Here is a 72089-nt window from a genome sequence, read left to right as displayed (position 1 = left end):
TGAAAAACTAATTATGTGCCAGACATCAGGTTGTAATCTCTAGGAGATCAGGGACTTCATCTGTTTTGTCTAACCATAGTATTTCCATCACTGTGAGCAGAAAATAGCACAGAGAAGACCCTCAATACATAATTGTTGTTGTGGAATAGGTAATTGAATAAGTAATAGCTAACTGGAAGGCATAAATAAACATAGTAACCTGTAACAGAAATCAGATAGAGGTATATCTAGTGCATTAGCTTATTATTACTACTATAACAAATTACCAAAAATTTAGTGGCTTAAAACAACACAAATGTATTCTCTTACAGATGTAGAATTCAGAAGTTCTAAAATCAAGGTGTTGGCAGAAATTCCTTCTGGAGGCTCTAGAAGAGAATGTTTCCTTGCTTTTTTCAGCATCTAGAAGCCATCTAAACTTTTTGGTTGGGATTCCTTCCTCCATCCCCAAAGCCAGCAGTGTAGCATATACAAATCTACTCTCTCTCCTCCTCCCCTCAACTCTCTCCTCTGATTTGTTATCACATCTCCTCTCATTGACACTCCTGCTTCCCTCTTATAATGACCTCCTGTGTTTACATTGATCATACCAGATAACTTAAGATAATCTTTATATCTCAAAATTTTAACTTTCTCACATCTTCAAAGTCCCTTTCACTATGTGAAGTAACATATTTAAAGGTCCCAGAACTAGAATGTGGGCCTTTGGGGAGCCATTGATTCTGTCTACCACACCTAGACTAAAATGGACCACAGAAGAAGGGAGCTTCGTGTCAATCTGAGGAGACAGGAAAAGGTTGATAGAGAATGTTATTGTTGACTCAAGTCTAGGAACATGATGAGATAAGAAAGAAAGACTTTTCTGGCACAGGAAGGAGCATAAGCAAGAAGACAGGAAACAGCAGGTATTGCCTGATGACCTCAAGAGGTTTGGTAGGATTTGTGAATAAAACAAGATGGATATTTGGGAAGCAAATGTTGGACCAAAAAAAAAAAAAAAAAAAAAGCTGAAAAATCTGTGGTGACAATTTCGTGTAGAGTCTTGCAAGACTTGCTAAGGAATTTGTACCCTATCCTATAGGCAAGTTTAACCAAGAAGGATTTTAAGCAGCTTAAAATATTTCAATGGTTTCTTGTTTATACTTGGGGTAAAGTTTAATATCTTTTATATTATGCCATGTGGGTCCCCTTGGGGAGTCTGTTAAAGCCTATGAACACTTTCTCAGAAAATATATATTTAAGTAGATAAAATAAAGCACATAGGATTACAAAGAAAACCAATTTTGTTGAAATAAAAAGTTCCATCCATCAGCCCATTGGGAATATATAGGTCCCAAGTTATGATCCACTCAAAGATCTGTTCTTTCTCTCTCTTTCTCTCCACTGCCCGCCCCCCCCATGTTTCCTATCTCATCTTGAGCTCAAAATTCTAAAAACAATGGCTTTTCTCTGCTCCATTAAAATGTGAATTTCCTCCTGCCTCCTGGGTCTTTGCCACATACTATTCCTTTTGTTTTTAGTTTTTTGCTTCTCCCTAGCTCTTTCCCCACCCAGATCTGGACAACTCTTACTTGGTTTGAATGTCACTTTATTGGTAAAATTCACATGACCCTCAGACTAGAGTCAATCTTCTATTATATTCATATCCCTCCTTAGCTTTCTTTCACAAAATTAATAATACTTATATAGTTATTCATATGATTATTTACTAATGTCTGCTGCACTGACTCGACAATACTTTCATGCTGAGGCTGTCTTCTTCCCAGTGTATAGCTCAATGCCTGGCAGATAGTAGACACTGCATTTTTTAAAATAAATGTTTATTTTAAAAGTTTTAGGTATATAGAAGAATTACAAAGGTAGAGTAGAGAGTTATCATGCACCCAACAGCCAGTTTCTCCTATTTTTAATATCTTACATTAGTATGGTTTATTTATCATGATAAATGAATAATTATTGATACATTATTATTAACTAAAGCCCACACTTTATTCAGATTTTTCATTTGTATTTAATGCTATTTTTCTATTCCAGGATCCTCACTGGCTATCGCATTACACTTAGTCACCATGTCTCCAGCAGCTTCTATTGGCTCTGACTATTTCTCAGACTTTCCTTGTATTTGATGACCTTGAGGGTTTTGAGGAGCACTGGTCAGGTATTTTGTAGAATGTTTCTAACTGGGATTTATCTGATGATTTTCTTATGATTACATTGAGGTTATAGGCTTGGGGGAGGAACACCAAAAAAGTAGTGTCATTTTATTGCATCATATCAAGAATGCATATTATCAACCTGACTTACCACTGTAGATGTTAAGCTTGATCACCTGGTTAAGAGAGCCTTTGTCAGGTTTCTCCACTGTAAAGCTATCTTTTTCTTTGCCCTTTGCATAGCATATTTTTGGAAGGAAGTAACTATACAGCCCACACGTAAGGAGTAGGGATTTATGCTTTACCTTCCTGAGGCTGGAGTATCTGCATAAGTTATATAGATTATTTTTGCATGGGACATTTGTCTATTCTCACCTACTTACTTATTTATTTATTCAATAATTTACTTATATCAATATTAACTCATGGTTATTCATTTTATACTTTGTGGAATAATCCAATACTATTTTATTTATCTTTTTGCTCAAAGTGTTCCTCCTGGGTCCCTTTGACATAAATCCCATTATTGTGTGTGGTGTATGTGTGTGTGTTGGGAAGGGGGGGGAATTCTCCTCACTTCCTTACTTTCTGGCATGAGAAGATGCTCAAAGCTCATCATGTATATTTCCTTCCTACAACTGGCTATTTTCAAGGGGCTCAGGTTCCTTTTAATGAAGAATCAGATTAGAAACCAAGATCTGGGTACTAGATTGCTCATCGCTACCTGGGGGTCATTGTATATGCACATTTCCATAAATATTTCTATATGTGGCCATCTGTATCTATATCAAGCTAAACATGAGTTTTTACCCAACTCTAATCTATTACCACAAAATTATTCCAACCTCCTCCCCTTAATCTGTAACTTCCCACTGCCACAGTAAGAAACCCATCTCCCACCATCTGTCATCCATTTACTTAGTTGTTCAATTCCATTATGCATGTGCAGTGGTTTCAGAATTGTTCACCCATACACCCATGGGAAACGACGTTATTGCTAGATTACAGTGCTTACGCACAGCTCCTTTTGCCTTAAATCTTACAGATTCCAATCATTTCCAAAACTACTTAAGTCAGCACCTTTTTCCTTCACCCTCTTCAGCAAGGTTGTTTTAGATATTTATAATAGAGTTAGATTCTTTTGCTACAGTCTGCATTTCATTCTGGGAACTCCCTGACCTCCTAAATGATTTTTAAAATTTGCATACATTAATATTCAGTAACTGTAAAGTTCTATGGGTTCTGACAAATGCACAGTGTCATGTGTCCACCATTATATTATCATACACAATGGTTTCACCATCCTAAAATGTCTCTTGTGCTTTTCCTATTTAACTCTTTTTTCTTTCCAAACCCTGAAACCCTGACAAACACTATTTGTTTACCGTCTCCATAGTTTTGCCTTTTCCAGAAGGTCATATAAATGAAATCATAGAATATGTAACCTTTTCAGACTAGCTTTTTTCACTTAGCAAAATACATTTCAGATTCATGCATCTCTTTGCAATGTCTGAAAGCTCACTCTTTTTTTTTTTTTTTTAATCTCTGAATAGTATTCCATTGTAATGGATGTACCACAGTTTGTCCTTCCACCTGTTGAGGGACATCTTTGTTGCTTCCAGGTTTTGGTAATTGTGTGAATAAAGCTTCCATAAACATTCTTGTGCAGGTTTTTATGTTGATGTAAGTTTTCAAATGATCTGAGTAAATACCAAAGAGCATAATTTCTAGACTGTATGGTAAGACTATATTTAGGTTTGTTAGAAACTGTTAAACTGTCTTTTAAAGTGTTCGTACTTCGGTATATTCTTTAATGAATTATAAAGAGTTCATTCTGACAGCAGTGTGCAAATATCAGTAGGATTAAAAGCTGGAGATTTAATTTAGTTAAGAGACTGGTGCAATGGTTCTGGCCAGAGATAATGATTATCTGGGGGAAAGAAAGAGCAGCTGGGAAGATAGAGGGCAGTTCCATGGCCTTGAAGAGTTAAGTAGAGACCATAGGACCTGGCCACTAACTAGATGTGGGATTATGATGACATATTGGTGGCTCCCAGGTGTCCAGTTCAGGTAAAATGGGAATAGAGAAGAAGAGCACTTTGAAAGGACTGGTGGGGTTGGGAACATTTTGATCACACGGGTCTGAAATGCCTATGGGACTTGCCAGGGGACATGTCTAGGAGGCAGTTGTACATGTGAGTCCTGAGCTCAGAAATAAAACCTGTTTATCAGGATGGAAAAAGAGAAATTTACTCAAGGTTGCAAAGAGAGGTATGTTGTAAATTCTAACTTAGTAAACTGTCAATTTTAGTTTAAGAATCACCATTTCCTTTAAATGTAAATCTTTGCCATGTAATATATTTGTCTGTTAAGTGACAGCAGCTTCTAAATGAAGATGGATATCTGCATCTCCATCTTTATGTGCCTGGTTGTTAAACTATTTTACCTACCAGCCTGTGTAATTCAACTTCCATTTACCAACTCTATTCTGAATATTCCCTTAGATTAACAATACTTTATATTTTAAAACCAAGAAAGAGCTTGGAGACCATCTAGTTCAACCACTTATTCTTGGATATGAACTTAATTGTCTATGTAGTTGAACCTAATTAATTTAATTACTATTTTACTATGCTTCCTTGTTTCTTATTAAATCAAGAATCTGTGTTCTCTTAAAGAAAAAGCAACGTTTATATTGTGATTCACAGGAGTAAGTTGTTCCAAACCTTGGGAGAAAGATAATTTTGCCTTTTAAAATTTTTCTAAATCTAATCAGATCTAACTTAAATTCTCTGCCCACCAAAATTGGCAGGAAGTTCAGTTACAGTGTCATTGTTTTGGGGGGACTCCCAGGCTCTCCTAGGCATACACAGGGCTGCATCTGAGGCTTTGGAGGTTGCTGCTTCCATTTTGCTTTGCAGAGGTCACTGAGAGCTGAAAAAGGTGACAGCTTTGTAATGGCTCTAGTCGTTTGTGGCAAGCTCAGTTACTGGAGAACCTTAGCAAGGCAGCGCAGTTAGTTCACAGGGCTCACAGGATCCTGCACCTTCTACAGCTGGGCATCTCAGGCCACCACCTTCTCCCAAGCTCTTTACCTCCTCCCCATTGTTCCTATTCCATTCCCAGGAGAAATAAACTCCATGGAGTTTAAACTGTGCCCTTCTTTACCCTCAGAGCACAAACCTCTTTTGCCCTTTTAGACAATCCACCTTAATTATCTGGATTATAGGTGTAGACCATAAAAAGCAAATGAGTAGAGATGGCCAAGTATAAGACTGACAAGTTAAGAACTATGTATGCTGTCTGTGAGGTACAACACCACCCAACAATATTAAGTCTCTTGGCTCAACAACAGAAGCCAAGAGTATACTATTTTAGGGGAATTCTTCCAAATTTCAAATTTTGGTGATTACTTGAAAAAAATTTTTTAATGCCCTTCAAACCAAACCAAATATGCCTGTATTCCACTGACCACCATTTTTAAGCAGTTTACCTAGATGCACATGTATATTGAGAAAAACAAATATTTTCTGGAAAATTTGACTTTCCAATCTTAGACACTTTTTTTAAAAGGTAATTAACTTCTAACTGGAATTAAGGAAAATTCACCATACCTTAGGAACAAAAGCTGAGTGGTGGGTGAAGGGACGCAGAAACTAAGCTTTATTGTTTTTTAATGAGCCTTCAGCAGGAGAAATCTTCTGAAAGTTAAATCTTCAAACTTGTTACACATACCTTACAATGTTATACATATCTTACAATGGTTCACATACATGACCTGATTTGGACATGTGTTTGACAAGTACCTGTGTTAGAACATAAAGCATTTGGATTAGGGTTGAACGCCTTGTTTCTCTTCCTTTGACTTTTCCCAATGTGTTGCCCAGTGAGTTCAATAACTATCTCAATCATTGACAGATTAGTAGAGAGGAGGAAGTGGATGACCTAGTTACTGTTTCATGGTAATATAACAAGATGATTTAATAATGCATTTCTATTTGAGACTATATAACCTTTGATAGTGGTGTGTATGGGGGGGCGGTGCATGTATATGAAAAAACTTGGTCATGACTATTTGTCTTAACTCATTAGAGCTGTTATAACAAATTACCATAAACTGGATTGCTTACAAACAACATAAATATATTTCTCACAGTTCTGGAGGCCGAGAAGTCAAGGTTCTGACAGATTTGCTGTCTGGTGAGAACCTATTTCCTGGTTCACAGCCAGCTGTCTACTCTTTATGTTCCCACATGGTGGAAGGGAGTGAGGGAGCTCTCTAGAGCCTCTTTTATAAGGGCACTAATAACATTCATGAGGGCTCCGGTTTTATGATCGAATCACCTCCCAAAGACCTCCCATCTCCTAATATTATCACATTGTGGGTTAGGATTTCAACCTACAAATTGGCCCAAGGTGGGGGAGAGGCAACAGGGGAGGCACAAGCCTTCACTCTATAGCACTATTGAAGCCTTTTGTAAAAATCATTTGGCAGCACAGGCATATATCCAACCACAGGACTCATAGAGTAGGGAGGTCCCTACAAAAATGAAGGTGCCTTTCTCTTAGTAGTAAGAAGCAATAATGGGGCCCTTCTTTCCAGTTTTGGTCTGGGAAGGCCTGGCTTTCATTTGTTGAAATAAATTAATATCTCTGTGTCTTGAACTTTTAGAAAGTAAAAACTCATTCAAGTTTACTCATTCACATGATTATAAAAAGACTCATAGCAAATCACTGTGCACCTTTGTCTCCATGAAATACAGGGCTCCATGCTTAGTATTCAATGCGCTGTGATTCTGAATGACAGCCAACCCTAGGAGGACCACCGTATTCCACACTGCAAGGCCTCCTTAACTCAGTGGTATGCACAGCATATTCATTTCCTCATCATCTAATCAACTCTGCTAGCATTTTACCTACTTCACCTCTGTGGTGTTCTTCCCCCAAACCCATCATCTCATTCTAATCATGCAAAAAATATCAGACAAACTCAAATTGAAGGACATTCTGCAAAATAAAACACCAGTAGTTTTCATAATTGTCAAGGTCATGAAAAACAATGGAAAATGAAGAAACTGCCACAGACCAAAGGGTATTAAGATATGACAACTAAATGCAATGTGTTATTTTAGATAGAATCCTGGGACAGAGAAATGACATTAGTGGGGGAAAATAGAAAATCCAAATAAAATCTATAGTTTAGGTAACAGCAATCTACCACTGTTTCGACAAATGTGCCATGGTTATGTGAAATGTTAGCAGTAAAGAAAACCAAGCAAAAGGTTTATGGGAACTCTCTGTAATGTCTTTGTAATTTTTGCAAATATATAACTAGTCCAAAATTAAAAGTTTATTTAAAGCAAAAAAAATTAGTTGTCCTAAAGTTGGCATCCTCAGTACCCTAACCAGAGGGTCAAGCAACTTAGTAACAGGTTTGGGGCATCAACACAAAGTTCCAGGTGAACACACTGGTTTTCCATTACCTTTGGCCCTTAGAGGGTTTGTCTGAGTCAGTATATCAGTCAGGAAGGAATCTTTTGGTTGCAAGTGACAGAAATTTCAACTTAAAACAACAAGCAAAAGTAATAGGAATTTCTTGGTCCACAAGAAAGTCCTGGGTTGTACTGGTTCCAGGAAAAAAGGGAATGATGTCACCAGTTTTTAATCTCTTGGCCCTCCTTTCTGTTCTGTGGCTTCATCCTGAAGCTTTTTATCATGACCCTCTGTAACTCCAGGCTCACATCCTCTGGGTCAAATTCACCAGAAAGGAGGGTATGCCCTTCTTTCTGATAATCACAGCAAAATTTAATTCCTCCTCATTTATTCTGATTGCATTATGTGTTCAACTACAAACAAATCACTGTGACTAAAGAATGCAATGCTTTGTCAGGCTTGAGGCATATGTCCACCCTTGAGTTGACAGTAGAGTCAACTCTACCGGAGGCTCATGAGCTGACAGTTCTTTCTCAAAGAGAAAGGTAAGTATTGTTAGAAGGAGCAGGATGAATGGATGTAAGATGGGGGGGAAAAACCAAATTATCTACTCTCCCCACAGTATACTCCCCCTAGGCTAGTCCACTCTTCCAGGCTTCCATACCTAGCTCAAACCAGTGCTTTTGTATATAAAGAAATTTCAGCCCTGCTTCGTCTAGGCCTGCCACATGCCCACCTGTAACTCACTCACCACAGTATCAGGATATGCCATGGGTTTCCCTCTTCTAAGAGAGTCAGTGCTGGTGTAGTATAGTTAAACCTACCTTGACTCCAGCCACATATTCCCTTTCCTTTGTCTGCTCTTTAATTTATTTATAGTATTTGAAACTAGTTTTATAAACAGTTATAGCCATTCCTATGTAATGTGATTTCATAGCCCCACTACAAACCTGGGCATGAAAACTGCTATTTTTCCATTGGTGGCTCTAGACCTTCTCTAGAAAAATTTGAACTATTTCATCTCATTATCTGTCTGAAACTAGATCAAAGAAAAAAAAGTCATAGGTTTTCATTGTTATATGTCAGAAAGCCTTTGGTGTTTGATGGTTTTTCAGCCTAAAATGTTACTTCTGCCCAGAATTTTTGACTTTGGCTCACTTCAGCTCACTTGGATCACAGCAAAGCCTGATCATGCATGATTCACAGACGCCAAGACCAACAGTAAGGGTTTGGGAGAGGCACACAGAATGGGTATTTCTGTCACCTGGTAGGGCATGTGTAGTAGTCAATGTCTGTGCTTTGACCACATCCTTTCAGCACTCACTGTTCCTTACAATCTGATGACTCCTACTGAAAACACCTGAAACTCTCTTCCTGAAGGCTCCCTTCAATTGCAAGAAGATGCATGACTCACATGTTGGCTAGGCCAAAGGTGCCAGAGAGTCAATGCTCTCTGGAATAGGCCTCAACAAATCACAGGAGTTGGATAAATATCCATACCCTTTGCTCCTTAGGACCCTTCTCTTCTATGAAGCCTCTGAAGAAGGACAACAAACTGTCTCATCCCAAAAACCCAAGTAAAATACCACTGCTTTGGGGGAATAAGTAGAAATAAAACCTGTATCCCTCTGGGGTAAAACTCAGGCATGGATCCATTGCTGTTAGGGGAGGTAAACCTTCTGCTCCTGAGGATTCTGCACCAAGCAGCAGAAGTTTGTTCATAGTAGGGTTCAGCAAAAATCTCTGTCTCGCCCAAGACCAACCACAGATAGAAGGCAGAGTTTGTATAAACAATAGGGAAAGGGGCAGGAATACTGAAAAGGCACCATTCCCAAAGACAAAATATAAAAGGTCTACTTAAGAATCAGGCCAAGAAAAGAAAACATCCTCTGTCTTCACTTTGATACTAGCAGTGAGCAACAAGCAACAGCAGTTAGTCAGCCACATGGAGAGGGGCAAGAGAATGGAGAGAGACCCCATCTTTGGCACAGACAAGAAGAACTGAGAAATAAATCAGTGAACTGAAAACAGATCAATAGAAATCATTCAAAATAAAACACTAAGAGAAAAATATATATATTCTTTTTTTAAAAAAGAACAGAGTATCCAAAGGCTGAGCACAATATTTAAGTTCTGACAACCTAAAAATAGAGTTCCAAAAAGGGGAAAGAAAATGGAGCAGGCCCTGTCCAGGTAGCTCAGCTGGTTAGAGCATCATCCTGATATGCCAAGGCTGTGGGTTCGGTACTCCAGTCAGGGCACAGACATGAAGCAGCCAATGAATGCACATGGAACATTCACCAAGAGAGACCATAATCTGGCTGTAAAACAAATCTTAAAAAAAAATAAAAGAGTTAAAATCATACCAAGTATGTTCTCTAACCATAGATTTAAGTAGAAATCAATAAAAGAAAGCTATCTGGAAGTCCCTAAATATTTAGATATTAAACTACAAACTTCTGCATACCTTATGGGTCAAGGAAGGAGGCAGTGCTTTACTCATTTTATTAACTCAAAAAATATTTGCTATATCAGCCTTCCACAAATGTTGATGTGTTTTGGTTTCATTTTCATTCACTTCAAATTATTTTTCAATTTGCTTTGTGTCTTCTTTGAAAAAATCTCTACCCTTAAGGAATTTATATTCTTGTGTGTGTGGCAGGTGGTTTTGACATGGCAAACAATGAACGTATTAAATAAATAATAAATAATGTAGAGGATCAATGCACTATGCATGCTTTGTACAAGGAAGAAAAAATGGAGCAGAATATTGAGAGAGCTGACAGGAAGAGAAGTTGCAGTTTAAATTGAATGATAAGCGTCAGCTTCATTTTGAAGGGGACTTTTGAGCAAAGACTTGGAGCTGAAGGAATTAGACAAATAGTTATAAGAGGAAAGAGCAGTCTAAGAGTGAGAACAGCTAGATCTCAGTCCCTAAAGTGAAAGCATGCCTGGCATGCTCTAGAAAGAACAAATAAGTCTGTGTGGCTGGAGCAGAGTGAGAGAGGGGAATAGGAGGGAAGGTCAGGAGGAAATCAAGCAGGTGCCTCATGTACAGCTTTGCAGGCGATTGGAAGAACTTTTACTCTGAGAGACGCAGGATCCTTCGCAGGGTTTTGGTCAGAGGAGTGGCGTACTCTGTTCTAGGGTAAAGTACAGGTGTTCAGGGTAAAGCAGGAGAGACCAACAAGAAAGCTTGTTGCAATAAATGCGGGGAAGAAATGCTGGTGGCTTAGGATGGGGCGATAGGAGCAGAGATGGTGAGAATTAGTAGGAACACAGGGTGGGGCCAAAGTAGGTTTACAGTTGTGAGTACATGAAACACAGAATTTACTTTTGTATTATTAGTCATTATTATATTATTTTCCTTATGAATAACTGTAAACTACTTTGGTCCCACCCTGTATATTTAGAAGAAAGAGCCTACAAAATGTTCTAATGTATTCGATGAGCTGTTGTAGGAAAATAAAGAAGTCAGGGATAACTCAGGGTGTTTAGTCTGAGCAACTGGAAGGCTGGAGTTATCATTAATTAGATGGTGAAGGCTGCAGGTAGAATAGACTTGAAAGTAAAATACAGAGTTTCGTTTTGAATATAGTAAAGATGGATATAGGAGTCTGGTGTTCCAGAAAGAGAGATCTGAACTAGACCATATATCAGTCAAGGTCCAGGTAGGAAATAGAAGGCATATGCAAACTGAGTAATTGAGAAGAGGAATGTTTACAAGGGCGTGGGCAAGATTCAGGGAACACAACAAGGACTAGTAAAATACTCCAAAGGTGTTAACATCCCTGGTGTGAAAGGCAAGTGGAGTGAACACTCATCAGTTCTGAAGAGGGTGGCTATGCAGACAGGATGCCCTAACAGATACGGCCTTCAACAGAGCAATGCAGCCAATCTGTGGCCACCTGGCAGGGAATAAATATTCCAGCCTGGCTTTCCTTCTACCGTCTTATCTCCTGCCAGCACCTCCCATGAGTCAAACCCTAATGAAAATTAAATGAAAATTAAAGGTCAAGGGAGCACGCTGCTGTGCCTCCAGGAGAGCAAGGTGGAGAGTGACTCTAGAAAGGCCAACAGAAAACATGAAGTCTACTTATTTATTTATTTATTTATTTATTTATTTACTTACTTACTTACTTACTTTTATTTTTATTTTTTAATGCTTAGCAGAGGATATTTTTCCATTACTTTTCAGAGATAATGGAAGGGAGAGAGAGAAACATCCATGTGAGAGAGACACAACGATTGACTGCCTCCCACACACACCCTGATGGGGCCAGGGATCAGCCTGCAACCAAGGTACATGTCCTTGGTCGGAATCAAACCCGGGACCCTTCAGTCCGCAGGCTGATGCTCTAACCACTGAGCAGAGCTGGCCAGGGCAAGTCTAAATATTATTTAAAGCTGTGAGTCTGAATGAGATCTGCAAAGATGTGCATGTGGATAAAAAAACAAGAGGTGTAGAGACTGAGGCAGGGGCACTCTAATGTGAACAGGAGACTGGTGGGCAGGGAAATAGGACAATCAAGCGTCCTGCGGGGGGAAACAGTGCTTCAGGCAGGGGGAAATAGTTCTGTCGAAGGCTGCTGGTAGCGTCAGATAAGATGAGGACTGGAAATTGGCCAGTGGATTTAGCAGCATGAAGGTTATTGGCGACTTGCACAGAAGCAGCTTGACAGAGCAGTGGGGGCAAACGCCGGTTTACGAAGAAGCGGGAAGAGAGGAATTGGCTGAGCTATTTCATGGCATTTTGCTGCAAAAAGGAGTAAGAAATAGGATGGTAGCTAGTAAAGGTAGGAGAGTCAGGAGAAGGCTTTGCTATTGTTTTGTTTTGTTGTTTTCTCTTTTAAAAGGGAAGAACTAACACCACGTTTGCATTCTGATGGACATGATCAAAGAGATAGCGAGTAATTGGTGATACAGGAAAAAGAGGGGAGAAATGCTGGACAAATATGCTCCCACAGGAGAGAGGGGAAAAGGTATGGTACAAAAGTACACACATTTTAAGGAAAATATTAGTACAGAATTCACAGGCCTGCTGTGAGGAATGAAAGAAGTAATGCATGAAAAGCAGTTGTTTCCAGCATGTAGAGTACTCAACAAATGCTGGCCATTCCTAATTATTATTATTTTTTCTCGACCTCATTTTTCTCACCTATAAAAAGACGCTGGTATGTATTTCTAGAGGGCCATCCAGCTCTAACAAGCTGTGAGATGAGATTACTCAAGAAACTGCTCACCATGTCTAAAAGGGGCCTATTCTCCAAGCCAGAATCACATGAGGTCACCTGGTAATATTTAAAATGAAACCTATACACAGCATAAATGTATACAAACACAGATGAAAACTTAATGGTGTGCACCAGGAGGAATTATAATGCCACTGGGCCTGTTGCTACAGTAGGAAAACAGTTAAGAAAAAAATTCCCCTAACACCTGAGTCTCTAAGACTCTCCAAAAGCAATTGAGTCATGCAACTCCAATTGTGGACTGGGTTGCTATGTAAACTGTGCTCCATAAGGCATTTAAAGACTTAGCACAAGTGGCTGAGGTTTAATCCTTTAATTCTATTGCTCCATAAGTTCCTTGTAGGTTCAGTGAACAAGGAATTTAGACATAATATTAGAAACCCATTTTCAGGAAAGGGCTTAGGCATGGACAAAATATGCGGCATTTTGTGCACAAAAGAGACTCCAGCCTAATCTCTGGATTTACTCAATCTAAGGGTAATTCTCATGCAGGGATACTGCTGAAAAGACTCATGCTTACACAGTAAATTGTCTAAGGTGCCCTCCTCCAACATCAACCCTCCTCCCCAGCACCTCCAAAGGCCTCTTTTATTAAAGGGCTTGTGTAGATGGAATATGTTCACAAATACATCAATTTGGGTCATTTGCTCCCTGATAAAAGCCTCAATTCACTGTAAAACATTATGTGCCACTTATGGAGTTGGGGACATTCACTTTAGAACAGTAGAAAGAGTCACATGACCACATTATCAAACACAGTGTGGATGCTCAAACCACTTGTGACCTAGTCAAGCAGAGTGAAGGCCGCCACCTCACTCAAGGTGCCCCTACTACCCTGCCCGGGACACGCACGCGGTGCTCTGGCTGCGGTGCTGCTTCATGCCTGGCTAAAGCCTCGCACGCAGAGTATGAGCAAGTCTTTAATGATCTCAGAGATTGATGATATGAAGACTAATTAAAGTCATATAACCCACGAAGGCAAATAGGCGTGTTTGAATGACATTTAGGAACCACCTCACATATTGAATATGTGTACGTTAGCAGCACTGTAATAGATGGAGAAACACAGTGTCAGGAAAAACAAGTCACGATTTATCCAGCCTGAACAACGAGAGCTCGTTTACATATATCAGATTTAATTTTATTTTTCACGAGTCACTTGAGGGCAAGGCACATTTTATATCTGAGCCTTGAGGAAGTGCTGAATTTGCTCTTCTCACTTTCTCCCTCCTCCCCCTGGGAACTTGATGAGTTACTAAATAGTTGTGATATTCCTTGACACTTTTCTAAAATAACTTGCCAGAATTTTCTTCAGCTTTTATTTTTCAGTTCCTTTAACTGTTTACTAACTCCAGGCAAATGGGCCAAGATTTATGAAGCTGAGGGGCCATGAGTGAAGCCGTGGGACGGGGGAGGTTGTAGTGAGGCGAACACATGGTAGCCCAAATCTCTTGTTTTGACAAAGAAGGTAATTATCTACCCTTGCATTTTTTTTAATCTGGAAAATCCACAGTGTAATAATTTTTTCAAAGGAGTGTTGCAAGAAGTAGTAAAATTTTGTTCTAAAATCTCTTGGCATTTCTGGACAACAAATTTCACTACTATTATTTTACATTATCATAAATATTATGTTTTATTTTGATAATGGGACATTTCTTCTTTACCCTCTAGTTCTAGGTATCCTAGGTTTTTAAAAAAGTAAAAGAAAGAAAGACTCATCTGAGGTTGCAGTTAAAGAGGAAAGCACAAGAAAAGCATTTTTGATATAGTAAAGCAATTGTTTTATGAGTGTCATCAAGGTACAAAGCAGAGAGGTAAATCATGGCATGTTTTTATCACCTCAAGATAATTAAGCCAATTTTCACTGATGCTTATAAAAGTTTGACACTGAAACAAGAAAACTCTTTTAAAGTTTTCTATTAGAGCCTTCATTGTATGTATTCTGCTATGATAAGGGTTTGGATAGTTCATCTCTTTTTCCCCACATTGATTTCTGATCTGCCTAATCTTGGTGACTAAGCATGCTAGGATTGCCAGATAAGTAAATGAAAATAAAGAATATCCAGTTAAAACGAGAGTTTCAGGTAAATAACAATTAATTTTTAGTCTAAGTATGTCCCATGCAATATTTGGGACACATTTAAGCTAAAACATCACTCCAGTTTATGTGAAATTCAAATTTAACTGGGCACTTGTATTTTATCTGCCAACCCTAAGCCTGCTGGGATTTTCTAATAGACCTGTGGGAGAGAAGGTTAGCTGGGTTTGTCAGAGTTAAGAGGACTAAGGCTAGATGCCCCCTGAGAAACATGAATCACAGTGCCTACAGGCTACAGTTACCCTTGGTGAGGCCTGACTTGATACCAATATACAAGATACTAGGGCTGGTGAGGGTGGGGCAGCAGGGCAGGAAGAGCAGGAAGAGGGAGTTTCTGCCTGTCACTGTGCTCAGGCTCCCGTAGGTGACCTCACCCAACATTCCCGGGACCTGTGTGGGGCTGACGCTGGGGTCCAGGAAGCAGTGGCCCAGGGACTCACCTGGGAATTTTGGCCTTGGACAGCAGAGCGATTCCCTACCTTACTTCTAGGCTGATTCCCTTAGAGGTGGAAGGCTTAGCTCTTGGAGCTAGACGGAGTTAGGGCAGGCTGGTGGAATGGATACCAGGCAAATGTTCTCACATTTTAGACTTCAGCGAGGGATTATTATTTTTCTCATATCATGTTTGATATTTCACCAGTATAAAATTAAGATTAAAAACACTGGCTTTCAAGACAAAGTGACCTGGGTTTGAATCCTGGCACACAACTTTGAGGGACTTGCGTTAACTCCCTCAACTAAAGGTCCTCATCTGTAAAATAAAAGTAATAATGCTATTTCACAGGGATGTTGGGGGGACTAAATAAGTAATTTCTAAAATTCTTAATACAGTCTGCTGTTGACTAGGGTCTCAGTAAATAGTGCCTACATGTTATTATATACTTTGGTAAGGGTCAAATTCTTATCTGAACTCAGAATTTCACAAGAAGCTCTGTTCTAGTCATGAGCTTAATGGTATTCATTGACAATCTCTGATGAAAAATCCATAACAGGTATTAGATTGGCTTTTAATCATTATCATCCTAATAGGGCAAAGAAGCTATTAGAGTCCAATGATTAAATTTTCTGTTACTTAAGCTATAGCCCCATAATTACTGACACATGCACACAAAAATAAAAGCTTCTCTGATTAACTGAATGCATGAGCTCCAAATGAAGAAAATTCTTCAACTCAATATAGGTATTTGTATTGATCAAAATGAGTTATTTTATTGATTCTTCCATAACATATGTCCAAATGTGAATACTGCCCACCCATGCTATTACTGTCACTTTGTTTATACTTCTTGGGTTCTGAGAGTCAGCCCATTTGGAGCAGTGCTCCTCACCCTGGCTGTACAGGAGCAACATCTGAAGGACTTTAAAAAAACAAAAACAAAATCAAGAAAGGGCTCCTCTCCCAGACCAATTTAATTAGAAATTTGACGTAAGGCATGAACATTAGCATGTTTTAGAAGCTTTCTAACTGATTGTATCAAGAAGCCAGTTTGAAAATACTGGGTAGAGAAAAGAAAACAAGCTTTTGAGTCACATTAAGTTGGGTTCAAACCCAGGTCTCTTTATGTATTAGCTGTGATGTCTTGTACAAGTTACTAATTTCTCACAGCATCACTTCCTTTTATTAGAAAAAATAGAAATACTTAATTCCCTAAGGATCCATTGAGTTACTATAAAAATGGAAATTCTCTTTCTAGGGTTTGTATAAAGAAGATGGTCTTATTTAAACATCTCCAGCACTTCTTTCTTTCCATTCAAAAAGACTGGCAAGTCACAGCATAATAGTTATACATTTTTAAAATATTTTTCTTGACTTTCATTGTTCTATTGCATGCTTGGAATCTGGTTCTGGCTGTAAAAAAATTTCTTAATTGTATTATATTAAATATTTTTCTTTGCTTTGTTATCTTGGCATTTTCCAGAACCATTTCTGAAGCCTGGACCTGAAGACCTGAAATGTTTGGTAACAAAATTTTATTCAAAGAAATTTAAATTGGTTCCACCACAATATCATTATTACTTCCTCATGCATCCTGCCCTTGGTTTTGTAGAAGAATTTCTCCTGCTTTGCCGTGCTTACTGAAGAGCTTCCTTCCACTTTCTTCTCCTAATCCCAAATTCTAAGATTTGGAGGTAGATTCTCATACTTAACTATTTTATTTCATGGTAATCTTCTTTGCTAAAATTGTTGCCTAATAAAGATTTATAGTTAAATTTTTTATCAATTTTGTTATCAAAATATTTTTGTAATTCTCATCAGAGCTCTTGAGGTTCTGATAACAAACAAAAGTGTCACATAATTAGGGTTAGAAATCCTATTTCTTACTGTCTTAGAAATAAATGGACGTAATGGTTGTAAACAGAATTAATATTCAAAATACTTAGAAACCAGTACTATCAAATAAGTTAGAAATAATACAATTTAAAATGTAATCCCTCTTTTTTCTAATGTAACCATATTTACAATAAAACTATTATTAATCAAGTAACATGAAATATAGCACAAATTGCTTACCAAGTCATTCTGATAATTTCCACATCATTTATTGGTTTTCAAAAATTAGTGTTATGTTTTTTCTAAATTGTTTTTTGTGTTTTTCTTGTTTGTTTAACATGACTGTCACTGGCTAAATAACCTCATCTGAGCCATGATATGACATTTAAAAACTTTATCAAACTCCTCCACTGGCTTTACATTAAGTAGATTGCCAATAAGTCTCAGAAAGCAGAGAATTTTTCTTAATATTAAGGATATTGTTCATGGGACTCAGTCTGACAGCTTCAGTTTTTCACATTTTAATTATGTTTTTATTCTTTTAAGAGAAACAGTTGATGTTTCACTGACACTATTGTAATTTTAATTCTTTGACTTATAAGCTTTCCAAAAAGTTGTTTTGTCATTTTGGTAGATAAAGGTTTTGCAATAACTAGAAACATAATTCCATGTTGTAATAGTCCTCTTGTATCAAGCTCACTTTTTAAAAATCCCATTTAAAAAATTCCATTAAATATCTCATGACTGTATGTGCTCAGACTTTTTTAAATAAAGTTTTTAGTTTGGAATAATTTTTTATTTGTAAGCTAGTTGCAAAGATAGTACAGAAAGTTCTCATATACCCTTTACCTAGATTCCCTAATGTTAACACCTTACATAACCATGGTTCATTTGTCAAAAATAAAAAACATTGGTAACAAATATTTACTAAGCCTATAGGCTTTATTTGAATTTCATCTGAAAAACTTAAGTTTCCCTTTACTACCAATTTCACATCCCTTCATAAAGGAAACTATTCTTACCCAATCATTGTGTAAATATAAATAGACCAAAAAATTATAGAATATATTTTTTGTGGTTGTGTTGCTTTTTCCCCTCCACAGAAATATCATCATATTGTTCAAGTTTTCTTTACTTAAAGACATGCTGCAATCTTCCTCAGTAATATATTTTGCTTTGATGTCTATACTCTCTGATATTAATATAGGCACTGTAACTCTTTTGATTAGAGTTGGAATGATATAACTTGCTTCATCATTTTACTTTTAACTTATCTATGACTATATATAAAGTGGTTTTCTTGTAGACAGTATATAGTTGGATCTTACTTTAATATCCAATCTGACAATCTCCATCTTTAATTGGGTTATTCAAACAATTTATATCTGATGTAATTATTGATACAGTTGAATTTAAATCTATAAACTTGCCAGTTGTCTCATCTGCTCTTTTCCCTTTTTCCTTCTTTTTCTGCCTTCTATTGGATTCTTCAAGTATTTCTCCTTATTCTATTTCATTTATATTATTGGCTTATCAGCTATAATTTTAAAAAGTTTTGGTGGGTGCTCTAGGGATTACAGTATAGTCTTCTAACTCATCACAGTTTATCTACAAATAATAACAAGCTATTTCTAGTATAGTACAAGAAACTTACAACAGTGGACACCCTTTTCTTCCTTTTTATTGTTCATACTAAAATCCTTCATGTGTTTTACTTCTATGTAAGTTATAATGCTGTGACATATTGTTACTAATTTTGCTTTAGACTAAGTGTTAACAAACTATGGCCTGTGAGCCAGTCACCTGTTTTTGTAAATACACTTTTATCAGCTAACGGCCCACTCATTCATGTACGTATTATCTATGCCTGCTTTCATGCCACCGCAGCAGAGTTGAGTAGTTACAATAGAGACTTTATGCCCCTCAAGTCAAAATATTTACTCTGTGGTCCTTTAAGAAAAAGTTTGTTTACTCCTGTTTGAATCAATTATCTCTGAAGTTGATTAAAATTAAAAAGAAATGTCTTTTATACTTGTCCTTATTTTACCTTTTATTTTTTTAATAATTCACTTTTTTAACCCTTTACTTCTTCCTATAGAGCTACAAATTGTTTTACCTTTTGCTTTTTTATGTATATCCAACCTTCCATCTGGTGTTATTTTTATTCTACCTGAAAAACTCCCTATAACATTTCTTGTATTGCAGGACTGTTGGCAGTGAATTTTCTTAGTTTTTATTTATCTGGAAAAAATCTATACCTCATTTTTACTTTTTTAAATTTTTATTTACTGATGTTAGTGAAACAGAGGGAGAAAGAAAGAGAGGAGGAGGAGAGAGAGAGAGAAATATCAATTTGTTGTTCCATTATTTACGCACTTATTGGTTGATTCTTATGTGTGCCTTAACTGGGGATCCAACCCACATCTTTAGCATACCACAACGACGCTCTAACCAACTGAGTTATCTGGCCAGGACCTACCTTGCTTTTATTTTTGAAAGATATTGCTGGGTATAAAATTTGGATTGGGAATTTTTGAATTTTTTAATTTTTTTCATATGTTTTTATTGATTTCAGAGAGAGGAAGGGAGAGGGAGAGAGAGAAACATCAATGATGAGAGAGAGTCATTGATTGGCTGCCTCCTGCATGCCCCTAATGGGGACTGAGCCTGCAACCAGGGCATGTGCCCTGACCGGGAATCGAACCATGACCTCCTGTTCCATAGGCTGATGCTCAACCACTGAGCCATGCAGGCCCGGCAGCAATTTTTTCTTCAGCACTTGAAAATGTTTCTCCATTCTTTTCTGAAGTGCCAATCTTTGACAAGAAGTCTGATACAATTCTTTGTTCCTTCATATGCAGTTTTTTCTATTTTTCTGATTTAAAGATTTTTTTCTTTATTTTTGGTTTTCAGTCATTCGACTATGATGTGTCTAGGTGTGTGTGTATGTGTTTAATTTATTCTGCTTTGGGTTCTTAAAATCTGTGATTTGTTGTCTTCTTGTTACTTTTGGAAAACTCTTGATTATTATCTCTTCAAATGTTTCTTTTGCCCAGTTCTCTTTTTCTTCTTCTGAAATCAATGTACATGTATGTTAGACTCTTTGGTATTGTACTTGAACACTTGGATGATCTCATCTCTTTTTTTTCACTCTTTTATCTCTTTATATTTCATTTTGGATAATTTCCATCAGTTTATCTTCAAGTTCAATGATACCTTCCACAGCTGTGTCCAATCTGTTTTTAAGCTCATTAAAGGAATTTTTCATCTCCAATATCATGGGGTTTTTTTATTTCTAGCAATTACGTTTAACAATTTTTATAGCTTCATTTCTCTGCTGAAATTCCCCATCTGTGTATGTATATTGTCCTCCTTTTCCACCAGGTCCTTTAATTTTAATTCTCGGTATTTTAAAGTTCCAGTTTAATAAATAGTCGCAACATTTGGGCTATCTTTGTGTTTGGTTACTTCATCTCTTGACAACGGGTCTTAGTTTTTGTTGCTTTTTTATAGGTCTTGTAATGTTGATTAAATGCTGGCTATTGTATGTAAAAGGACAGTAGAGACCAAAGTAAATGTATTTATGTCTGAAAAAGTCTACATGTCATATTCCATCAAACTTTTAATTTGAGAGGTGAGTTATTCGAGCAAATAATTGAGCTTGTTTGGGTTTCATGGTGACCATTGCTGCTCTCAATTCACCACAAGCTTCAAATTCTTCCCACAGTGAGCTGCTGATACTTTGGATTTAATGTGAGGCCTTGGGTGCTAGAGGGTTTTTCTCAACAATCTGGCTCTACTCTTAGCTTTTGGCAGTATTTATAAGCTTGTACCACAGAAGAGGGTCTCTCTCTACATTCTTCCCTCTCCTGGTGGACTGCTGGTGCTTGTTATTCAATGCTAAGCTCATAGTGGGTTTAGTGGGGAATTTTATGGGCTGCTTGCCAGGCCTCTGTATTAAGGCAAGTCAGCCTGGGCTTTGGGGTGGAAGAGTCTTCTCAGTGTTCCTGCTACTCCCCCACCCCACCCCACCCCCATGGCAGTAAAACTCTGCCTTGTATATGTGGTATGTTTGGGAAACAGAGTGTCTCCTGCCTTTTTCCCTGCAGTAGAAGACCTACTTTGTATTGGTTTTGAATCTTAGGTGCAAGAGGTTGTTGTTGCTGTTTTCTTCACTACCGCAGAGGCAAGACACTTTTTACCTTTCCCTCAGAAGACATGGATCTCTGCTTGGTTACCCAGGTTTTTAAAAAAAGAGTATCCTTCCCTGACCCTAGAAGTATGTGGGTTTTATTTCTATCTTTCCCCCAGAGGCCTAAGAAGTAGGAGTTTTTGCTGCCTAAACCCAGTGACTTAAATCTTTTGCTTCACACAAAAGAAGGGTTCAGAGGAATGGGCATTGTTTCAGGGCTTTCTTCCCAGTGGCTGCCAATTATAGCCTACAGATGGATGCCGCTGGGGAGGGCTTTCTCCAGCCTTCCTTTCTACCCCCAGTTTTTCTCATGAGCTCATAGAGGAGGCCTGTGGAAAAGAGCTTGAAACTGAATTTAAACTTTCTTGTGTCTGGGGCTTCCAGATCTTTGAAACTGATATGTTAGCCCTTACTTGCCATTAGGAATTTATAAATATTTTAGCCAATTTTTTCTTATTCACCTCTATGGTGGCTCCCTCTCCCTCCTATGCTCTGCCAAAGGTGCAATATTTCATGTTTATTCATGTGTGCTGCTTCTGAGACAGCTCTCTGTTAGCTTCAAGAAAAGTTATGATCTTGTAGAATACTTGTCGTTTTTAGGCTTTTATTCATTATTAGGATGGAAGTAAATTTTCTTGTGACTTTACATTCTAAATTAAAACAATAGTCTCGTCTTTGTGGGTTTCGGTAGAACACAGATATATATAAAATTTCTTTTTAATTATGGTTTTAAGTTCTAGAGTAGAGAAATTCTGAAAGCATTTATTCAAATGGTGGTTCAAATAAATTATAATAAAGGACTATTCACAGAGGTATGGATAGGTTTCAAGGAACAAGCAACTTAGTTGAAAATTCTTGTATTTATATGTGTTCTTTAATCTCTAGATGTATGTGGAAACTACATTGCATCATAGCATAAAGCAATCGAACCTGCTGTTTGGATTTCTTTTATTTCAAGGCAGTTGTATTAGTCAGGGTTCTTTAGCGAAACAAAACCAAAAGGATATATGTACACACACACACAGAGACAGACAGAGACAGAGAGACAAGACAGACACAGAAAGATAGAGAGATAGAGGGAGATTTTAAGGAATTGGCTCATGCACTTAATGGAGAGGCTGGCAAATCCCAAGATCTACAGGATGCGTCAGGAAGCTGAGGACCCAGGAGAGCTGATGGTTTAGTTCCAGTACAAATCTGAATTTCTGAGAATCAGGAGAACCAATAGTGTTCTTGAGTCCAAAAGCTGGCAGACTCAAGACCCAGGAAGAGCAAATATCTCCATTTTAGTACAAAGATAGAAAAAAGCCAATGTCCCAGGTTGAAGGCAGTCAGGCAGGAAGAATTCTCTATTGCTTGGTGGTCAGCTTTTTTATTCTATTCAGGCCTTCCACTGCCTGGATGAAGCCCTCCCACATTAGGGAGGTAATATGTTTTACTCAGTCTACTGATTTAAGCATTAATGTCATCCAAAAACATTCTCACAGTAACACTCCGAATACTGATTGACCAAATATCTGGACACCTTATAGACCAGACAAGTTGACACATAAAATTAACCATCACAGTAAGGAATGGGCCATCTGCTGATTTCAATACATGAGGCACTTTATCTTTAGGAACTGTTATTCTTTCCAATCTAAGAGTTGATGGTGATGTTCTATTTGGGTTAAATGTTCAAGTGTATTTGTGCAAGTGTGTATGTGTAATAAATAATATATATTCACACATGTATGCATACATTTTTTTACAGGAAGCACAAGATCTCTGGATCACAGAACAAGCCATTTACTATTCACTGAGCATCTTAGCCATGAGCTTCAAACCCCATAGAGCAATTCAATGAAGGCCTGCTGTCCCCCTGTATATGCAATGGTATTGCACCACAGGAGAGGAGCCTTCAAATTATGAAACTCAGAATTTATATAGATTGCTCACACATCAGTTCATTCTCCCTTTCAGAGACAAAGGGAGGGGTGGAGAAAGAGAGATACCTTTACCCTAAAGTGCAAAGAAATCTTCTCTGGAGAGGAAAGAGAAAGGTCTCTACCTTTCCTTTACTATCCTGGAATGTAAACAAAAGGTGCCAGTGGAGATAAATGTTTAATTTCTCCAGAGTCATACTGTCTCTAACTTCCAAGATATGTTTGCCTTTTAAACTTTAAACGCAATGATTTGCTTTCCTGATATCTGCAGCGTCATTATTAATTACTAAGATTTCAGTTTGGTTGGCAAAATAATCAACTGTAAGGTACCAGAGATCTTCATAAAAATCATCATTTTGTTGTTGTTGTTGGTTTTCCAATTATTATCCCCACTGATGAGCAACAAATGTTGATGGCCTTAGAGGTCCAGCTCCTTCCTTCTTCCAAAAGCTTAGCTGAGAGCTAGCTTAGCTGGACTGGCTCAAGCTTGCAGGGGGATAGCAAAGCCTTTGATTGATGTCAACATTCATGGTAGGCAAGGCTGTTCCCAGAGTTCAGGGTACATACTCCCTAGGGCTTTTCTTGTGCCTAGAGGTTCCTTGATATATTTATTGCAACTTTAAAAAATTAAGTGATCCTAACCTCTCCTAGGCTAACAAATAAGTACTATGGTGTGGGGGTGGGAATCATTTTTGTTCTTGAAGTGCTCTATGACTGCTGGCCAAAGCAAGCCCCTTTCTGCTGGGACCTTGTTCATGGCAGATACTGAATATTTACGCCAGAAATGTGCTGTGGAATAATTGAGAGGTCAGGGGATTGCATGCACTTTGCTACTTCTCATTTTTAAGTTTTTTTCCCCCATCGACACAATTTTATATCTACACTGTGTATTGCTAGCAGTACATGGCCACTCTGCATGACAGTAAACAGTGCAGATCTGTGTATTTTGAAAGCCAAAAGAGACATTTTGTCTTTAATCATTTTCCCAGTACCTTTTCCCAGGAGGCAGCTTCCTTGTGATCAGACAGCCCATATTCATTCTCTTCAGGCTGAAACTGCTTCATTCCACTTATCCTAAATGGAAGTAATGAAATTACTGTTCTCTCTGATATTCTCATTGAAATAGTTCGTCATTTAGCTTTCATCAGTTTCTAGAATGTTCTGTGAGTGAAATTTCACCCTTTTGATTGCCTAGTTTTATGGGATATGATTTTTTAAGTATAAAGTTTTTCTTCTTCATGGTTGTAGTTATTGGCTATCTGAAGGGGCTATAGATAACTGAAACACAAATCCCGTGTCATATCTCAAACTTAATATCCTTCTACCACAGAAAATATACTCGAAATGCTAATGTGCTCACCGAGCAGGTGTTACTTGATAGCATTAAAGAAGTATCATGATAATCATGGCTGCCCAGTCGAAAAGAGGACGGGCTCATATCCCAAACTGATGGCTACTTTTTCTGTGAAAGGAAAGGGTTTATATGTTTTTTTCACAGGGGCAGCCAGAGAAAAGGGACTAACTTAGATTTAGAGCACCCAGGAAATGTGCCCAGGACCACAGAAGGCTCAGAGCAGCAGAATAGATATCGCCGAAGACACAGAATCTCTCAAACAGAAAGAAAGGGTAGATCTCGGTCTCAGGAGCATATGTGTTGACACATTTGCAATATATTTAGGGAAAGTATATCTCTTTTAGCAATAAGCTTCAGTTTGGGGAAGAGCATGAATATTCCTCTTGGATCCCTAGCACCTACTACGTGTTAGATAGGTACTAAATAAATGCCAGTTGAAGAAAAAAATGAATGGATGTCCAAACCTAAACCTATGCCCCAAGGGATGCCAGTCTCACTGTATTGACTTCTCAAGAGAGATTATTCTAGATTTCTTACCTCTCTTAGGCTACATGTTTGGTAGCCTCATTGCTAGTGATGTGGTAAGGTTCACCATTCACCTACTCTTCCAGAAGGACCTAACCCATCATTAATTTCTGATTACTAGCCTAAGACCAAGGGTAGAAATATCCTGGATGTACAGCATTGTTCTCGGAAGGCCGCAGAAATTACTAGAGGACCAATTGGTTGCCTTGAGCTAGCACAAGTGATTCATGAGTAAGGCTGGAGAAACGGTCTGAACCTTGGCAAAACCTCTATTGCTGTAGTAGGGCCATTCTGAGATTAAAATGATGACCTTTGCAGCAGTAAGTTAGGTGCCCTACCAAAAGGGTTAGAATAGATATCGCCAAAGACACAGTGTCTCTCAAACAGAAAGAAAGGGTAGATCTCAGTCCCAGGACCATATGTGCAGGCACATTTGCAGTATATTTGAGGAATATAGCTGCTTGGTGACAGAATAGGCCACTGGGTAATCAGCATCTGGCTAAAGTGGGATAAATACTTAAAATAATATCAAAAAATAATATTATCAGTAAATGATAAATTCCATAAAAAATGAACAAAGGGTAGAAGATGACAAGGTAGGTATAAGGGGTAACATTAAGTAAGGTGGTCAGGAAAGCCTTAAGCAGGCAATACTAGGCCTAAGCTTGAATGAGGCGGAGGCAGCCACGGAGAGCATTTCAGACAGCGGGAGCAGCCAGTGCAAAGGCCTTGTATGGAAACGGCCACCTAAGGCACCTCTGACTGTGCTGCCCTTCCCCTCTGCGTGCACCCCGCACTGTCTCCAACCAGAACTCACTGATGCTCCACGTGCTGCCAGGATACCCTCCTCCATTCATGACGTCTACACTCCCCACCCCAGAATCCTAGCCAAGAATTCCACCCACAGACAGTTTTCCAACCAGGAAGCTAAAGAGTTGCCTCACACTGCGAGCACAAAAGTGTCCCCATCAGACAGTTGCTTTCCTTTCAGAGTCTGACCCTATAAACATATAGCGAGAAGCTGGCACTTTCCAGGGCATCCTAGGTGCCATGAACTAAGCTAAATGCTTTACATTGTGCGTCTCATTGGAGTCTCACAACCCAATGCAATTATTTCTCTGTTGATTCCTTTTACAAATAAGGAAAGTAAGGGACAAAAAGTTAACTTATGTCAAGATCTAAGTCTAGAAAATGGTTGAGACTGACACTCAAAGCCATGTAGCTGATTCCATAGTGTGTTCTCTTAACTGCTACACAATTCTTTCATCAATGAAACCTGAGGCAAAGATTCCTCAGGCTCCACTTCTCCCACGGGAACCTAGGTTCACTCTCTCAGCGTGGTAGCCACTTCCTCTAATTTCAGATCTTCCGAATTATGTTTTGGAAGTTGGGTTTTTCACTAAAACACGACCTAATATGTATCTAGAATGATGTTGTACCATTTTTTAAACTACTGTCTCTCCTATTCAAATCTATCCTTCTGTATTCTACTCTGTGGTGCTGGGACTAGGATTCTGAAAAACACTTTCCCTAGATAGCTGTGCCACCTGTTTCTGCCTACAAGAGGCACTAAGCAGTCGATTGCAGCCATCACTCTGCATTAGAGCATCCTGGAGACCAAACCACAGGTGACTGGGCCCATACTTAGAGATTTGTTTTCAAGACGTCTAAGGGAGCCTAGATATCAGCATTTAACATCTCCCACAAGTCATTTTAAGATGCTAACAGGTGTCAGAGCCACTGCACCAGGGGGCAATTAGAATGCAAGGGGAAGGAAGAAAGGACATCCCTTTTTTTATTTGTCTGATGTTCCCGACAACATAATTCTAACACTGACGCTTGGCCCAGCAGTATCAGTGATTTCAGTTTAGCCAGGACATCCTCAGACTGTGGAGGAGGCATTCTCTGATGCAGCACAACATCGACCTATTCCCGAGCTCTCATGGTTACTAATGGAGTTTTATGTCCAGTTTTTCCACCTTTAACACTCTTCTTTTTAATCTTCAGTGAAGATATGTTGGGAGATTTTATTGATTTTTAGAGAGAGTGGAAGAAGAGGAAGAGGAGGAAGAGAGAGAGAAAGAGAAAAAGAGAGAGAGAGATCGATGTGAGAGATAAACATTGATCAGTTGCCTCCCCCACACACCTGGACTACAGAACAAACCCACAATGTAGGTATGTGCCCTGACTAGAATCGAACCCACAACATTTTGTTATCCAGGATGCCTCTGTCCTTATCTTGACCTAGCTCAACACACTTCATTCTTACAACATTTAAGCCACCCATTTATCTAGCAGTGAGAAGTCTCATACTACAGGAGCAAGTCAGCCCATGTTGCCTCCACACGGACTGATCGCACACCATTCCACTGGGACTGGAAATTACTAAGAACCAATTACTAAAACAGGTAGCAAGTAAGAGTGGTGATCCAGAGGAGAGAAAATCTCTGAGAGTTTTGATGGTCAGGGAAGGCCTCATAGAAGTAGGGTCTCAGTTGGGTCTTGCAGCGGAGAAGGGATGTTGATAGAGAGTTCAAAGGTATTCCAAGCCATGGGAATGGTGGGGACAAAGGCAGGATGGGGTATGTGATCTTCTGAGCATGATCAGCAGATCAGTCTGACAGAAGATGCAGGTGTGGGGTAAGATAGTGGGTGAGAGAGTAGGAAAGGTTAAGAATGTGCAGCTCAAAAACAGCTCTGAAATTCAAGCTAAAAGGTGAGACTTTATTCTCTGAGCTAGAATATGAAATTTTCATGTGAGTTCCACACCAAACCAAGTTTTTTAGTCAAAACAACAGGATATGGTTAATGCAATTAGAAAAAGAATCCAAATATCTTGCCATAGCTTAAAAGACCTTGTGTGATCTGCCTACCTTCCCAGTCCCTGTGTCCCCAAGGAGGCTAACACAGCACTCCTTCCACAGCAGTCTCAATAACTGGGAGAACAAATCCTTTCCCAAAGGGCCATGGGATGGGGCATCACATCGGCATTGGATACCATAGTGTCCACACACATCAACTTCACTATAGTGTCTACCCTGGGCTGTGGGAAAAAGGGATGGAGGGATGTGGAACATTAGTTGGATCTTTAAAAAAAGACTAGAAAGTAATCTGAAGCAAATATGGCTAACTGCTGCCTCGCCGGGCATGGCTCAGAGGTTGAGCATCAACCTATGATCCAAGAGATCAGGTTGTAATTCCTGGTCAGGGCACATGCCCAGGTTGCAGGCTCGATCCACAGTACAAGGGGTGCAGGAGGTGACCAATCAATGATTCTTTCATCACTGATGCTTCTATCTCTCCCTCTCCCTCTCCCTTCCTCTCTCTGAAATCAATAAAGATATGAAAATTATATATATATATATATATATATATATATATATATATATATATATATATATATATGTATACGGCTAACTGCTAACATCTTTTAGATTTACTATTGATTTATTGGTGTCCATTATGTTATTTTCTCTACTTTTCAATATGCTTATGTACTTGGAATATTTTATAATTATAAATATTTTAGTATTGGGTCAAATACACTTTGATCATATTCCTAAGTATAAATTATTAGTGAGTAAACAAAATAATTCACCCTTACAATCAACATCACAGCTATTTTTAAGGAATAAATATTCTTCCCTATTGTAACTTTTTAAAAAAGGATGCAACTATTCAGAAAATCAGAATAGTTGTTTATAACTTTGAGTTTCATATGACTGGCATCTCTTTCCTCACAAATGTCCCATGCTTCTCTTGATGGAGCTGTGAAACTGGGATGAAAAAGGTCTATTCCAGACTGAATGTTTGTGCCTCCCCAAAATTCATGTTGGAGCCCTAACCCCCAATGTGATGGTATTTGGAGGTGGTACCTTTGAGAAGTAAGTAGGTTTAGATGGTGGGGTCCCATGATGGAATTTGTGCCCTTATAAGAAAAGGAAGACAGAGTGCTCTCTCTCTCTCTCCATGTGAGCACAAAGAGGAGCTCATGAACATACACATGGAGGTAACCATTTGCAAGCCAGGAAGCAGGTCCTCACCAAGAACAGAATCTGCCAGCACCTTGATTTTGGACTTCCAAGCCTCCAGCACTGTGAGAAATAAATTTCCATTGTTTAAGCCACCCCAAACCACGGTATTTTGTTATAACAGGCCAAGTGAGCTAAGACAAGGGTGCTGGAGTATAGTGGAAGAGAGGGAATGGGGCCTTCTTTCTCTCTCTTTTAGACACACATTGTGACTTCTGCTCTTGAAGATTAAAAACCTCTTCCCCCCTCCCTGCCATCAGCCTTCTGTTCTCTTCTCTTTTGCTCCTCTCTCTTTCTTCTTTCTTCCTGATACCCCTTCCTCTTGTCCTGCCCAAAATTGTGGTGGTAAGTAGGTATGTTTTAGGATGGTGAAGTAGGATATATTTTAATATTTTTCTCCCAATCTCCAGTACTGCCCCAAACACTGACTTTTGTTTTCTCAGATCCCTCTTTCATATTAGTAACCATATTTTGTTTGTCGTCTTCACAAATTATACAGTAGACACACGGAGTCTCGCTATAGCATACTTACTTGTGAGCTCCTTTGGTAACCACAGAATTACCTTGGACAATAATCTGTGGCTCTTAAAATGGGCCATAAAAGTCTGGTATAACAGGTTGTCCTTGAATTTGAGTTAACGGTCCAGCATTATGAAAAGGTAATATTTGGTTCTTGAGGATGCCACCAAGTATTTCATGGACTCACCCTCATTCATCATTGTCAGCACTTTACTGAATACCCAGAGTTCATAATATTGTACAATGGAGCCCAGCACAGGTTCTTGAGTAAAGGACTACAAATCCTGACAGATTTTAAAGAGTGACTTAAAAGCTGCATCTCTTAGGAAAAGGCAGAATCCTAAAATATTTTTCTTTCCAAATAAATTCACAGCGATTGTCCCAAGTATCATAATTATATCATTTATTTATGATGATGCCACTTTTAAGTCAAGTAGGATCTCATAAATTCCACTTTAATTTGTAGATGCAGCATGTTTGTTTGGAGATGGAGGTGTAGGTGAGAAAACATGAAAGAAATCTGCAGAAAAAGTCACTGCAGATGAGAATAGAATGAAGCCCTATGTTTCCTTTTAAAAAGGTCATTAAACCCTCATTTGAGACTAGTTGGAAATCAGTAATGCTGCCAACAGTTAAAGGATTAATGCCTAAAGCCATTTTATTTAATACATCTATATATGGTGGGGGATAGAGACAAGGACCATGGTTTCAATACCTCCCAGGTAGCTTGTGCAACTGTGTGTGTGTGTGTGTGTGTGTGTGTGTGTGTGTGTGTGTGTGTGTGTGTGTAAGGGTGAGAAATAAGTAGACGCTCAAAATGTTTATTTTGTTATTAACAAAGCAACAGGAAGTCTTTTGAATCATTAACTGGGGTTCTAGGCAGTCAACGTGGGCCTAAGCAGGATAGGGCTTTGCAGGATAGATTTAGTTCATTGATGGCTGGTAATCAGCATGTGAGTGTTGGATGTTTCATGTTTCCAACAAGATTGGAGGGTCACCTGGCTTGAGGGTCTTTGAATCTTGGATGATCATAAAATCCTAAAACTCCGTATTCTTTGCATTATTTGGAACAATGCAGAATCCTAAAAGACCAACATAGAAGGGAAAAGAAATTTGGGGAGTATAGAATCCAACTTTTTCATTTTGAATGTGAAGAGACCAGGGCCAAGACCAGAAACAAACTAACACAAGATAGCTCTGGTAATTACTGAACAGTCAGGCCTGGACATCAAAATCGGTGATTCCCTGGCCACTGTTCATTCCAGTGGCCCACAGTAGGTACAGAGGCACTTGCAATCTCAACTCCAGGTTTGTGGCACTCTCTCAGTAGCTAGCTTTAGCTTCATCTTCCTCTTAACACCTGCTTTCTCTTCTAACTGTAAAATGTATGTCCATACAAGAAATACCTAGAATAGAAAAAAAGTTCAGAATTTCTTCTTTAAATCTAGCCTGAGGCACCTACCTGGGTAAACTTTTAATTTCATTATGAAGCTGTAACTGGCGTGATCGAAGTGTACCTTCATGTGGTTCTAACAGAGTTATATTCTGGTGGGATGAGATCATCTAAATTCTCTGTAAAACATCTGTGTGTGGTACATTGCCTGATGCTCTTGAGTATAAATATTGCTTCTCTAGGTAGGATTCTCAGCATCTCAATTTTTTGTCTGGCTTTTAAATTATGTCTAATTAAAGGATTTCACATTCCTTCATAATATTGCCTCCCGAAGCAGAAATAAAATGATGGAACCACATTTTGTATTTTTTCTCATGAAAGACAGTCTGTTAATATTTGGGTGCGGTATTTTCCCTGAAATGTGTTAATTACCTTAATTAGCCTTACTTCAAGAACAGTAGCTAGGTGTTGGTGGGATGAATCTGAGCTAGACCACTGTCATTTAAAAACCTCCCTTTCCTTCCCTCTCTCCCCATCCCCCCCAGCTTTCCCACTACAAAAGGACCAGGATATTGGAAAGCCCTACTCATTTGGAATTGCTATTGTGTGTGTTATTTTTGAGATGAAAGCATAGACACAAAATAATATTCAATAATTTTATTAATCTCATGAAGACTGATGAGGCTCACAGAACAAGAGTTACTCAGGAATCATGAGCACATAATACAGGATTCTAATCTTAATGAGCAAGGTCATGTGTTTCTCTTACTTTTTTCCCCCATATGTATTCTTTTCCAAGTAGGCATACTTGGAAAAGAAAGGAAAGCATAACCTCCTGTGTGGTGGTGGCACCAAGCAGTCAGGAGACAGTGAGTTTTCAACTGCCTTTATCAAAGAAGAAAATACTGTGGGCTAAACACTCTCCAGACATCACTATTTTGTGGAAACTAAAAAGGACCACAATTATTGTTTTTGTTGTTTTTTGTATCCTGGCTGCTAATGGAAAATATGACAAAATCCTGAAAGAATAAAGAATGTAAAGTCTGTCGTCGTTTTTGAGGCAGCCATGCCCCGTGGACTCTGACAAGGGTCACCTCCTACTAAAGAAGGCAAGGAAAAAACAACCTTGATGCCAGGTCTCTATTCAAACTTTGCAAAGGTCGTTGCCCTCATTCCCAGCTCTCAATGAAATGCGGAGACTGTGTTTTACCCTCTTGCAGACTCAGTAAAGCTTTCTGCCAAGATGGTGCTTCTCAGAATTCAGTGGACACACACATCCTTTGAATATTCTGTTTTAAAATACAAATTCTGGTTCAGTATGCCTGGGGTGGGACCTGAAATTCTGCATCTCTAACAAACTCCCAACAAGCATATGTTGTTGGTGCATTCACCATACTTTGTGTAGCAAAGATCTAACGTAGTGACTTTTAAAATTTGATTATCACGACTCACAGTAAGAAATACATGTTATATTATACATTACACATATATTTTACATCATAATTTTTATATATGCATATAATATATGTGTGAATATAGTTATTCATGAACATGAAACTTAAATAACAGTTTCATGGAACAATTCCTTTTCTTTCTAGACTAATTTTATTTCTTTAGTTACCTTGATTGTGTTGGTGGTTACATGAATCTACACATGTAAAATTGCATAGATTTATACATATACACACACAGATAAGTGTACATATTGCTAAATCTGTAATGTAATTACATGTAATGTAATGCGGTCTGAATACTTTTGAGGATTATACCAAGGTCGAGCTCCTGGTTTTGTATTATAGTTATGAGAGACATCAATATTGGGCACATCAGAGTGGAGGGTGCATGGGACCTCTCTGTACATTTCTTCACAACTTCCTGAGAATCTATAATAATTTTAAACTTTAAAAAATAATAAGTAGATTGGGACCTACAAAATTAGTTTCAAGACCACCGATGCATTAAGAGTCAGAGTCTGGAAAACTCTCCTCCAGGATGTTATGAACCTTGGGGGGCTGATTTCATCCGAGCCGCTGTTGTGAGTGGGTGAGGCTGAGGTGAGCCCTGAAATGGCAGGGGAAGGTGGCAGTGGTGTGAGTGCAGCGGGCACAGGGAGGGAGGAGCCTGGGAAGAGGGTTTCTGAGGACCTGCTGGGCCGAGAGTGACACAGATAGTGAATCACGGAAAATTAGGGGGCATCCCACAAAAGAGGGGAAAATAAGAAACACCCACCAATATCAACAGACTCTCAGAATTTGCCTCCTGACTCTTCTAACCTTCCAGAGTGGAGCCCACCCAGAGTTTTCTTTTCGTTTTTGTTTGTGTGCTCTTTAAAGTCTGAGGTAATGCCCTCTAAACACGAGCCCAGGAGGACCTGAAGGAGGTGTCTGGGAAGAAGGGAGTGTGGAGGAGCTTTGGAACTTGAGTGGGAAATACTTGGACAAAGGCGAGCCTGGAAAAGGGGTCAAGACATGGGGAATGGCCATGATTTTTGGCCCCAAATTCAGACTAAGAAATCCTGGAATCAATTTTATGTATTTAATTTGTTAGGCATTTTAATAGAGTAACAGTACCATGCAAATCACGGAACTCTGCGGCCTCATTTTTCTGAGCGTAACACAAATCACAAGAAAAACATAGAGAAAGGAAAAGTACATTCCTTGGCCAGAGGCCCATGAGTGTAGAACGGGTGAGGGGTGTATCTTAATTTACTCATCCATGACTTTAATGTCACAAAGTGCTGAAAATGTAAATCCTACAATTTAAGATCTAATTGATTAGCCTAAATGTAAGAAAGAACTTACACAGTGGTCATAAGGCTTCCTTTCTGCCATTCACCTCATTTTTGCTAAGATGCGGGTTTCTTTTCTAACCAAATAATTCTGAGGCATTGTTTTGCTCTTGTAATCCAATTGCAGGTAAATCAGAGATATCTGCAAAGTCTAATTTAAAAGAGAAGAAGGCTTTTTCTGCATGGTATAATAATTCATTTCAATTAGCATGATGAAACAAACTGCAGAGCCATTTTTCACTGAAATGTTGTGGTGGAGTTCAGGGAAATATTAAAGACATTTCTAGAAGCACAAACAAGCTTACACATGCACTAAGTCGCCCTAAGGAAAAAGAAAAGATTACAAATTATCTCATCACACAGATAAGAATGCTCTGTCCTCTTTAACACTTTAGGGGAAATGGAATCGCCTGGGCTTATTTATAGTCACTCAACGTATAATCCCAGGATCCGTTCCATAAAAATATCCCTTTTCTTTGCATTATTCTTCTTTAATGCACTTATCTAAGGAAAAGATAAATAGAGTCTGTTGTGGGTTTTAATAAAAATGCGATAGATAGAAAAATATCCATAAGAACAGATATTGCTTCCAGAAACTGAACGATATTGCATCAAACAGATATAATTAAGGGGTTAGCAAGAAATTTCTGATATAAGCTTAAAGGGATTTCAAATTTTGTAAATAAGGAATGTAGAAAATCAGTCTATTTAAGAGAGGGTTTGTTTTGTATGTGAAACGTATTTGTGAAGAAGACTGAATGTGTACGGCCAGTTGACTTGCAACAAACTAAAGAAAGAAGTACTAGGAAGGCAAGATGAGCTGTCAGCTAATTGGATCCAATACATTTCGTGCTGCATTTAATTTTCCTGAGGGGAAAAGAGGCGAGAATGGAATGAAGTCAATGAGAACTGGAATAAGACTCACCCGAAAATATAAAAAGCGAAATGGCTAATATGGAAGGTCAGTGAACATCCTAGAGACAAGAAATGAGCCTTAAACAAAACAGAGGGTAATATTTTTATCTGTGCTTGAGAGTTGCTAATTTAAATCTCCAGGTATTGCTTGCCTCAAATCTAGTTTAGTTATTAACTTATTGGAAATATCAAGAACATAGATGTTTTGCATGGGGCAATCAAATAAGTATTTAAACTCAGGAAAATTGTTGCTATTTACCAAGACTTATTTCTTGTTTTTACTATAATCTCTTTTCCTGGAAGAAAGAAAAAAAAAACCACCTCATGAATCATCCCTCCTAAGAAGTCTTCATTATGCTAATGACAGTTAGGATAAAACTTCACCCATAAGTGTGAAATCAAATAAGGTAATTTTCTTCTTTTGTTAAAAAGTGGCTGCCAGTCAAAAGCGTTTGGGGTTGGGATTTTACATGCAGCCTTTCTGCAGGGAACCGTGATTGCGAGGTTGGTCGGTGTTCTCCTGCATTCACTGTCTTAAGCGGGAGCGATGGCTGAATAATGAACATTTTGAATTAGCATCCAAATGCTTTCCAGAGTTAAACTAAAGCAAATAATTGCTGCTTTGAATTGCCACATCTAAGGGCATCTTTCGATTCTATGAAGCCTGATTTTTTAGAAATACATGTTCATGGTTTTATTGAAGGTTAATAATCATTGAAATTAACAGCAATTGTTCCGAGGGTTCCTCTCCTTCAGGAGGCCTGCACCGCTGGGACGGGCTGGGCTCACGCCCTCTCCTGCCTTCCTGCCCGAGGCTGTGATTCTGGGGGAGACCATAGGATGCGGCGAGATGATGTTGGGGCAGCCGACAGTACAGGCGGGCTTGGGAAACTTAAACGGGTCGCCAGCAAAGCCGGTGCTGTGCCCAGAGCTGCCAGCGACACTGGCGGCCTCTCAACCCCCAAGCATTCCATTAAGCTTCTCCTTACGCATCACTATTGGGGAAATGTTTGGACTGGCCCTCTTTGGCACTCTACACCTATGTTATGCTTTTACAACTGTGACTCGTCCTCTTTTTCCCACTTGTGGGAAAGACTGTTTTGCCTACGTTTTCCCCCCAGTCACATGTATTCTGAATTTTGCTGGCATCGCCGCATGACAGTTCCTCTCATTTGGCTCTGCAGCGGAGTGTTACCAAGACTTTCCTTCCCCTTTCTTTTCGTAAAGGGTTGCTTTAGAGTAGGCTGTACTTTGCTTTCTTGGCAAGAGAGAAGGAGGGTCAGAGAGGACCCAGGGATGTCCTTTGACCATGCATGTGGCACTGCTGGCCCTGCGTCCAGAAGCTGACCGGGAAGCTGGAACAGGCTCTGGCTTCCATGGAATACTGACCCTGGGGCGTTCCTCATAAAGACAGATTCCCCAAACTCTCCATAGTTGCTTAAGGGCTGCGATCTGATTGTGGAGGGGACAAAGGGATTTGCCTTAAAGCTGTATTGGTTCTGCAAATGTGCTTTTTTACTTTGATTGTATGTTTATTTGGGGAGAATGACATCTTGTGCGGGAGAATTAAAGACTTAGAGGCCGCCCCTCCCCACCACCGCCACTGCAGAAGAAACTTACCCCCGGCACAAATTTGGTCACCACAAAAATCAACTGGCATGTATTTATAAGGTACTTGAACTATGAAAGTGTAATATATGTTTACAAACTACATATTTTCCCTTTGGCCCTTTGTTAAGCACATGAACGGCAAAAAGAAAACTTATCTTAAAAATCAGCCGGGTAGCACTAGCTGGAATGCAATTTTACAAAACCTGGCCATCTTTCAACAAGAGTGGGTGGATTTTTAGCGCTACAAATGTTTGTGTATTATAAAGTATTTGCCATGGTGACAAAGCAGGGAGAAACATCCCATTAACCACAGACGGGCTACAGATTGTTCTGATTATCCATGTCCAAAACCCAGTCTGGCTCTAGCTTTATGTTATTTTTCAGTGTTTATAAGTGTTCCGTTTTTTCAACACACTAACCTACAACTTAGCAAATATGGGTGTATGTAGGCGTTTAATTTAAAGTTACCTTTAAACATGTTCTTAGGGCTTGTTCACATAACCCGTGTGTAGACTATGTGTGTGTCATCATTACGTTTAGAGTGAATGTGTTTACAGTGTTAAAAATAATAAGCTTTGAGAGAATGTGAAAAGTATACTGGAGCACTTATTAAAAATAAAAAGGGGCATGGAGAGAGAATGCAAACACGAAGCAGTGAAATGGCTGCCCTAACTTATATGCAGGGGTTTCTGACTTTGATTTTAGTTTTAAAAGTTATGGCCTTTATTTTTTTAAAAGTGGCTTTTATCTCAAGTACATGGGAGAAATGTGAATTATAAATAGCCCACAGAAAATATGCTACTGCATGTAAAGAATCTACATTTTTCCCTCTTCCAAACATTTCCCTGCTAGCAGAAACATGGGCAAATTTTAATGGTTCTTTTTGCCCCTGTTTTTGGGGACAACGTTTATAAGCAAATGGTGTTTTATGCAGAAGAATGAATCACCACACAATAAAACCTAGTATTAGACAGAAAATTGCTTAGAAGCTACCCATGTCTGCGAAAGGTAGAAGGCAGACAATAAGAGGAAAAGGCAGACCAAAAAAAGAGAAAAAGTTTTAAGATCATGTCAAGGTTAAAGAAAATAGCCACAAATAATTAATCTTGATCATTCAAGTGGCATTGGTACTAAACTGAACCATAGTGGAAACGGCAGCAGTCTGAAAATTTACTGAGAAGAACATTAAACAGTTCATTCTGACTTTTTGGGGGTGGCTTTTAACGGAGGAGACACTGATGTTTCTTTCTTATATAAACAAGGAAAAAATTCTAATTTACTTATTTATCATTCACTCTTTTAGGGCACACAATATAGGCAGATCATTTCACTAAACAGAACTGAGGAGAGGCATTTTAATGAGGAAGCAAAACTGCCTGCTGCAGGTATTTTGAACAAATAAAGTTTTGCTGACTCCTAAAAATTGCACTTTCTCAATTCATTTTGAAAAGTGCTAATTCAAGTGCACATATGTGTACTTATCAGTTGTTTTAATACAATATAACAAGGTTTCATATTCCCTAAACAGGCTTGTGTTCAAATGTGGATCTACCAATACATTCTAACCATTTTGGGAAAGGCAGATTAAAAAAACTTAGTTTTATAAGGACAAAGGATTCTAAAGTCTGTTTCTAGGCTATTAACTAGATCTGTATTAAACATCCCTAATAATCCTATGTCTAAGGTTAGTCTGTGTTTCGAGTCTGATTCTAATCCCAGTGGTGCTTGTTCTTGCCAATGAACTAGCTAATTGAGGTTGGGAATGTACATAGAAGACTTCAGCATGTAAGCTGCCCAAGTTCCTAACACTGACACACAATTTCAGTGGCCAAGGAGTAGAGAGAATGGGTATGGACATCTGGGGCAGTCCTTTACTTAATACTTGGCTATCATCATTTATTTGTAGCCTACATTCGCTTCAGAGTTCACATGTGGCATTTCCCAAAAGACAATCTGGACCACCGCCTCCCACACTTGAGCGGAGACATTCATTGGGGCTTTCTCTATCATATTTTGCTTATGGCTAAATAAAACTAGACAGACATAGAAGACTAAATTCCTGACACATCTCTTATAATGACAAATTTTCATATTTAAAGAATGCCTGGCACATATTTGTGTTTCAATGGAGCCCTACACATCTGTTACTTATTTTGGAGCAGCCGCTATCACATATGCAAAAGTCTTTTGCAGATAAATTACTTCATTTCAATCTAAAATTACATATAAAGGATTTCATTCTTTAGAAGAAAATCCTTTACATGCTATCACAAAAGGATCATGTGGGTTCCCCACAAAGGAACTAGGCATCACACTGTGTGTGCATAAATGTGTGATCAGTTACTGGAGTCACTGCTGTAATAATCCTATACGTGCTTTCTTTATTTGAAGGCACAGATGCAGAGCAACATCCACTGAGAAAGAGACAAGCAAATGCCTCCTATTTGCCATACAACAAGGAGCCTAGAATTTATATAGGTTCCTGTTTGGAAAATGCACTGTATACCTACTTCATCCCACAACTTCTCTACCAAGGAAGGCTCCTTGAGCTTCAGCAGGAAGATACTCGTGAGAAATCTTTCTCTGCATTTGCATTTCCTGCACACCAGCTACTTCGCCCTTCCTTCCCACTTTACCGGTAGAGCACTATACATACACCCCCCAAAGGCCAGCTTTTTAAATCAAAGGAACATTTTTAAACCCTGGAGGGAAGAGTAAACTAGAAAACTGTTTCCATCTCTCCTCTCTACTCTCATGGGAAGAGAGTGACTTCTCTGATTGGTGAGCCTGGATACAAGGCCATACTTCACTGGAGATCCAGCCTCATTGGAGTTCTCTGAACCTGAATGCCCACAATCAACCCACATTCTGTTTTGCTTCTTGCTACCTTGTCTGCACAAACCAGAGCAGCTGCTCTGCCCACCACCGGGCACGGTTGATTTCAGGGTAAGTAAAGCCTATTGGCCACAGGTTTGAGCAATATTCTCCAATCCACTACTAGCAAAAAAGCCTATTTTTTTTCCTACCTGACACCTTTTATTTCCTTATCTAACTCAACTTCAGAGAGAAGAAAAACTAAGTTATCTGGGGTGTTGCAAATACCAACTGTCTTTTCTAGCAATTATCTTACTCTGTGTTAACGTTTGCTTGGCCATCCACCTCTTGCCAGACTATAAGCAACTTGACAGCAAGACCTATTTCTTTTCATCTTTGGCAAACCCTGGCTTAAGGTAAAGCATAATATTCAATTAATGTTGTTTGCATCTATCCATCAATGCCACTAGTACCTAATAAAATAGTAATGAAATGATAACCTAGTTTTAAAAAGACTTCACTCAAGCACTTATAGCAGCTGTGTTAATAGGTATAAAATTATTGTCTGGGGAAAGTACCATGTTGTTTGACTGATTTAACCTAACTAATATTAGAAGTATTGATGTGTGGGGGTTAACCTCCCCTCCTGCTACTCCCTTACTCCCCAATTCCATCCTATCACATTTACAATTTTTCTAATTTATAGAATGCCTGGCTTTTCAATAAGCCATTGTGGAGACTGAGTAAATAATAATGTACTGAGTATATAAATATCTCATATATCAGGAATCTCCAGTCTTCTCCTGAAGAATAACACTTTATTATTTTTCTAAAGTGTTTTCAATTACTGAAGTCCCAAGCACTGAGTTGGGAGCTGCTCCCTACTTCTGCCCTCACAAAAACAAAGGAGGCCTCGGGAGCAAGATGGCTGGACCTCTGAAAGCCTTCCCAATCTTCTTAGAATTTCCTGAGGTTATACACACAGGCTTGCAAATATTCTTGACACAACATTTGAGTCATGCTAAACACTTTTCCCATATGTATATGTGGTTTTACGTATGAGCCAATTCAAGTAAGTTGTTGTTCTCAGTGATAAGCATTAAATAGTCATAACTGAACTAGAAAACTTAATTTTAGAGTCACTCTAGGACAAACAGGAGAGTGGTCCACATGAAGGGAACCAAACCAGCATGGATTCTAATATTCAGAGAGAGAGTTAAGCAATGCTAGATGAACAATTCTCTCTTTTTTGCTTCGGCTACCCATGGATGAATTTCTAGCTTTCATAGCTGTTGTCACTGTTGTTGTTTTGGGGGTTTACATAGTTTCTAATAGCAGGTGGTCATGGTCAAGTCCTTTTATCATTATGCATACTATGATGCTCATATTTTCTCAGATTATTAGAGTAATCAGCAATTATTTCTTTTCTTGCCTAAAGGGACTACTAAAAACTCTTAAACCCCATTAAGAGCATTAATACTTCACTTTCACTTGAATATTCTGACCCATTAATTCTACTAAATCCACTATAATCCACTAATCTACTCAATTCTAACCAAATCTCGTCAGATAAAATTTATCTCTATTCCTATTATTAATTAGAAGCAAGAATGGATTTAGTTATACAGCTTCTGGGTAGTAGGAAAATTAAGGATATAGAGGTGTTTACGTAAAATAAAACAGGACTAAGAAAGGCGTGGTTTAGGAGGGGGTGGGGAAAGGATGTGATCTTGGAAGAGGTAACAGAATATGAGGCTTTGGAGACTGTGAGGAAGATGAATGAGGGAGGCTGAGGGCAGAGAGGAAGAGAGGAGCAGTCAGTGACAAGAGAAAGGGAATTCTGGGAATGTGCCCTGCTGTCGTTGGAGAGGGTGTCGGGCTTGGCTGACACTGGTGTTCCAAACAGAATGAGCTGTAGAAAGTTTCATAGCTGCTCCAGCAAGCTTCCTCCTAGGCCACCTCCATGGTATGTGAGATAAAACTCCAACTGAGGTAGAATAAATAAGCTAACTTTCGTGGCTTGCAAAACAAGATATCCATTTTGCTGCCTGATATTGAAAGTATATGCACCTGGTTTCAATATAAAATACATCTACACTTTAGATGCTGATCGGAGAGCTTAACCTGGCCCTTCGTGTGCAACTTTATTGTATTTTACCTCAAGTTCTTCTCAGAAGTAAGTGGGATGTAAATTATAAATAACACAAACTTTAAAAACAAACTTTGCTGCTCTAGGGTTGATAGCACTATTAGATATCCCTGGATCAAAAAAGAAAATATCCCTTGTACTTTCTTTGGTCTGCTTAAGAAGGCAAGAAACTGTTGTATATTTTAGAAAAATTTTCACCCACACTCTTAACTTAAGATGTAAAAGTGTTGGCATGAAACAGAGTCGGCTCCAGTTATCTGGAAAATGTGTTTATGTGGAACACTCCATCCCCCAGCAATGTCAACCACATGATGTGTTGTTACAAGAAGCAAGGATGCAAAACATCAGAGTCGGACCGACCACGTTTCATCACACTTTTGCTGGCATTCCAGAGGAGCCTCCTGGTTCTGCCTCCATTCCCACTGCCTCAAGAGCGGGATCCAATACCCAGAGCTACCCCTGGCAACTGAATTGATAACATTTTAATTTTTGAATCTCTATTAGAAATTAATGCATGGCAGGGGAAACAGAAGCAATAATGTGAAAAGGCTAGGTGCACCACGACGTTATCATGTTATACAAATGTACTTACATTTTAAAGAAGATAGCAATGAGTCATTAGAGAAAAGATATGGTATCTTTGTATTACAGTGTTACTGAGCTTAATGCTGAATGTCTTTTCATCAGCCACAGAGAGGAAGGAAGAGTTGGGTTGCTCTTCATTGACCTCTAGGTCATTATTCAGAACTATAGCCACATCATGCAAATACTTAATCAGTCCCTGAAAATTGTCAGTAAGATGCAGTTAGAGGCAGCATTCTTCATTTATTACTGACATTGCTATAATAGGATTCAAGAAATATAGAAAGGCACACTAGGCCCCTGTCTTTCAGCTAGACTACTGGGAATTCTCTCTATCAGCAAAATCTGTCTGACAAAATCAAGATGCAGTAAAGTCTTGTTGTTTGTTTGTTTGTTTGTTTGTTTTTGTTAATCTTCACCCGAGGATATTTTTTCCATTGATTTTTCAGAGAGACTGGAAGGGAGGAGGAAGAGAGGGGGAGAGAGAGAAACATCGGATGTGTGAGAGATGACATCGATTGGCTGCCTCCTGTACACTCCCCGAATGGCCGGGGATCGAGCCTGCAACTCAGGTACATGCCCTTGACCAGGAATGGAATCCGGGACCCTTTGGACTTCAAGCTGATTCTCTAACCACTGAGCACACTGGCCAAGGCTACAGTAAAGTCTTAAAGACCATTTTATTTGAGAAAACATGCTAAGGGTCACAAAATCTTAAAAGAAAAGGTTATTTTTGATTGGGGGATACTGGGGAATTGGTCCAAAATGGTCCCATACCTAAGGAAGACAATTTTTAAACCTATGCTATATGAACACTAACTTCAGGAAAAAAATTAATCTGAATTCCAGCACTGGTGGAATTCTGAATTTATATGAGAATGAAACTAATCTCAAAGATAATTATGTATAAAAAACAGATTTTGAGAGAGACATCATCACATTTGGCTCTGTAGGGAGAAGATTTGTGTTGACAAGTCAAATAAAGAGGGAAATGGGGACCAAATGTCCAGGGAGAAGCAAGGCCATGGCATCTGAGCCAGCTGGCCCTCAGGTCAAGAGTGTTCTGCAGGACTGATTTCCTAAGAGCAAGCCACCAGAAAGTAAGGGCCTCAAGTAACTAATTGGGAAGCCAGGCAGCCTAAATTAGTCCAGAGCTAAGAAGCATAGTTCTTAGTCTTCTCATGCAAGATTGACTCCTGAAAGAGGCTCCAGAAAGTACCAAAGGCAGCTTACAAAGGGCTTTTACTGTCCCTCAGGTTTTAAATGTACCCTTTTCCAATAATAATATGAGAAAGCTCTCTAACATAACCCCTGCAATATTTTTTCTAGACTGTTCAGGATGCCTTTTCCAGATCACCATGGAGACCATGAGGGTGCTCCAAACCAATAGAAAGACTCAGGTCCCAAATCCCAGGGCCCTTCCTTATCATGTCCATCTTGCAGGTTTGGGCAAGGGCCCTGGACAACCATGTCAGGTGAGCAATGGAAGGGAGGACAATGCCGTGTAAAAAAAATGGAGTTTTCCCATCCAGAGAACTCATTTTACCACAAATCTGTAAATCCAGAAAATTCCCTTAAGAATAAGAACATAGAAGTTGATTTGCCCAGGACAGTGCCAGTTCAGGCTACTGTTTCAGAATAGTTGTAAATAGTGCCTCATTACCCTTAAACATTCCAATTTGTATTTTCTGGGTGCCCTATTAAAGATACTATTTACAAAAATGATCTTCTGACTGAAAAATGTACCCATTACACGCACACACAACTGTTTGTGTATAGAAACACAATGTAGATAGCTAAAATATGTTCTGCTCAGTCAAGAACCAGCTCTGATAAATTGGCAGTAAAAGGTAGAGTATTAGAGAAATGTTGCCCCTTTTAGAATTGCTGTCTTAATTTCTTCGTCTTTGCCTGGGCGGCAGAGGTGGTAGCAGGGGGCGTAGTGTGTGCGTGTGTGTAAGTGTGAAATGATCATTAATATCTCTTAAAAGGCCTTTAGGGGCCTCTGAGATTTCATACAAAGTAGTATCATTACAGCTTGTCAGACTTGATTTAAAAGGCTTAAAAAGCAATAACATAGATTCATTTGAAAAGCCTATGAGCAAAGGGATGGTCTGGGGCATGAGGGGAGGGGATACGTTTCTGAATGGCTGTCAGACCTTCTCTGCTGACTCATAACGAATACAGAACAGATCTGTTTGGGACAGAACATACACACCTACACAGACGTGCACACACACAGTGAAACCAAAACTCAGCGGGTATGTGAGGGCACAGTGAGAAACTCAAAGTTTCGTTTCGGGTTTCTGTTTTTTAATTGAGGGAGTGGCAGTAGGATTGGTGGAGCATTTTTTTGTATTAGAAACATTGTGGCAAGGGAGAGAAACCTTAATAGCTCTTAATTCTTTACAGAGAACGTTTTGCTTTGCCCTTGAGAGTGGGCTAAGCTAATTGTCCTCCAGATCAAAGCGGGATTGAAGAGTTGGTGGTGAGTGCATTTAAAGCCCTAAGCAGAGGTGCAATGGCGAGCCCGGGGCTGTTTTAGAGTCTCACGGGGATCTCTTTAACATCCCCTGGTCATCCTGTAAATCACAACCAGCATGGAAACCACTTCACAACACTCATTTTATTTCCCCTTTTTGTCTATTGCTGAAAAATGCATGGAAACCATATGAGCTCTAATATAAAGAGCCTAAAATGATGGTGATTTTGTTCTTCCTTCAAGAGGTAGGAGTGGGCCCAGGAAGGGTAACATGAGAGCGGGAGGTGGGAGGCCCCGTTTATTTCCTTGTAATGGCTCCGGCCTAAGTTGCCTTTTATCCACTTAGGCCCACATGACAAGTTCACTCTGGAAATCTCCTCAGCTTGGCTGAGTGCAGATGTAATCAGACCTGCTCTGGGCAGTCCTAATTGCAAACACATTTCTCTCCCTCCACGGCCATTCCTGAGCAGGCAGTGGTCAGAGCGTTGCCAGGGTTTTTTGGCATCTTTTTCCTGCTTTGTTTCCAAATCTGCATTTTTTTCTGGGAGAAAAGATGCACGAGAGATTGTAAACAGGATAATTATATGGCAATATGATTTCCAATGCAGGCTTTCCTGCGGATTACGCCTGATGTGTAGGGGTTTGTTTTGGTGTTTCCTTTCCATTCTGCCCGTGAGTCAGGGAGATAAAATGTTGTTTTGAAAGCACAAGTATATGGATCCACTAAAAACCTCCTACGATGTTGTTTAAGACATTTTATGAAAGATTATTTAAAGGAAACAGAAACAAAAGAGAGAGAAGGGAGGAAGGCGTCGGTGCACAGGTCTCTGGCGCCCGGCTCACATCGCCGCGGACGTGGGGCCTGGACAGTGTGCCCTCTACTTTCTAGAACAGTGTGGAGAGGGAAGGAAAACTATGCAGAAACAGCTGCAAGTTCAGAACATTACAAAAGTACAAAGTTAGTCTGCCTGAGATAACGTCTTTTGCATGGGTGTTGAATATGATTCTTTGCAAGGACAGTCCCCCTGCCCTGCCCTCTGCCTTGACTGAACTCTCCACTGCCGTCTGCGAAGTCGCTGGTTCTGCATCTAAAGGTGGGATGGGATAATGCCAAACGCATGCTCAGCCTCCAAGCCGCATCACACACAGCACGTTTATTTCGGTACGTGGAATCAGGTGGTTGTGGCGGTTCGAGTGAAGGGGCACGTGAGGGCCCCCACTGACGGCCACGCAGGCCGGGTGGCACAACTCCAACTGCACTGGGCACAGAGACTGATGGTGTGATTGGTGCCCCTTGAGCTCTGCAGCAAAGAAGCCCTGAGACGTACTGTCTGGTTCCACCCGCACCCCACCACCCCCCGTAGGTTGTTTTCTGTGCCTAGCACACTGCCTGGCATATATTAGATGCTCAATAATTATTTTTTTAATTGCTAGTCTGCACCTGAAGATCGAGCTTGTTAGTAATCGAAGTACCTCCAAAAAACAAACTGTTCCTTCATCCCCCAGCTGCCAGGGGTGCAGGAATAAAAAAAAGTACCACCCTGCTTTCAGGAAGCTACAGCTGAATGAGGAAAACACAGTGGCATGAACGGAGCACACTGGGAGCAGGGAGGAAAGTCAGGAAAGTTCACATAGATCTTGGCAAAGCAAACTTTGCTTTCTACAGTCCCAAATATCAAAGAAAACAATGGCAATGTCTGGTCTCTGTCATTTCCTTCATTTTCAGGAAGAAGGGGGGCCTGAAACATTGGAGGGTAAGGATTACTCCAGGTGTCATTAGAATCTACTCTAGTTCTGAGTAATAGGAACTACCGTACTCTTCTTATGTGTTTCATTCAAATGTGGCAAGTTGTCTTTCTGAAGAATTCTTCCTTCAGATATTGTGGGATGACCTCATGCTAAAGAGTCAGGCAATCCTAGGCTGGCACTTATTAACTGTGTGGCTTTGAGAACATTTATTATTACGTCTGTTGATCCTGTAACTATAAAACGAAGATAGTATATGTCAAATGCCCATAAATGCCATCCCCTTTCTTTCTGTCCCCCACCTCAAGGTACACTTGGGATGTTGAAATTTTTATAAATAACCTACTTAACTTGGAGAATGGTTGGTAATCATCATATGTAAGCAAACGCTGCAAAGATTCTTCAGTGGCTAATAGTTTGCCTCTAATTCTTCTCAAACCAAACAATAGCAACACTTTCTTTTTCAAGAGCTTCTTGAGGGAGGCATAGAGTGAGACTCAAAAACATCAATCTGCAGTATCAATGGTTTATTATTATCTTTCTCAAATGAGGAGAATCTTGGTACTCTTCATGACCATGTCTGCACATATTAACTAATAATTAAATTTTGTAATCGGCTGTATTCTGTAAGCACTCTATTTATGACATTAGTAAGGCAAATGAAATTCTTCACTGCTTGTTTTTTTAAATTAAATGTATTTAATAAGTATATTTTTCATGATTTTAAATTATATCTTCATTAGAAAAGTTCTTGACTATGTCTAATTTCACTCTAGGAGCAATTAAAAAATCCTGAAAAGAGTTTTAGGAAAGTACACTTGAAGGAAACACTTGAAAGATGTTCAGCAATCTCTATTATCCACATAACTACAGGCAATAAGAAAACTCAGGTCAATGACATTTTAGTTGATTCCCAAGACTCATTTATAGCAATTCAGTTGAATTTACTTCAACTTTCTTCCTAGAAGACGTTCCTCATGGCTACTAGGTAACAAATTTGTTTCCTAAGTCTGCTTCTTCTGTAACTAATTATCATCAAGATATCCCACCCCAGCCCCCAATAAAACAGAGTAGGAAAAGAAATTAGAGCCTTATGTAATTAAACCCTGGTTAATACATTGGCTCAATGGCTCAACTATGACAACTTGTACAGTTAATTCTAAATTATCTATCCACAGATAATGCATAAGGCAATAATTATAGAGCATTTATTGTGTCATATTTGCTTTAGTAGGTACTGAGAAACAAAGACTAATGAGTCTGTAACCTCCCTAAAGACATTTTTCTCACTACTGTATCTGTCCTCAGCACTTAGGATAGCATCTAGCACCTTGTGGAGTCTCAACAGTTTGTTGAGTGAATAAATGAATAAAGAAATGATAACATGGATCTTTCCATGTGTCACAGTCAAGGTGGGAAATTGACATGTGCACCATTAATTAAATACCACATTGCACTTGGTGGTCTCTTTCCACCCCCTCTTCATGATCTCTAAACTTCCTTCCAGTCACCTTAGAAAGTCTTTTTTTAATTACAGAGTAAAATGGGAAAAAATTTAAAGAGGCTTGGTTTTAATTTTCTGTTCCACTACTAGCTGTGTGACTTCAGACAAATTATTTACCAATTTTTACCTTTAGTCTTTGATTTATCAAATGGAAGTAATACTACTTGCTATATAGAGCAGTTTGGAGAATTAAATGACATTGTATAAAATCCCTAGCCCTGGGTTTGTCACATAATAACTACTTAAGTAACTGTGACTTCCCCAAATTGATCCCCTTTTCTCTTCCTCCCTAGCTTCCTCTACCAGACATCATTAGCCTTTCTGAGGATCATTGTCCTCCTAAGCACTCTAAACCAGTGGTTCCCCACTATATTTGACTTGAGAATCAATGGGTCCAATCCAGACCTATAGAATTAGAATCTCCCCACCCCTCCCATGATTCTGATAAGCTGTGTTTGGAAACCACTGCTCTCCATCAATCAGATGTTGCTTAGGGCAGTGAATGGTTCTCAAAGTTGAGTGTGCCACCTGGAGGGCTTGTTAACCAACAGATTGCTGGGGCTCACCCCCAAGACTTCTGATTCTGTAGGTCTGGGCTATGGCCGAAGGATTTGCATTTCTAACAAGTTCCCAGGGGATATCAACGCTTTTGATGTAGGGACCACATTTTGAGGTCTTGCTACTCAAAGTGTGATCTGCTGACCAGCTGCATCAGCATGATTGGGGAGCACCTTAAAAATGCAGAATTTTAGACCCTATGCCAGGTTTACGTTAAAGTTTGAGTGGCACAGGTTTGGGAAAGAGCTTCATAAAAGGAACTTTTAATATGCAGGTTCCTGAGCTCCATACACTAGAGATTTTGATAGAACCTAGGAATCTGCATTTCGATGAGCTCCTGATGTCATTTGATGCATGCAATTCCTGAACTGCACTTAGGAAAGTAGTGCTCATGAGGTTTGCCGCAGCAGGTTGTCAGCTGCAGAATCACTCCTGGTGCTTGTTACTTAGTGTGCAACATGGAGCCTGGCCAGCCTTGTTAGTTGTCTTGCAAGGGTCCTACCCACGAGGCAATCACATTGCACTTAATTTTTTCTCGGTTATCAGTCAAAGGAATTGTCTGTGTTTCCCAGCAATCTAATCATGACCTGTTAGAATAAGAAGGATTAAAATTGATTCATTTTGAAGATGTCAAGTCTTCTCCAAGTTTGGAAAAGAATGTCTGAAATCATTACTTACACACATTAGTCAAGGCTGTTTTGATCCTAAATAACAGAAACCCACTCTGGGGCATGCACACGCACACACACGCAATGAAAAGGTGAGTTTTCTGGAGAAATAGAAAGTATCTAACAAAATACAAGGGAACGAAGTACAATTTGACCTCACCTCGTGATAGTCCAAAATTGAGGTTATTCTCTGGGGCAGATTGTATTTTCCCTAAACGGCCACAATAATATTTTATATCCCACATGTTCTTCCTGAACCTTGCCACTCCTACACCAAGTTAGAGTCTATGACCCTTTCTCTTGAAATTTAGTGGGCCTTTGTGACTCAGCTAACAGAGGGCCATGATGAAAAAGTGCTAGAAGACTTGCAAAAGCAAAGCTATGCCAGCAAAGGTGATATGGCCTCCACCTCGCTCTCTCTCCTGGAATTTGCCCCTGTAACCTTGAGCCTCCATGTAAGAAGTCCAGCTGTCCTAAAGATGCCATATGGAAGAGGCCCCTTAGAAAGGCCACATGGATGTCCAAGGAACCCAATGTGTTCCAGCTCCCAGGAGTTTCAGTCTTCCTGGCCCAGGAACCAGATATGTGAGTGCATAAGGAAGCTGTCACGATGATTCCAAGGATCCTGCCCGACTGCGGCCACATCAGAGACTCCAAGGAGTGCCATCGAGCTAGCCCAGAACTGTGAGAGATATTAATGATTGATTGCTGTTGCTTTACATCAATATGAAGCAGTAGTAATGGGAATACTCTCACTGTTTGGCTAGAGCTCTGTGATTTTTGCCCCTCTACTTCTCTCTGCATATCTGCTTTATTTTCCTCTTTCTGTCTACAGACCGGGCTCATGCATTTGTACATGAACATAGGAAAATGTGGCTGTTTGGCCAGACTACATGCCTACAGAAGTGCTTCTTAAGCTTTCATATGCATAGGAACCACTTGGAAATTTTGTTAAAATTCATATTCTGATTTAGTAGTTCTGTGGTGAAACCTAAGAGTCTGCATTTTTAACAAGCTCCCAGGCAATACTGTTACTGGTCAGTTAATTACTTTTGCCATTTCTCTCTTTCTTTCTGTCTCTCATAATCTTAAATCATTTAAACACGAGTTGCAGACCTCATGATAGTTCACCACTAAATCCCTCAGCATAACTCTTTTAAGAAAAAAGACTTTTTTCTATATAATCAAGATACTATTATATGTGCCCCAAACTTAATTTATCTTTAAAAACCCTCATTTAAAATATAGTTGATATTCAAGTTTTCTCATTTGTCTCAAAAATATCTTTCAGAGCAGTTTTTTCCACCTTTGATCCAGGATTCAACCAAGAATCACACATCTTCGATATCCTACACTCTAGAATAGTTGCTCCACCTTTTCTTGAAGTGCCTCTTGTCAGATTGGTGTTCTTGGAGAGTCCAGGGCAGTTTTCCAGTAAAATGACCAACAATCTGGATTTGATTGCTTCCTCATGAATAGATTCAAGTTATACATTTTTATCAAAAATACTTCAGAGCCACCAATTACATACTTGACATTGCAACACATCAAGAGACTCAAGATATCACTTTTCCCCTTTTTCTTGATGCTATACTGGATCACCTAGTTATGATGGTGTTTCTTTGTTTCTTTTTTTTTTTTTTTTTTTTTTGAGTGCAAAGATATATTTTTCAAGAGGAGCCTCCCCACTGACCTCTCCTCTCATGGTATTGGCCAGAACAGATCACATGGTCACCATTAACCCACTCACTGACAAAAGAGAAGGGTGTTCTGTGACTGACTTAGACTAGTCATGATCCCATCCCTGGAAATGAGGAAAACCCAGCTTCCCTGCCAACGGAGATTTGTGGGAGAGTTGACAAACAAGGAGAGCTATTCGCCTGGAAGAACAGCCTTTGGGGAGACAACCGAGAGTGTTTGCCACACTTACCTAATATTACAGAGTAGTTGGAAGGAAAACTGCTCTCTGATTCCCATTCCAACATAACATGCTGCCTCCTCAGGAGATTAAAGATTTATTGCTTATAAAATACTTTATAGGCCTCTTGTGAGAAATCCAATATTTATTTGCCCTGTAAGATAAAAACAGAAATCTATTTTTTCTTATTTTTCTTTTGGCTTTTCTCAATCCATGATTCTTCACAGGGTGATAATGATATAGCCATATATAGCCACTGCAAACAAAAACAAAAATATTTTTTCCTGGCAAAATGAGACAATAAGTTATACGCACAGTAAGTTCATGGAATGTAAATAGCACAATTTAAAAGCATTTTCCACTCTATTACCCCTTTTAAAAAGTTTTAGAGATGGAAAACCAAAAGGAATTATAATGCTATCAGAACAAAAAGCCAAACTGTGGATGCTTTTATGAAATTTATCAAGACTATTAATAATGGTCATCCAAACCTCTGGCATCTGCAGAATTGGGTCAAATATTTGCAAAATGTAATTTTCTTATGAGAATTCTGGCAGTTTGGAATCTCGTTCCAGCTGGAAACCAGATATGAAAGCCACTAAGTTGATTCTGAATCTCAGAAAAGATTTGCTTTAATTCCGAAATCAAATGTAGCGTCTTGGTGCTGGGTACAAGGGCCATTGGCTCTGCCAACCAAGTGACATTTTATTCCCACCTATAGTAAACTGTTCTGTGCCTTCAGAAGAAGCAGGATAGGCAACTCTCTACATCTTATGATTTAAAGGGTTCAAACACAGTTGCTAGTTTAAACAGTGCCTAGAGTTTTACCATTTGAGTCTTAGAGCCACTTGTCACCCTACTTTCAGCAAGGATCTCTACCCCCATCCAAACCCATCCTCACCGGGCCAAAGCTATTTCCCCACTTTTTATCTATATAAGGAGCCTCAAAATTAACTCTGTGTAGACCTAAGCAATAGTTACCCCACACACTTCTCTCTCAAGCATCTTTATGTTCTATTGAAATCTAAGTGTGCGGTGGCCTAGAGAGCCATGTGGAGAATGGGTTTTAGGTGGAGATATATGGGGAGAGAGGAAAAAGAAGAAACTACAGAAGGCAATTTTTATCTGCTTTGTGATTTTGCCAAAACCAAGCTTCCATTTTTAGAGGTCAACACCCTTTCTGTTTTCTTCAACCACTGACCTTGACCTTCACCAACTCTTTCTTTCTTATAATCTTGACTCCAGCAGAATGGTGCTTGTGATTTATCTAACCTTGTTTCACCCTGAAAAAAAAAACCAAGAAGAAAAAACAGGAGATGGCCAAATACCACAGAAAACTGAGGGGTTATTTTTATATGGGCACCAAACAAGATTTCTACATAGATTTGTCATTTCTCCCATACAATGAATGGGCTTTTAAAACATGGAGACATTTCTCAAAACTATTATTCCAGCTATTTTGTTCTTTGGCATTTACCCACAAACCCCAAGAGAGGTAGATATGAAAAAACAATATTTGACCATGTAGCTATAGTTACAGGCCACAGACAGCCAAGAGAACAGAAATTTAAAGATGAATGCAATATGCAACTCTGCCCTGATTCTGTCTCCCTGGATAAACTCTGCTCACCACTTAAATCTAAAAGTTCCGTAGCCCTAGATAATTGACAGGCAGTGGGAGGAGGTAAAATCAAGTAGAAACTGAACACTGAATAGAAAACACCTCCTTTCCAAGAAAAATTCCATTTTATTGTGAAATGATGAAAATGCCCCTTTCTTTTGTTTAAATTCCAATAGTGTTTAGGCTGATCTCTCCACAGGGAGAAAAGGAGACTATTTATTTGAAAAGCCATTCACACAAAAAGACTCAAGTTGAATTTGGTTTCATCCTGAAGGCTTGGGGTAAAACAATTCTTTGTAAGGATTTATAAATAAGACATTCATTAATTAAACTTCACTCTGAAGTGAATACTACTGAATTAACTTAACCAGTGATGAAATTCCAGCAGAGAAACTGAGCAATTAGATTTGTTCAGTAAAACATTTAAAAGCCTCAAAAAAGAATCCAGGAGTTCCAAATGCTTCATTCTCCATGTTGAATTACTCTCAGATTTGGAATCAGGTATGCAGCATATCATTGCAGTAGGAAGCGAATTCTGCTGTGACCTAGATAGAACTGTAAGGAGAAACTAGGCAAACTGCTTAGAGTATCAGTAGACCCCATTTGGAACAGGTATCCAATACATGTCACATCTGGAAAAACAGGCTTCTGGAAAGTCCATGAGCGCTTAACATTTCCCTGCATGAAGGCTCCCCTTCCCTTATGTTCCTTTCTTCCCTTGGCAGATGGGAAGAGCCTCTGGGCCTGGGGATAGGTGGGACTACGCCCCTTGACAGCAAGAAGCAGCTCCAGAAGATGAGACCTTCATCCATTTATCATTGTAAAATTTCAAGGCCCAAGGTCAGCCGGGCAGTGTTTCCATAGCTAGCTAGATATCAATGAGGAAAGAGAGCAGGGGAGTCAGACGTTGAGCTTATCAGCTGGGAAGCAGAGGCCTATTTGCTTCATCAGGAAGCTAAGCTTCACACTCATGGGGGGGGGGCGGGGGGGGGGAATTTTAAGTACATGCAAAATAAAATCATAATAGCACAGGGGGAGGTGCTTGACCACAGAGGCCTGTCAGTCTAACTCCTGGAAAAAGATCATTGGCTGGATCATTGCGTGGACTAATGCAAGCCCCTGAAAACCTGGGAAGATAATTTGTTATTTTGAAAAAGTTCCTGGTTAAAATCCCAGAAGACAAAGAGCCTCCCCTTCTCACTAGTGACCCACACTCACCCCTGTGCACTCACCTCGTCTCTCCATAGTAGCCATGTGGCCCTAGCAGCCACTGGTCACTGGCCAAACGGAGACTCCAAACGCAGGCTCCAGGCAGGATCCTGGGTGCAACAGCAAAGCAATGGATTGCAGCTGGAAACACAAGCTAAGCTTGCCATATGCTGGACCGAACTAAGCTTCAATATGGCACAAGATCTCTGGGCATTTGCTTTATTTCTGGCCCTGATTTTCCATGGAGAAACATGCAAAGATGAGACATCATAAGGGCATCCTTTTGATTTTGCATCACAAATAAATATTTCCAGCAGACCTCATCCTCCCTGTGGGTCCCTGAAAATGCATTTTCTTGTGACACCTCAAGAACCCCACTTCCACCGGCAACACTTTCAGAGTTTTTTCACAGGGCCGAACATCTGCCCTGGGATCATTTCTTCAGTTCTAAGGCAACCTCAGGACCCCAAATCAGTGCTGCTACTAAACATTTCAGATATCAATGACCCCAACGCCCCTTGAGCGTCAAAGGCTTTTCCCCCAGGTCAGCCTAGTGGTCTAATTCTGAGTAAGTCTGCCTGCTTCTGACTCCTCTCTTTCTTCTCCACTAGCATCCACACATGTCCACGCACTGTTGGTCTCCAAGTCCAGCCATTTTTCTGTTGCCATATTTTTCAGTCTCATTCAGGACCTAATTATAGTACTTTATACTCTACCTTCAACATTCCTTTTGTCCCTGTTTGTCCTTCTGTCTATTGCAAAGATTTCTCTCATTTTGTCATGAAGAACAATTTTACTGTGTGCTCATCGCCTTCTGGTCCAAGTCAGTTTTCCCCTTGAACTTCAGGGTCTTCTCCACTGTGTCCAATATATCTTATCCTCATAAGTACCTTGGTCATGCTCCTCTTTTCCTCCAAGCAGTTTCCAAGGTCCATTGGCCAGAGATAACCAGAAGGCAGAGAGGGAGAGATTCTAGTTGCTGTGGTCGATCTCGGTCAGCCTCCGGAATCAGTGAGCTGGGTGGAGAAGGCATCTGGTCCCACATCAGTCGTTATCTATTAATTAACTTCAGTCACCATAAGAATCAGCTGTGGGAGCTTGTGCACTCAGCAGTGTGGTATATTCCTGAGCATCCCACAGATTCTAAACGCACATGGTTGATGGACCACATTTTAAGAAGACTAAAATAGGTCAATTTCTAGATGTGTTATTTCAAGGAGCTTAGTCAAATTATCTTTTCTTATCCTGGGGGGATTTTAGGAGTGAGGTCAGGCTACCCCATCAGGAAAGAAAGCATTTCATCTTCTTCCCAAGTGATTTGTATGTCTTGGAGAACAGTGTGTGAGCCACAGAGTTTGCATTTTGCTAGGACTCTTCACCTGACATAGTTCAAAGGGGCTCTAAGACTTTTCTTTGCTTCTGGTAGGACCCAAATCAGCCCAGATAAGAGACTATGGCTGCCATGTTATGTTTCCTTATGCATTTGTTTAAACAAATTATTCAGAATGTCAGTCCACAGGGAAGGGTTTTTAATTTTTTACAATATCCTGTTGCAATGGAAATTACTGCATCCCTTCAATCTTTGTATCCCCAGTCCTAACACACTGAGTCAGGGGTAAGTTGTCAGTAAATGTCCATAGGCACCATTTTATTACTGGACAGGCAGGAAAAATGAACGCAGTTTAAATGTATGTTATAAAGTCTAGTATTTGCAATTTTTAAAAAAAGCAAAAAAACTTCCCTTTAAAAAACTTTCTTTTAAATTTCTATTTAAAACCAAACCCAGCAAAAGTTCAAAGAAGGGTTTAAGATTGTGTGCAGTTGCAATGTTCCGCAAGCATCCCAAGCGGGCCCTGGGAAAGAGCACCCAGCAAATCTGTCTGTCACTCCTTCAGGCTCCCACCTACTGTTTGGCACTTTGGTGTAGTTGTTATTCAAAGTAACTGAGTTTTTTTAGAAATGATTAGCTTGTGAAGATAACACCACAATGAAATGTAGGCTTCTCTTCTGAAAAGTCTTTCAGTGTTTTTGTCAGAGACCTGTTTTCTTGGGCGTGTAACTCAAAACACTAACCTTAGCAACTAGATTACACAGCTCCAGCCTAAGAGTGAATTTCTTTCATTGCAGTGTACACTGCGTATGCAACACCTGTTCCCTGCAGATGATATTAAGCATTTTGTGCACATCTACACATATTCGCGGGGTAAGGGTCACAGCTGTTTGTAATTTAACGGTAACTATAAGCCTGAGTGCGAAACAGAACTAAAATAGTCAGTTATGAAACATTAAAATGAAGAATCATACAGATGATCTTTTCTTGGGAAGGCCTCAAAAGTGTAAAATAAAGAACAAGGTAGTTATTCAATAATTTCCAAAAGCACTGAGCACAGCTTTATTATTTTCTGAATATGAATAATGTTTTCAAGATTTTCTTCCATAAAATAAAACAGCCTATCATTGCAGGAGGACATCTCTTTACTGCACCTCTTTTCTATTTTTATGTCAGTCCTAAAGAGAGACAATAATTAGTTTCTGGCCTCTTAAATGTATTTACCGAGCCAATAAAAGTACATTCTTTGTTATCTGAAAGAAAATGACCCAAATATCAATATGTTTTCATCTTGAACTCTCTAGGATTATATATGGTATTATATATATTGTTTTCTGTTGTTTTCTGTAGCATGATTCTTTCCAGCTTCAAATAACAGAAGACCCAACTCGAAATGGCTTAAAAAATAAAAGTATTTATTTTCTGTCATCACAAGGAGTCCCAAATAAGGGAGGCCACAGGACTGATAAACTCAAACATTCAATCACGTTATCAAAGACCCAGGTTCCTTCCATGTTTTTACTCTTTCATCTGACTTTCCAGACTGAAAAAAGGACAATATATCAGCCAGGGTTCTCCAAGAAACAGAACCAGGAGGATATCTATCATCTATCTATCTATCTATCTATCTATCTATCTATCTATCTATCTATCTATCTATCTATCATCTATCTATCTATCTATCTATCTATCTATCTATCTATCTATCTATATCTATCATCTATCTATCTATCATCTATCTATCTATCATCTATCTATTAATCTGTCTGGAAACATTTCAAGTACAGTAACTGACTTATGCAATTGTGGGAGCTGACAAGTTCAAAATCTGTAAGATAGGATAGTAGGCATAAACTCTTGGGCAGAAGCTGATGTTGCAGACTTGAAACAGTATTTCTTCTTCCTTAGGGAAATAGTTTTGGTCTTAAGATCTTTCAACTAATTGGAAGTCCACCCATATTATCAAACATAAACTCCTTTACCTAAGGTCAATTGATTGTAGATAGTAGCCACAGCTACAAAATACCTTCACAGTAACATCTAGATTTGTGTTTAATTGAATAACTGGTTACTACAGCCTATCCAAATTGACACATAAAACTATCACAAGCAGTTTCTTCCTTGTGCAACTATTAAGAGCAAAGAAACCTTTCCAGATGCACCCCAACAGGCTTCCTTTCTATTTCCATCAGCCAGTGCTGGGATTTATCCTTTCCATAAAGTCAACGCTTTGTGGGGGAAGTAAGATTGCTTTAAACCAGTTGGGTTTTAGGTGAGCCATGTGGAGGCAAAGAGTAAATCTTCGGACTAAATTTGAGCTGTGCCACATGGAAGAAGAGAAAAGTTGTTGGGTTGACGAAAAGAGTATCTGGAACATGGGAGCTCAATAAATATTTGAATGAGTGAATAAGCCATGCTGACTATAATGACTGCTAGTTATTTTATCCAAATACATACCCTATTCAAGACACGACTTCAGCAGGTAAACAGTGTTTGTGCTGATGCATGATGTATGACTCTTGTTTGAGTGATATGACATTCAAATCTTTGCCAGCACTGCTAGGGATTATCACTCATAAATACTAAGTGAATGCTAACTGTGCTCAAGGGGATGAACTGGAAAACAAAGGCAGAGAAATACCATCCCAAGTTTATACTCTAATTTAGTACATTAAATGCAAAAGCTTTCAGGCTAATGTACTTAAATTCTTAATTCTAGAGCACATACCAAGATATTGGTTTTTGATGGCTAAGACTGCAGTTTAGAGAACTCTCCTAGGGAAGCAAAGAACCTCACTTGGGACTATGCATTTCTCCAGGGAATATCAAGGTGTTCTAAAAAAAGGAAAAAAAATGCTTTTCTTGATGCACTTATTATAGTTCTTTGTTTGTGCTTGAATCTTGTCCTGGCTTGCCTTGACCAAGAGTCTCAGTTCATACAACATGTGTATAGGAACAAGATGGAGATATGTTCAGAATAAATAGAATACTGATTTATCACACACACACATGCACACAAATGCACATACACACTACCACCACCAAAACAAAACTGGCACATACTATTTTATTATTGTTTTAATCGTTTTAAGGGCTGTGTTATGTTCCTTTCATGTCATTTTTTTCATAGAAAACACTCAGCTGCTCAACAAGAAATTGTTATTTTCTAATTGTCTGACTAAAGTGCAACTTTCTATATTAAAATTATCAGAAATTTGTGAGGAGCTCCTGTGGATAAGAGGAAGTCTGTAACTAAATTCTCCCTCTAATCACTTTGAAAACTGCTTTCCCCTTTATCTCCCTTTTTCCTGGCCAACTTGCTGCCATGTCTTCTAACCCTGGCACAGCCCTTTGCTCTTTCTAAAATTTAGTTTGCTTCTTTCTATGCAAAATAGAAAGAACGATAGTTTTCTGAAATGCATTAGAAGGTTCTAGTTATCTGTTTCTAATGTCAGTTTTTTCCACTGAGATGTAATATCACCGGGGGCAGGAATTATGCCATTTTCACTTTTATCCTTAGGGGCTAAATAAATGTTGGCTGATGGGGGTAATGAAACATCCATGCCACATCAATTAGGTTGTATACCACAATATTTTTAAAGCATTTCCCTCTGCCAACCTATTTTCTGAAATTCCACTTGAGCTCTTGCTATAGAACTACTTTTCTATTGTCCTCCTTACTTGTCCTTCCCAGTGGAGTGTGTTGAGTGGCAAATTCTTGAGAAAACCGGTTTTGGACCTTGCTTTTGGTTACCATGTCTCATGTTTAGTTAACATTGGTTTAGACATGGACAAGACTTCTAGGTGAGGCTTGTACAAGCAGGAAATAGGTTACTAACAAATACATAGTCACAGTTATATTTGATACATATTGATAACGAATCACCACGCATTGTCTAGCACGATATGGTGGTTATCTAGAGGTTTGAATAAGAAGTTGAATACTTGACCAGGAAGACTAAGATTCCCTTGGGAAAACTGCAAAAGATGTTTACTTTTTGTAGACCCATTGAATGTGGGGAAAGCAGTGGTAATTGAAAGAAAGTTTTATTAATCAGAAAGATAAAAATTAAGCCAATGCACAAATATTTTCATTACACAAAGGAAATAGACAGGAACATTAGTAGGTGTGTATTTTTAAGTGTGGGGTTTGAACAAAATAACCCTCTCCCCCTTGATTACTTGAAAGAATTTCTGGAAGTGGTTAAATTATGAAGTGCCATTTTAATGATATCTGGGAGAGTGCCTGATGACCTGGAAGTGGAGCTAAGGCTGAGAAGGTCAATTGAGGACCAGGAGGGCATATGAGAAGGGAAAGAGATGACAGTGGGATCACTGACGAGAGAAGTGAGAAAAACTCAGGGAGCAGGTATGTAAAGCAGGGAGATAAGCAGCCAGGTCCAACATTTGGGTACCCCAGGAAGGAAAGCAGGCTCATTCATGCCTTGGAGTAGGGAGGAGAGGACCCACCCAGAGATGAACGGAGAGAGTAAAGACTCACTTGCCTTCCTTGCTCTGAATTTTACTTCTAAATTTTAATCACAGAATACAGGCAGCCTTCAGCACATTGTTTTTTTAATTTGCTGGAATTAGATATGTACATACAAACCTGGTACCAGAGTACACCTTGACACCTCTAAAGTCAGTCTGGTTTTTTTGGATTTCACAGGATTTGGAGTTCTGGTGTTTACTTTGAGATTTCTATCTGTGGAATGAAATTATCAATACCCAAAGATTTTACTAAGACAATTTTGCCTCTTAAAGCCCAAATGTGTCAGTCTAGACATTATATAATATAAGAAGTACATAAGATAATATATGTAAGCATGCTTTATAAACTGTAAAGTACTATTAAAATATGTACTGTGGGTATTCTGTGCTTAAAATAAGCTTTTCAATGACCCAAACTGCAATTCTTACATTTTGAAGCCCCCTTTCAATTTGGTTTACAGTTTCATCAATTTACTGTTTAGTTGTTTTAAGTCATCCAAATGCCAGGCAATCCTGTTGTACTGTTTTCAGTACAGCGTTCGAACAAATACTCAAACAAGTTTAACATAAAAGTTGACATAGACAGGAAATAATTCTGTTTTTAGAACATTAGAAATAAGATATTTGGTAAATGCTTTTAAAAGATTTTGGAACCTTGTTGAGTCCATGGCTCTCACCCCCTGCCCTTTTAGTTTGTCTCTCTCTGCTTCTTCCCACACCTTCTCGGAGCCTGTCGAGCTGCACTCCTCACTGAGGCCGTTGGTCCCAGCAGGCTCCACATGAGTCAGGGCCATTAGAAGTCTAGATAGGTCCATGGGCACTTGATTTTTAAATTCTTAGTGACTTAAAAAAAATTAAGAAATACCATATAACAAAAGTATGACATATTGTTAACTATTTACATTTAATAAATGAATATCCCTAATACACATAAATAGATACATTAGCACCTTACATTGATGCACTTAAGTTCAATGCACTGGGCGTAAATATGTATAAGACATAATACTTCCCCTCAAGCAATACTCAGCACAGCAAAGTCTGAAATATTACATAATAAATAATTGCACATAAGTGTTGATAAGGTCATACAACCAGAAAGTACTTAATGAATAGTCTTTTTCACAGAGAATGCCAAAACACTAAACTAAAGTTTGTTCCTATGTGGAAGCCTAAGCAAAGTGGCCGCCCTGACGCACCCATAGGCCCTGAGTGCACTGGTCTGGCTGCTCACCACCCCAAGGACCCGCTGTCTGAGCCCTGAGGTGGCCGGGCATATGGACAGCCATGCCCTTGTACATTGTTTGCAGGGTGACAGTGGAAGTTGTCATTTCACAACTGGGAAAGCCATGTTGTCTCCTGGCCCATCTGTGGTGTTGAAGCTTTTTTCAAATTGGTTCCCTCACTTTGAAAGCTCTTTCCATGTTTCAAATCACCAGAGAGAACAAACTGACGCTAAATTAGGTAATCTGTAGAGTACTCCTTCAGACTAGAAAAAAATGATGGTATTGCTGTTTTGCTCCAATGTGCACAGATAACACTCAAATCCTAATGGAACTAAAACACATTACTGTTTGAGAGAGAAAGGGAAAGGGAGAGAGGGAGGCTACAATAACAACTCCATTTTGAAGACATATATTCTACAGCAATCCTAGTTCCTACTTGCAGATTGTAATGCCTCAACATACCCAAGGATTCTTGGACATAATGAGGTTCCTCCCCAATCCACGATTCATTCCACATGCCCTATATATCTCCTATCTCACCATCAATGCAGAGCAATAGAAAGAGACTAAGAGATTAAATTCTGAAAAACAAGACTCATCATAATGGAAAATCCAATTAACTTTAGCTGTAGTAGCCACATACCAGCAGCAGCAATGTAATTTTGGCTTCTATGAAAGTGGCTTAGCTGTTCATTAAGTAGCATGTCAAAAATTAAACAATGCCAATTATTTCACTTGTCCTGAGATCTAGCATTATCTGGGGAATTAGAAGACTGACTACTGATATACATTTTAACTAAATGTAATCCCTGGAATCTTCGGGGGGTTTTACTGTTTTATCTTTTCTTGTAGGTCCTAGTGTGAAGGAAAATAATGACCTCTGGGAACCCAGACTGAATTCCTGTTCAACGGTTTGTAGATTATGAAATGATGATGTTGATAATGTTGATGTCATTTTTAGCTTTCCTAAGTGAAAAGTGATATTAAATTGTGATATTATCATGCTTACTCTCTCAGCCGCTTTGTGAGAGAATAAGAAAGTTATTGCTATCCCTGCTTACACGGAGATAAACTGAGAGGCCACATCACGCTGAAATTTTCATATGTGATTGTTGGGAGAGCTGGAAACAAAAGCCAGGTCTTCACACCAAGCTTCATGTTCAGCCTCCAGAGTATGCTTTCTTACATTAGCTAAGCCAACAAACCCTGGATTTCTATCGCAAGCCTTGTTTTTATTACTTTTTACGAATGTGACTTAGTTGCATGGAAAAAAATCCATTCCTTACCACAAGAGTATGACCTGTCTTAATGTGGTAAAGACCTGTTTTAACGTCCCCTAGAGGTTAAAACAGTACCACAAATACAAAGCAGAGAAATAACAGCTCACATAATAGACATATAAGAAAATATATTAAAGTCTTTTTGAAAGCAGGTAAAATGTAAACATAGGTGTGTCTGTACATACTTATAAGTGGAAGGGTGGTATGGAAGTTAAAGGAGGTCTCATTGGTTGGAGGTAAAGAAAAATCAGGGAAAGTAAATGAGGAAAGTGGGGGGGAGGGTTGGGCTACATTTCCTTCCCCTGTGGTTACTTCCCACTTAGGCAGCATGCCCTTCCCCAGGCAGAGGTTCTCCAACTTAATAGACTGTATAAGACTTACCAAGGAACTTCTTTTAAAAAATGCACGAGTTCCACCTCAGACATCCAGATTCCATGGTTCTGCAGTGAGATGCTGAAATCTGCATTTTTAGCAAGCTTCCTGTGGCTGAAAGTCAAGCTTTGGACTATGAGCTGGGAAACAGTGCTTTAAGATCACTCACCAGTTTTAAAAGAAAGAGAGCATGGACTTGGGACATAGGGACGAAGTGGGAGTCCAAAAAGGGTGGTCTCTGTCTTATGTTGTGACACAATAGGACTGAAAGAGGAAAGGAAGAGAGAGAACTGGGTAATTAACGAATTCAGCCTTCTTCTGGCTCAGTGTGCTTGGACACAGCCCCATCTGCATGCAGCAGAGACAGCCAACTCCCGACAGTGTTTCTATTTTGCCTGTCCACCTCCTGCATTTCCTCTGACCCTCATGTTGTGCTCCATCTTGGGCATGACTGCTCTTATTTTCCATTTATGAATAATTTGGGGCTATACTTAGGTACCTTTAGTCGTTAGGTGCCCACATTTCTGTATACAGCCTATAAGGTTTTATTTTTTTTAGAATTCTAGAAATTCATGAGAAAGAAAGCTCTTAATATTAGGTCACTTAGTCAATTACCTCCTTTCCTGCCTAATGCAAGATTATTCCCAGCAGCCCTGTTCCTAGTGCTCTGTTGCCTATTTTTAAATGTACTAACTGATGGTGATTCTGCCACTCCCCTCAGGAGACCATTATCCTGGCTCGCCATTCTCAGTGTCAGGGGGCTTTCCCTGGTAATTAGCTCCAACTTGCTATTTCTCCCCCTTCCCATTACCCTTGGTTATCAATTCCCTTGTAACAGCATTACTTCTTTCACATTAGTTATATATTTTTAGATAGTTTCCAGTTTCACAAGCCGCTGCTAAACAGAGTTGAGCTAGTTATTACCAGCCCATATCTTAATTAGTGGCACTGTTGGAGGATCGAGATGGAGCTAATGGAACGGTCACTGCGTCCTGCTGTGTCTCACCACAAGCCGCATTACCTTGTGCCTGCACTTCTGTGCTTGTCCCCTTTGATTGTATCAGTCTGAGGTCTTTCTCCTCTGCTAAGCAGTGTCTCTTTAAGCATAATGTGTCTAGGTCATATGAAGGTGTACAAGGAAGGGCCACCTCATTATCGAAAAACTGGGATGACACTACCTACTTGGTTAGATTTCTATGAATGTGAAATGATACCAGTTATGCAAGTAATTTAACAAAAATTCTAGCATACAATAAACATAATAAAATCCTGAGGCATATCTATCTACCACAATGGATATATATTCAGAAGGCAAATAAACTCATTCCATTTTTAGCTTTGTCACATGCTGGTTGAATGACCTCATCAATAATCACGTCCAATTATTTATTATATAATACTTCACAGTTTGCTGGACTGAGAATTCCATGAGGGGAGGCATTACGTCATTCATCTTTATGTCCAGTGCATCAAACTCAAATGCATCAGTGTAAGTTGTTTAATCTTCCTAAACCTCAGTGTTCCTGTCATTGAAATGCATGCATATTATTTACCCCTGTGTCACACACATTTTATGCCTTGGCTCATATCTTCTTAGCCCATTTTTTGCTCCAGCCATGGCTGCAGCTACCACATGTGCACAAGACTAGTCGAATGACACCTCACCTTAGCTGCATACTGAAAAATCCTGCCATCATCCATGGACACCTGGAAGGAGATTTGGTTATCACCACTGAGGGAGGAGATACTACTGACATCTGATATTAGAGGCCAGGAAGCTGTCAACAACTCACAAGGCATAGCCCAAATGCTAATAGTGCCACTGTTGAAAAATCCTAAAAGAACCTACAAAAACTTCATCTGAGGAAGATGCCTCATAAGATATGCTCCTCTCTCACTCCCTTCACTGCTCCAGACTGGACCCATCAGAAGCTTACTTCTCTGTTCTATATTCTAACCAGCAGAACCTTGCATTGGTTTCTATCCTGGATTAAGTACTATAATAATAGAAATGTTTAGGTCACAACACCACTGCAGGGGATATATGCTTCCTGTTCGGGGGAAGAAACAGAATAGCTAAAGAATTGCAAGACAGAAACCAGAGAAATAAGTGTAAGAGTAGATATTAAGGGTGTTCATACATGAGGTTAGCATATAAGGCTGGAGAGGGGAGAATATTTATTGACACTGGAACACTCTCATGGTATGGAATTCAGTGTCTTAACAAGGACAAAGTTAGTCTTTATACCCAGCTGGGATCTTTCCTTGAAGCTTGGACCTTACCAAAATAAATCAGATATAGAACTGTCTTTGCAGAGTGTTGGAGAAGGGATCAAAATGCTCAGGGAGGTGGGGATGTTGTAATAAATTTATCATGTTAGAGCAAAGAACCCCAGCGCCTGTCTACGTTCCTTGAGGAGGTCCAACAAAAACTCTTCCACCTCGTCAATAAGGAAAGCATGGTGAAGGGAAGCACCAACATTTTGAAGAAACTTGGTTGTGGCTTTTGACAGCGGGAGGTACTACATTGGAATTGGTTTCCCTTGTATTAGAGGAATTGATAGGATTTTAAAATAACAGAGGTTATTTTGTCTTTATAGAAACAGTGTGGACCTAATTATGGAAGTAAGCAGCAAGGTCAGAGTAACAATCAGAATGCCTTGACCCATAGGGATCTGTGGCAATTGCTAATAGATCATAGAAGCAAGATGGACAGGCAGCTAACTAGAATTTTGTTTAACTTGCACAACCAGAAGTTGAAACCTGGCAAGCAAAAAACTGGTGTCTGCCACCACAGTGGAAAATGACAAGCACTCACCCTTTTCTAGATCTAAGTCAATTTTCAGGCTGAGAGCGCAGTCTCAGGTCCAGAATTCATTGACTAATGAAGAGGTCTAATCCCCTTGAAAAAGTATCCTGCCATGCCACTGAAAACATATATAATAAATATCCCCTGATCCTTCCTCAAAAGAATCTGAAACCAGTTACCAGAATAAATATGTACTGGGGAAGGAGGACATTTAGACCATCCAAGGCTGTTAGGCACAGGGTGTAGGTTGACTGTGATAGCAAAGAATCCAAAAATGCCACGTGACCCTTGATTAGAGAGGTTTATAGAAGCTGGGCAATGAATGGAATCCTGGCCCACATCCATCTCACAGCGGCCCAGTGGGTTCACAGACCATTAGTGCAATTATTGCCATTCCCTTAGTGCAATCAAGAGTTGGTTCTTTGGCTAATGGAATAAGAGCTGCTGTGTTTGGAAGGGACAAGAGGAGCTCCCTAATCTTAGGAGGAATTGAGAAATTAACACCACTCTCAAAGATTTAAAGGATGAAGGGGGAAACCCCATTCAATTCACCTATTTGGCCTCTGCAAAAACTAGAGGGATCATGGTGAATCACAGTAGACCAAAATTAACATAACCAAGGGATAGCCACAATCACAACTACTATGCCAGATGCCTGCTTTTACTAGAACAGATGATTACAGATTCTGGTACTTAATATCCAGCTTTTGAACAGACAAATGTATTTTTCTCAACCCCCCTAAATAGTAAGACACAAAAGTCGTTTGCTATAATGTAAAAAACACAGTAGCATATGTTGACTGTCTTACCCCAGGACCAGGTTAAGTCTCTTGCTCTCACATTATAGTCCTTATAGTCCACAGAGACCTCGATTGTCTTGATATAACATAGAACCAGCATGACTGTTGGTTGACAACACTCATGGTCATTGGATCCGATGAACTGGAAGCAGCAAGTAATTAAAGTACCCTGGTAACGCCAGAGAGTAGATGATAAAATCCTCAAAGTTTCAAGGACCTACCACATGGGTGATACTTTTAAAGATTCAATTGGTGCATGTGGAAAATCTCCTTTAATATAAATGACAAATTGTTGCACATACACCTCCTACCACTAAGAAAGAAGAACTGCAGTTGGTAAGCTTATTTGGATATTGGCAAAAGTATATACCACACATGGTAATACACTGTGAACCATTTATTAGTGTCTTGTAAGGCTGTCATTTTTAGGTGTGGTATATGCTTCCCAGAATAAGACAGGATCCTGTAGCAGATCCAGACTACAGTACAAGCTGCCTTGTACTTGGGCAGTATGACCTAGGCGATGGATGGCGCTACAGGTATCCTTAGCAGATTAGAATGTTGAGTAGAGTCTCTGTTAAGCCTCAGTATGAGAGTTGCAGCACAGATCCCTGGGTTCTGAAGCAAGGTCAAACCTTCAAAGGTAGAGAAGTACTCACCATTTAAAAAAAAAAAAATCTCCTGGAATGCTTTTGAGCCCTAGTAGAGGTTAGGACATAAAGTATGACTGTGCAACCAGAGCTGCCTATGATGAGTTGGGATCATGAGATCAAAAAAGTCTTAAGATCATCCCGGAACAGAAGCAATCCAAACTGTGATGTAAATAATACATTTAGGATCGGGCTGAGGAGGTCCAGAGAGTACAAGTAAGTTGCATAAGCAGGTGGCCTCACCTTCCATGTGACTTTCTCCTATTGCACTGATGCTTTTCCTTCAACTTACACTCATGCTGTCATGGAAGCTTTCCTATGACCAACTCACAGAGGGCAAAATACCTGAGCCAGGTTCACAGGTAGAGTACCTCAAAAGATTTATGATAACTGAAAATGGCCTGCCATCACAATACAGCCCCACTCAAAGATGGACCTGAAGGACAGTGGAAAAGGGAAGTTTTCCCAGGTGGTATAACTCTGAGCAACACACTTGGTTTTACACATTATATGCAGGGTAAAACTGCCTAAAGCACAGTTAAACATAGACTCTTGGGCCAACAGGGGCTTTGATAATTGGTCAGAATCCTGAAAAGAGCAGGATTAGAGGTTTGGAGACAAGGATGTATGAGAAACAGGTCTGTGGATGAATCTTTGGCAGAGGTCAAAAAGCATGTATAAGCATTTGTGTGATGTGTTAATGCCCACTGGAGAGCATTCTAGAGCATTCAGAGAGGTACAGGACTATAAAGTGAATAGGCTGACTTATCCAGTGGATATCAGTCAGCCTCTCACCTCAGCTACCTCAGTGCTTGCACAGTAATCCCAAAAATGAAGAAGCCTTGGTGGCAGGGATGGAGGCCCAACAGCATGGGCTCTCTCTCACTAAGGCTCATCTAGCTAATGCCATTGCTGAATTTCTAAGCTGCCAGCAGCAAAGACACAACGTGGTGCATCCGTATAGAAACATCCCTCAAGAAAGCCAATCTCTTGGTGACAAGTTGGTGATATCTTAGAAGAGCAGCAATATATCCTTGGCAGAATTCACACCTACTTTGATTATGAGTTTGCCTTTCCTTTCCTAGGTGCCTCAGGCAGCATCATCTGAGGGCTCGAAACGTGTGTGATTTACCAACCTAGGATCCTAATAAAATTGCCTCAGACCAAGGGACACATTTATAGTGAAGGCAAATGAAATGAGTGTGTGACTAGAGAATCCTCAGATCTCACCCTATACCACATCACACTGATGATGCCAGCCCAGTAGAACGATTGAGTTGTCTATTAAAGGTCCAGCTAAGGAGCCAGCTTGGGGACCACATCCAGCAAGGTTGAGTGCTATCCTTCAGGATTCTGTATATGCAGTGACCCTATAGCCAATATGTGGTGAAGTGTAAATAGAATACATGGGTCTTAAAACCAAGAGGTGGAGGTAGGATTGGCCCCTCTTATCATCACTCCAAGTGACCCACTTTCAGACTGTGTGCTCCTCATTCCTAAATCCTCAGGCTCTGCTGGATTCTAAGTCCTGAGTCCTGGCACTGAGGTAGGAGAAGAGGCTTCTGCCAGAGAACATGGAAAGGCAGAAAGAGTTTCATGGAATTTAAAGCTATGACTACTATTTTGTCATTTGGGGATTCTCAAACTGATGGACCAACAAGCAGAGAAAAAGGTAACTGACCCCAATTACCATCAAGAAATTAGGGATTGGCTACATAATGGTGGCATGAAGGAATACGGCTCTAACCTATGATTGTCACTGGGGCTTCTCTTGAGGCTTCCATGCAATCCTGGCAAACAGCCTAAAAAAGGAAAACAACTAAGAGATCCCATCCCTGGGGATAAATGTGCAAACAGGAAATTAGCACCCTCTAGAGCAACATTTGTCCAATGGGGGAACGGGATATGGTGGATAAATACTTTCCTCCTCCTATCGCAGGTGGGTAATTCTAAGACATGGCCTATACAGTGCCTCAAAAAGCCCCCAGGTGAATGGAGCACTCATCAGCCAAGTTGATAACCAACTCAATAATGCACCCTGAGATTGGCTTTTCCTTCTTCCCTATTTTACTCTTCTGAGTTCTCCCAGTCTTGTTCCCTGTGATAATTTCCCAGAATAAACTACCTACCCCAAGTCATAGTCTCAGGCTCTGCTTTTTGGGAAAAGCCAAGCTAAGACAACCTCCAAAAGTGTTATTATGCACATCTAATGAAATAGCTTACAGCTGAAGTAGACTTGAAAAAGTTGCAAGTGCTTAAATATATCCTGGTAAATTTTCTCAAGCCCAAGGGTGAAGATAAAATCCTTCAAGCTTCTAGGCAGAAAATAATGATGATAATAATAATAATTCACTTAGAGAGGGGGGGGAAATCAAACTAGTATTGAAAACCTCATCTGTAACACTAAAAACTGGAAAGCAGTAATGTTTGCAAAGGACTTAAGCGAGAAGAATGTGAATGTGAACTTACGATTCTATAGTCAAATTGTTCTTGTGTGACATCAAGAGACAGATATTTCCAGATGTGTAAGGATATCAGAAAGTCACACAACAGCATAGGCTGTCTAGGAGCCAGAGTAAACTGCAAAAAAGAACCCAAGGAAATGAAATAAATGGTATTTAAGAAATAGTGGCAAATATTAAAACCAGTAAAGTATATAGGTACGTCTACTTATAAGGGTGATGCATCATTAATTTTACAATCATTAAGAAAAATCCTTAAAATAGTTTAATATTAAAAACACGAGATTATGTATTTAATATGCATACTACAGTGCCAGGGACATGATAGGTATTAAAAGCCAATTCGTTCTCTTACAGACCTGTTATTTTGTATTGTCATCTTGAAATACACATACATACAATAGTGTGAATTTAACATGTGACATATGGATATACTGATAGAAAAAAATGATAGAAAAAACTGTGCTTCCTACACCTAGCTTAAGATATATCTGCCCATTTTTTCAATATGCTTAATCTTCATAGAGAAACATGTTTTCTACAATGAAAAGCTTTCAACTTCTCACCTACTTTTTATTTACTTGCTTCTTTAAATAACAGGGCACTAGAACAAATCCTTTCTACCTCTATTAGCTGTGGGAACTAGACCGAGGGATTAGATCTCCTTTCGTGTCAATTTCCCCTTTTAAAAAATGGTGACCAAAATTCTCACCTTCCCCACAAGGAACATCAATGACAGGGGAGTGGGAAGGAGGGCATAATTACTGTGGAAGATGCGGTACATGAATGTAACCACTATCGTTACGGTTTTGCCTAAAGTAGACTACAGAAGAGCATTCGCCTAAGAGAAGCACTTGGTACAACATTAGCAATCTAGTCTGCCCCCAAAACTAATGCTATCAATTCTGCAGAAATGCTTAGACAGACCGGCTAACCTTTCTTTAGTGTCTACGATCCTGCCTGTCCTATTTCACTCTCTTTACCTTTAAAAACTGTGCTCATCAATACACTATTTTACTCTGTTCTCCTTTTAAAAATCCAATACACGAATGAACCACCATTGAGTTAGAAAAACTGCTTGAAGGAAAAGCTAAAATATACAAATGTAGCTATTACAAGGTGCTGGCAGTAAATTTTCAAAATAGCTCCATGCAATGGACAGAATTAGCTTTCCTTTTATTCCCCTGGCAGTATGTCTCTGTAGAGTCTGGCAGCGACATTTAACAGAACAGAACAAAACTTTATTTTCTCCTTGTCCTGGTGTGATGCCGTCAGCCTGAGCATCTTTCAGAACGCCCCGGTGCACTCCAAATGGGCTCCGTGAGCTCAGAGGAAGCAGGAACAATGGCCTGCCGACTGCTGAAGTGATCAGGGCTGCAACTTGGAGCCACACCAGCTCTGCTGTCCGTTTATCAAACTGACAGCAAGGCAGCAAAGGGAGCAGCGGAGGCATCCTTTGCCAAGGACGGGCAGAATGCAGAAAGCACGTCACTGCTGCGAGCGAATGAATGTACTTCGGTTCAGTCGTCGCACCGTACCACTAGTCACCCACGGCAACGGACAGTGAAGAATGACCACAGGTACACCTCCAAACAAAGCTGAAAACACGTGTATCTAAAGTGAGTTATTACATTAGAGTAAGACTTTCTGGCTAGTATCTTACTTCGGTGCCAGGATCTATTAAAGGCCTTGACCTAAAAAGAAGCCCGAGGTCCCGTGGCCTTTTCCAGATCACGAGTCAAGCTCATCCAGCTTTAGATTTGAATCTCTGCTTTTCCGTGTGGTTCAGACTACACTGGCAAGAAGCTATCACTGCTCACACAGATTTCAACTAAGCAAATTATTCTGCAAGGCAGCACTGGAGACAATGCCACTGCCTCTCAGAAGGGTAGCTTCCGATGTATTTTAAACAGGATGAGGGACACTTGAACTGTTTTTAGCTTCTATTTCACCATCACTACAGAAAGCCAGTCTGTGTGAGAAAGCCAATGTTACTACTAAAATACTGAAGGCAGAGTAAGATTATAGCCACTCCTTCCTATATTACAAGCTTTCCTAAAATCAAATTCTTCTCATTTATAGAAGCACCGCACTGCAGTTTCACTTGTGCTTATGGGACTATTTGATCAACGTTATCTCCGCTGCCAAGCCATCAACCCCACAAATCCAGGCTGTGTCTCTTTTTGCTCACCTATTACAGTCCCTGGTACACAGAACGTAACCAAAACATATTTGTTTAATGAGTACAATTTAGCAGGATCATTTTCAATGATTTTATATTACTCATTATGTGCTAAGAATTGGATGATACATAAAGGAACCAAGAGTCTAGTTTTGAGACATTCACATTCTAAGATTGTTCTTGGTGACAGTGACCTACTAAGCGCACAAGCGCGCGCACACACACACACACACACACCAGCATTCCCTGGCCATTTATTTCATATTCATTTACCACCTTCTAGCATGTTATACAATTTCTTTAACCATCTCCCCTCATTAGAATGCCAACTCCAGGAGTTTTTCATCTCCCAGATGTCCCTGTGCCTAATGGTTTTACTAATTGATCATTTCTTCTGTATTTGAAATACTTCCGTACTTCTAATCTGGCCACCTTTTCTCTCCTACCTTATCGCCTACCCCACTCAGTCTATTCCAGCCACAAGAACCACTTTCTTCTTTATTCCTCGAGCAGGCCAGGCAGCTCCAGCCTTGGGGGCTTGGCACTTGCCATCCCTTCTCAATAGGAGGCTCTTCCACTAGTTAGCCCCATGTCTCTCTCCCTTATCTCCTTCAGACCTTTATTCAAAAGTCACCCTGATACTAGACTTACTGGGGTGATCACTTCATAAGGTATATTAATGTCTAATCACTATGTTGTACACCTGAAACTAATATAATATTGTATGTCAATTGTAATTAGAAAATAAATGAATTTTTTAAATACTTCGAGAAAA

Source organism: Miniopterus schreibersii, assembly GCF_964146895.1.
Source record: "Miniopterus schreibersii genome assembly, chromosome: 7".
Taxonomy (NCBI): domain Eukaryota; kingdom Metazoa; phylum Chordata; class Mammalia; order Chiroptera; family Miniopteridae; genus Miniopterus; species Miniopterus schreibersii.
This window is presented reverse-complemented; position numbering follows the sequence as displayed.